Genomic DNA, 71,866 nt, shown 5'->3' with positions numbered 1-71,866 from the left:
TTTTTATGGGCCAGAAGGAACACAACGGGTTGTGGCTGCGCCTGGGGGTTCCCCGAGGGGGCACAACCCACCATGGCCCGCCAGGAAGCCCAGGCGTGCCCTGGTGGGTTGTGCCCACCCGGGGTGCCCCTAGGACCGCCTCTTTGCTCTATAAATACCCCAAAAATCCCAGAACCCTAGAGGCATCGACGAAATATTCATCCAGCCGCCACAGAGTCCAGAACCAACAAATCCAATCTAGACACCATCTCAGATGGGGTTCACCACCTACATTGGTGCCTCTCCGATGATGCGTGAGTAGTTCTTTGTAGACCTTTGGGTCCGTAGTTAGTAGCTAGATGGCTTCCTCTCTCTCTCTTGATTCTCAATACAATGGTCTCTAGGAGATCCATATGATGTAACTCTTTTGCGGTGTGTTTGTTGGGATCGATGAACTTTGAGTTTATGATCAGATCTATCTTTTTATATCCATGAAAGTTATTTGAGTTTATTTGATATCTTATATGCATGATTACTTATAGCCTCGTATTTCTTCCCCGATATTTGGGTTTTGTTTGGCCAACTTGATCTATTTATCTTGCAATAGGAAGAGGTGCTTTGCAGTGGGTTCGATCTTACGGTGCCTGATCCTAGTGATAGAAAGGGAAAAGACACGTATGTACCGTTGCTACTAAGGATAAAACAATGGGGTCTATATCTACATAGATAGATCTTGTCTACATCATATCATCGTTCTTATTGCAGTACTCCGTTTTTCCATGAACTTAATACACTAGATGCATGCTAGATAGCGGTTGCTGTGTATAGTAATAGTAGTAGATGCAGGTAGGAGTCGGTCTACTAATCTTGGACGTGATGCCTATATAATGATCATTGCCTGGATATCGTCATAATTATTTGAAGTTCTACCAATTTCCCAACAGTAATTTGTTAACCCATCGTTTGCTATTTTTCTCGAGAGAAGCCACTAGTGAAACCTACGCCCCCCGGGTCTTCTTTTTCATATTATCTGCCTTTGCGATCTATTTTTATTTGCTTTTATTTTCAGATCTATGAATCCAAAAAACCAAAAATACTTTGTTACACTTTATTTTATTTGCGATATATTTATTCAATCTATTACAACTTTCTCCCGTCACGCACCAATTTCTGGTACCGTTACCCAAAAGGGATTGACAACCCCTTTAACACGTCGGGTTGCGGGGATTTGTTATCTGTGTGCAGGGGCTGTTTACGTTGTGTTGTTTGGTTCTCCTACTGGTTCGATAACCTTGGTTTCATATCTGAGGGAAATACCTACCGCCGCTGTACTGCATCATCCCTTCCTCTTTGGGGAAATACCGATGTAGCTTCAAGCGACATTAAAAGGAATTTCTGGCATCGTTGCTGGGGAGGATCTTCAACATATACCAGGTTCCTAATCACAAATCTCATCTCCTTGTAATTTACATTATTTGCCATTTGCCTCTCGTTTTCCTCTCCCCCACTTCACAAAAAAATACCATTTTATTCGCCCCTCTTTTTCGTTCGCCATTTTTGAGTGCAATCTTGTTGTGTGGTCATCATGACTCAAGAGAACACCAAGTTATGTGATTTCTCAAATACCAACAACAATGATTTTATTGGCACTCCGCTCGCTCCTCCCGCCACTAGTGCAGAGACTTGTGTAATACTGCTTTGCTAAATCTTGTTATGAAAGACCAATTTTCCGGTACTCCTAAGGAGGATGCTGAGGGAGTCCTGGACTAAGGGGTCCTCGGGCGTCCGGCCTGTTATCTATGGGCCGGACTGATGTGCTGTGAAGATACGAAGACCGAAGACTACACCCGTGTCCGGATGGGACTCTCCTTGGCGTGTAAGGCAAGCTTGGCGACGAAATATGCAAATTCCCTTCTTTGTAACCGACCTTGTGTAACCCTAGATCCTCCCGGTGTCTATATAAATCGGAGGACTTAGTCCGGATAGGATATACTCAATACCTTAGTCATACAGGCTAGACTTCTAGGGTTTAGCCATTACGATCTTGTGGTAGATCAACTCTTGTAATAATCGTATTCATCAATATCAATCAAGCATGACATAGGGTATTACCTCCATCAAGAGGGCCCGAACCTGGGAAAAACTTTTTGTCCCCTGTCTCCTATTACCATCAAGCTTAGACGCACAGTTCGGGACCCCCTACACGAGATCTGCCGGTTTTGACACCGACATTGGTGCTTCCATTGAGAGTTCGTCTGTGCTCTCGCTGAAAGGTTTGATGGCCCATTCAATCGTCGATAATGACGCTGTCCGTGGAGAAACTTTCCTTCCCGGGAAGATCTTCGTATTCGGCGGCTTCACACTGCGGGCTAACTCGTTTGGCCATCTGGAGCAGATCCAAAGCTACGCCCCTGGCCATTAGGTCAGATTCGGGAGCTTGAACTATGTCGCAGACATCCGTGGAGACTTGATCTTCGCCGGATTCGATACCGCCACAGTCGCTCCCGGTCACCCCGATGATCATGACCTAAATTTGTCACCGGGCCACATCTAGGAGATCACTCATGTAACTGCTCTATCCCTAGAGCCAGAGCAGGCCGTGCCATCCAAAGACGGGAGGATGAACCCCACCTCGGAGGCCGTAGATTCCACGACGTTGGATCCGCACATCGACATGGTCTCACACGATGTCTATGCCACTGGAATGCTGGACTCGTCTCCGGCCATAGGTTCTGAACCGCGCGAGCCCATGGACACCGAGCTTGATCGTTTATCAATCTTCAAATTCAGCGCCACAGACATCTTCCAACATTCACCTTTGGGCGATGTGCTAAACTCACTAAAAAACCTGTCCTTAGAGGAGGACTCTCAGCCGAACTATATCCGGCTCGAACTAGGGGTTGACGGTGGAGAATTTTGCTTCCCACCCGCCACCCACTTTATAGCCACGATCGAGGATTTGACCGACAAACTTGATTACGACTCTGAGGACATCGATGGTATGGACGATGATGCCGGAGAAGAAGAGGCCCAGAACCCGCCGTTCACCGGACGCTGGACGGCCACTTCCTCGTATGATCTATACATGGTGGATGCACCAAAGGAGAACAGCGGCGACGATAAGGAAGACCTAGTTGAGGATAAAGCTTCCGAAATACAATTCAAGCGCCGGTGTCAGCGGCGCCGCTCTAACTCATGCCGCAGTAAAGACAGCAACACCGGCACAGGAGAAGATGACACCCCGGAAGGTGCCGAAGACAACAAAGACCCCGTCGATAAAGCAAACAAACACTACTAGAAAAAGGGCTATAGCTAATATAGACATTAATGGCGCACTATGTATGTGGTGCGCCACTGCTAAATGGCGCACCTTGTGTGTGGTGCGCCACCACTAAGTTTCTCCTGGGCACACCCCCCTCCCGAGACTTACCAGTGGTGCACCGTGGTTTGGTGCATCATTACTAGTTTTAACTAGTAATGGCACACCACACCCATGGTGCGCCACTACTAACAATTTTTTCAATTTTTTTTCAAAACTAGTAATGGCGCACCACACACCAGGTGCGCCATTAGTAACCCTGGTTACCAATGGCGCATTCTAAGGAGGTGCGCCATTGGTAACCTGAGAGCAGCTAGTTATTTTTGACAGCCACCTACCACACTCACTTTCCCCACTTCATTCTCTCCACCTCTACCAAGCTTGGTCTCGGCTGCCTCCTCCTCCTCACCTCATTTGCACCATAGATTCACCCAAATCAAGTGGTTAAATTTCATTTTTGATAGGTAAGTAAGGGGAAAGCTTTCTTTATGTTCTAGATCTACTTTTTTCTCCCTCCAACAACGTACACACTTTTTATGGCCTAGATCTACGTACGTTTGTGGTGTTGCATATGTTTGTGTTTGCAGGTACCGGTATTTGAAATGAGATAGTTGCCAATATTATGCCGGAATGTTGAATCATTTCTGTTTCGGCGAGAATTTCGCACTATGCATTCTTTTTGGTCCTATTTTAGGTAAAGTCATGCCAATTTTTTTGGGTCCTAAAATATCGTTTGGCTCTACCCCGCAGGCGACCATGGTAAGCACGATGACCGAAGGCATCGTGAATAGGCTCTACCCCGCAAGCGACCTTAGGAGCCCCCTGCTTGATCGAATCGCTGGCGTTATTGAGTCTAGAAATGTTTTGAGTCATTTAGGAATTATATATATCGGAGAGTTAGGAATTCTTTTTACTCCTCAGTCCCTTCGTCGCTCTGGTGAGGCATCCCGACGTAGAGTTTTGACTCTTCTCTTCTCAAATTTCACTAAAAAAATTTAGGATCACGCGGGTATCTTGGAATCGTTCCGATGGTTTTGTGACAAGAACATTGTTCTTGGTGCCTCCTGTCATTTAGGGGTTGTGGCAGTGTCCCGGGGAGTTGAGCTCCGAGGTGTTGTCGTCACAATTTTATCGTTGCAGTTCTGGAATACCTGAGTTTAGTTTCGCCGACATCGAAAATCTCTTTTATGCAGTTGTTGGTGAGATAACCTCGACGCCACCCAGTACTGGGGCGGGAGTTCAGGAGTATTGCCATAACTCGTATAACGGATGCTTTTCGAAGGTTGAGGTAGACTATTTCCGAAGGTTTCTTGGTTATGTGTTGAAGGATGGGTACAGCTGGATGTAGGATTTGTGTAGTTTTGGGTGAGATATTATGCTTCCCCTGTATCCCCAACACCTGATTGCATAACCGGAAAATTTCGGGAGCTTATAAGTGGGATTCAAGTAGCTCTTAGGATATCTTTTCGACAGATGTATGATATGAAATTGGGGTTCGACGTCTAGTGGTCTACCTATCCACGGTTGGTTTTACAGTGGTCTCGTTGTGTCTTAAAGAGTCCTTGGCTATGCCGACTCGGGGACGCTTCGTATATCATGTGCACTGCCTTGTACATGATGGTGCCGTACGATCGAGCCCGTGTAGGCCCCACCACGAAAACTTTGGACGAAATCTCTATCATATGTTTGTTCCGGCTTATTCTGCAAGCCAACCCTTTGTTTTTGTTTTGAGTTGTGGTATTCGAGTTGCTTCGAAGTCAAATGTTGATTCCATACCTTTTATAAGTGGTGTTCTCGTATTCCTACGGGAGTACTAATCCTTCATGATATTCGAGTTTGTCATGTCAATCCTTTTTAACTGGTGTGCTTCTCTTCAAGTGGATCCGATCATTTCAACATTCGCAAGATCAAGTATCAGTTCCTTCTGAACGGTGTTGGTTTCATCCGTCTCCAAGTTGCCTTTGTTTTCCCGCCCACCCACCCTATTTTCTTCAAGGACTCAGATTTCTTATTCAAGTATCATTTTATTCATGGGAAGCCTCTCCATTCCTTTTCCGTCAATGTTCTTATCCGGTGATTCTCATGAAGATACTAACGGAGCTTCTAGTTCACCATTATTCATTCTTTTTCCTATCCGGTGGAACCAAGTCAAGCTTTGTGGATCATATCCTTTTTCCATGTTTCAAATACCTTCTCATGCCGGTGCAATTCTTAATCATTCACCTCTCGCTATTCAATTGTTCCGGAGTGCTGAAGATATCTCAAAGATTCGTGTTTCCACTCTGCATTCGTTCAAGCTCTTTTGAGATTGGTATCTCATTCAAGCCATTTTAATTCTACCGGTGCATTCTCTCTTTTAAATTCTTCAACGGTGTTTCTTTTGAGTGGGCCCTAACCCACAGGTCTTTTCCCAGGATCTTACCTGACTCTTCTTATTTTCCCGGAGCTATCCTTAAAATTATTTTCAAAGTTTGACGTAATGAATTATCATCAGTCTTATGTTTTTTCCAAGATCTTTCAAATTATTTTCATCGTTGGCTCAATCTCTTCGCTTTTGGTTCTTCCGGAGTAGCTCAACAATTCTTGGTGGTGTTTCTCATCGTCATTCTCAACATTTGAAGACCAAAGAAGATTTTCCCCCTAAATCTTGCTCCTTTCTCTTCAAGATTCATGGCTCTAGCTTTGTGCCATCCTCTCATAATTGGTTTTGATTATGAGAATTCTTTTCACCTATCTGGAGAAATTCAAGAGTCTTCTCAGTTTGTTATCCGGAGTCCATCAGTTCAGGTTTATTCATTCTCAGTTTTCAATTGTCATTCTCCAATCTTACCGGTGCATCGTTCAAGTGATCTATAATCAGTTTGTGATCCCTTTGTTCTCATGTATCTGGATTGTCTCAAGCACCTTCGTTCTTTTTATAATTCTTCCCGGTGCTTCTTTATCTTTTGTTTAATCGTTTTCAATTCTTACGGTGGTTCGTTTAAGAGTTTTCTCTTCCTTATTTATCATATCAATTTATTCGTTGTTTCAACTCTTCTGGTGGTTCGTTCAATACCTTCCCAAGTTGGCGCGATATCTATATTAATTCTTTCAATGAGAATAAGTAGTTTGCCAAATCCGTGGCCTGTCATCAATCTAAATTGGTGAAGGAGGGGCACAACATAATTCTTATTCTTTGTTTCATCCAAGTGATTAATTCCCTATCCCGGAGCCTCATCAAAATTCTCGGTTTCTATTGTTTCATCTTTTCTTTTCTGGAGTTCCAAGATCTCTCAATTATATCATTCCAAAGATCCATCAAATCATTACAAGGTCACAGTCATCTTGTAGAAGATGCCAGACATGATGATGAGGAAGATCAAGACGAAGGGCATGATCATGAAGATGAAGATGCCAGAGCAGACGAAGATGGACCATCGATGGGCTGGGTGCATGACCCTCATATTCAAGAGTTGCTTCTCAAGCAGACGGGTAACGCAAGAGCTGCCGCCCGAGAGAAAGCCAAGCTGGATCAACTGGAGATAGACGCGTTTACTCCATTGTATGAAGGATGCAGCCCGAGGATACCCGCCTGAAAGTAACGCTCATGGCTCTGGAGATGAAGGTAAAACACAAAATAACCGACGCATGCTTTGACGAGAACATGTCATTCTGGCACGAACGTATTCCCAAGGGGAACAAGTGCCCGAACAGTTTTGAGGAGGCAAAGAAAATCGTGTGTCCTCTGGATTTACCGCACGTCAAATACCATGTGTGCATGAATGATTGTATCATTTATCAGGACGAGCATGCGGAGTCTACCATATGTCCGGTGTGCAGCGTCACTCGATACAAGAAGAGGAAGAAAGCTCCTCGAAAAGTGGTGTGGTACTTTCCAATCACTCGTCTGCAGCGGTATTTCGTGGACCCTAAGCTAGCAAAGCTCCTGCGTTGGCACGCGGATAGGAAGGAGAAGAAGCGAGAAGATGACGGAAATGATCCGGAGATAAACAAAAAAGACAAGATGCTGAGTCACCCTAAGGATGTGAGTCAGTGGCAAGTGTTGAACTTTGAACACCCAGAATTTGGGGACGATCCATGGAACATTGTGTTGGGCGCGAGCACCGATGGAGTCAATCCGTCTGGCAGCCAAAGAAGCACACATAGCACCTGGCCTGTGTTTGTGTGGATGTACAACCTCCCCCCTGGATGTGCAGACGAAGTACATTCACGTGAGTATGCTAATTGAAGGGCCGAAACAACCAGGGAACGACATCAATCTGTATCTGGGGCTGCTGAAAGAGGAGCTAGACACGCCGTGGAAAACACCAACCAATACGTGGGACGCCGCAGCAAAAGAATATTTCCCTATGAGAGCCACACTGCTCCCGGCGGTGCACGACTATCTCGGTTACGAATATGTTGCGGGGCAGGTGGTCCATGGATTTTGTGCATGCGTCAGGTGCATGGATGACACAATATATCGCCAGCTAGATAGAGATCCCTTGTCTTCAAAAACCGTGTTCATGGGACATCGAAGGTGGCTTCACGACGATGATGCATGGAGAAAACGCAATCATCTGTTCGATGGTGAAACCAAACCACGAAGACACCCGCGTACGAGGAGCGGCGAGGAAATAGACGAGCTGTTGAAAAATTGGAAAGAGTGCCCATCGCCAGGAAAGAAGCGAAAGGCGCCAGAGCCGCTGCTAAAGGTATGGAAAACGAGGTCTGTTTTCTGGGACTTGTCGTACAGGGAGATCCTCTGTGTGCCTCACAGCCTTGATGTCATGCATATCACGAAGAACGTCTGTGAGAGTCTGCTTGGTACCCTGCTCAACATGCCAGAGAGGACCAAATATGGGCCGAAAGTAAGGGAAGACTTGCAATCAATGGGCATCAGGGAGGAGATTCATGCAAAACGCCCTAATGATGATGATGATGATGAGGCGAAGGACACAGAAAGTCGTCGCAAAGGCAAAAAGGAGAAGAAGATCGAATATGACTACCCTCCCGCATGCTTCACTCTAAGTCAGAAGGAGATTGATCAGTTTTCACCTGCCTCATAGGAGTAAAACTTCCTTACGGTTATGCGGGGAAGATAAGCAGATACCTAGACTCGGTGAAGAAGAAGTTCAGCGGGATGAAGTCTCACGATTGTCACGTGCTGATGACGCAGATACTTCCAGTTGCAATCTGTGGGATCATGGACGTGCACGTCCGTGAAACGCTATTTGGCCTATGCAACTTTTTCGACGTCATCTCTCGGAAGTCGGTTGGCGTGAGGCAACTCAGAAGGCTACAGGAAGAGATCGTGGTGATACTATGCGAGCTTGAGATGTACTTCCCACCCGCATTCTTCGACGTTATGGTGCATCTGCTGGTCCATATCGTGGAGGATATCATCCAACTCGGGCCGACGTTCCCGCACAACATGATGTCGTTCGAAAGGATGAATGGTGTCATCAAAGGATACGTTCGCAACAGGGCACGTCCAGATGGAATCATAGCCAAGGGCTTTCTGAGTGAAGAGTGCATCTCCTACTGCATGAATTATCTAGGCATCGAGAACCCCATTGGTCTGCCCATCAACAGGCACCTCGGCAGGCTCGCTGGATGGGGTCACAGTGAGGGTCGCCGCGAAATGCATGTGGACTTCAAGGGTCGACTTGCCGACTTTGAAAGAGCAAACCTAGTCGCGCTACAGCACAAAGACGTGGTCGATCCTTGGGTGGTAGAGCATGAAACCTTTATTGAGAAGACGTACAATGACCGAGGCCAACAGAAGACAGACGGAGATATAATCAAAGAGCACAACTCATGTTTCATGCGCTGGTTCAAGGGCAAGCTTCTGTCATACCCTTTACATGAGGATTCTTCCGCGGAAGAAAAACTCATATTCGCCTTGTCTCAGGGCGCCGAGCACAACCTGATGACCTATGAGGCGTACGATATCAATGGCTAGACATTCTACACCGAGGAAAAGGACATGAAGAGAGATTATCAGAACTCCGGGGTAACGATGGTATCCTACACCGGTAACGACAAGGACAGATACTACGGAAGGATCGAGGAGATCTGGGAGCTGAGCTACGCTGGAGAGAAGGTCCCGATGTTCTGTGTCAGATGGTCCAAGAGCGTCCAAAAAGAAGATCGGTATTTCACCACCATGGTTATACCCGAAGCCAAATCCAAGACCATGGGCACAAACGTCACCGCGAAAAATGAGCCATGGGTATTGTCTTCCCAAGTGGACCAATGCTTCTTCATTACCGACCCGTCAAATCCCAGTCGTGTTGTCGTGAGGAGAGGGAAAAGGAACATCATCGAAATGGATGGAGTCGCCAATGAGCAAGACTTTGACAAGTACGGCGACCCGAAGATGGAAGATGATGACGATGATGAAGTACCATACACCACAAGAAGAAGCAGGACCACCCTACCTAAAGGACGTCCGTTCAAGAGAAGATCAATTCAAGGGGTTCCGGGACTAAATTATTCAACCGCGAGAAAGAAGGGTAAGAAGATTGTGAAAAGATAGGTAAGATCGAATCACGATGTGTCAGCCGCGTGTGTGTGTGTCAGTGGCAAGCTCAATTATTACATGCAACTAAATTATTACATGTATCACTTGATTTCAACCATGTCATCTAATTCTAAATCTTTGTACAACGGTTTTATCACTCCATTTGCGTGTTCCTTTTCTTTTATATCAAATCTTAAATTATTACATGCAACTAAAAATCCAAAAAATAAAAAAAGTTAGTAATGGCGCACCAGGAGAAGGTGCGCCATTGCTATCACGGTGTTTATGGCGCACCCCTAAAAGGTGTGCCATTGATATACTAATTTTTATGGTGCACCGCTAAAAGGTGTGCCATTGCTAACCCTCCCCCAACTAAAATATCCAAGACACCATTGCTAACCCTCCCCCACCCCACCTAACCTACCACGGTCGCAACCAACTAGACGAACAACCGCTTCTTTCTTCTCCCCTCGATTCCCCAATCCAATCCACCAGACGCCGCCGGCCTCCTCTCCCCAGCCCCACTGACGAGCGACCACGACGTTCTCCCCATCCCTGGCGGCCTCCGCCCTCTCCTTCTCTCCCTGGTGAGGGAGGATCCAGATCCACTCGAGCATGGCTGCATCGGCCACCCATCGGCAGAGGAATCCTCCTCCTCCGCCGCCACCGCCGCCGCACCCTCCTCCTTCCACCCCCTAGTCCACCGTCGCGTCCAGCCTCCACATACATCCCTCCTCGTGCGCGCCCGAAACCCTAGTCGACGGGCGGACTTGGTGGACGAGTTGCCGTACGCGCCTCAGGCAGGAGGCCTCTCTCCTCCAAGACCCACCCCCACAAGGGTATGAATCCCTCATCCCCTTCTCTATTTTTTCTTCATCTCCTCATCTAATGCGTGTTTTTTTCTGTAGTTTGCTCGATGTGTGCAGAGGACCAAAGGACAAGCTGCTTCAATCCGGCGAGGACAGAGGGCCAAAGGACCAAGTTTTTTCATCTGCTGCCAAGGTGACCCCTCTCCTCCGCTGTCGGGGGTTGGGTGTGACATATGCCAAAGGATGGCTTATCATGGTGGGGGCGAGTAGAACGTTGCCGGTGCCTGGAAACGGGATGAGGCGAAGGCATGCACGCCGGCGAATCTTACCCTGCTTCGGGGCTCTCCGGGGAGATAATACCCCTACTGCTGCTCTGCGGGGTCTCCGCATGATCACTATGGCAAAGTGTGTACACAGTTTCTCCTTGAGCTGTTTCCTGGAGGTAGGAGAAGGCTGGGCAAGCTCTCTCCTTCCTATATGATCTAGTCTAGTGCTAAATGGATTCGAACCCTTTGCATGGGTGTCCTGGGGGGCTTATATAGGCCTACCCCCCAGGGGTACAATGGTAATCCGGCTGGGCGTGGACCCAGCCGTCAGCTTCTCTGGCCTCCCTCTTCTCCGCCGACTGCTGGGGCCCGCCAATTGGCGGGCCCCGCCGACTAGTCTGGTACGGCGCCGATAGGCCGTGTCCGCCGCTGGCGAGTCTTGCCGGCTGCTGATTACTGTAGCCGTGCTTCTAATGACGCGGGCTTGGTCATGGAGTCGTGGCAACAGCCCCACCGCCTGGCGGGCGATCACTGTTGCCACTCTCCGTCACATCTGGTTAATGGCGCGTGGGCCCCGGGGGAGGGGCTGGCCGACTCTCGGGGGCTGACTCCCAACGGGTCCGACTGGTGGCGCACTTGCCGTCTTCTGGGGTCCCGCTGGCTGGTGGGACCCACCGCCCCAGGGTCGTACAGACAAGCCGTCGTGGGCGCAGGATTCGGTCCACTGGTGGTGATGTTAGGGCCTGCATGGCAACAGTGCATGTCAGGTGGTAGGTGCGACATATGCCAACGGGTGGCTTATCATTGTGGGAGCCAGTAAGACGTCGCCAGTGCCTGGAAACGGGATGAGGCGAAGACATGCACGCCGGCGAATCTTACCCAGCTTCGGGGCTCTCTGTGGAGATAACACCCCTACTGCTGCTCTGCGGGGTCTCCGCATGATCACTAGATGAACAAGTAACTACACGATGCTCCTTGAGCTGTTCGGTGAGAGGAGGAAGAAGGGCACGGCTTGCTCTCTTCTCCTCCCTATGCGGTGTCTAAAACTAGCAGGGATCAACCCTTTGCATGGGTGCCCCGGGGGGTTTATATAGGCCTACCCCCCGGGGGTACAATGGTAATCCGGCTGGGTGTGGGGCCCAGCCGTTTGTGTCTACACTCGCCGGCTTCTGCGCCGACTGCTGGGGCCCGCCGACTGCCGGCTCCATGGTCGACAGGCAGGCCCCACTGTCGAGGGCCTTGTCGGGGGCTGGTTACTGTTGCTCAATCTTGGTGACGAGGGCTTCGCCAAGGTGGGCGTGGCTATAGTGCCGCCGTCCGGCGGGTGATCACTGTAGCCTCACCACGTCTTGTCTTCTTAATGGGGCGTCTCCTTCGAGGTAGGTGGCAAGCCGGCTGTGGGGAGTCGGCTCTGTCTTGGGCCGACTGGGGGTGGCCTGGCCGCCTTCAGGTGTCTCTCTGCCTGAAGGGGCCCACCGCCCGTGGGCCGTACTGGCAGCCCATCGTGGATGACATCAGGGTCAACGTGGCAACAGTGCTGCGCCGGACGGGTCGTGGCCACCCGTACGGCGCACTGCGCCAGGCGTGCTCCGGGATCAGGGGGTGGCAGGCCTCACTGTAGCCATGCCCCGTCACATCGCCGTTATGTGGATGCAGACTTCGAGGGTACGATCTTGACCGCTTTGTGGGAGCCGGCTTCTTGGAGTCGGCCTTCTTGCGGCCGGCTTCTTGGAGCCGGCCCTCCCGCGGCTTTTCTTCATGAGGGCTGAAGTCGGGCCGCCTTCCGATAGCCGGCCTGGGAGACAGCCGGCAAAGGGGAAGGCGGCCCCGTGTCTTGGATTCTTGAGAGCCGGATCGGCTCGTAATTTTTTCAGAAGGGCCAGGGGGAGCCGGCTAGGCTACCCATGGTTATTAACTCCGACAGTAGTCCCCGAAGCTGATCGAGCTTCGAGGCTGACAAAGGGACGAGAAGCTAGGTTAGCTTCCTATCCCGAGGGGCCGGCTTTGCTTGTGCGCGCCGTCTTCGGAAAGCTCCGCTTCTTGTAGGCTGGAACGCGGGTCGCCCTGCGAGCTGACCGCGCGCCTTTCCGCGGGCCACGTGGCAAGGAAGTCCTGCCAACGCACGCACACGACGGGACGCCGCCGCAGGCCCGGGCCTGCCACTCGTTGGCCTCGGCCCGAGCACGGATCTTTTGCGGCCCACTTGGACCGCTCGCCTTCCCGCGGCGGTTTTATTATGCCATCAGGGCATAATAATCGTGGGACGTGGGGGAGTGGGCGTAGTTGATCCCCACGTTCCCCCACGCCGCGCCTCCTCGGCTCCGCCGCGCGGGTCTATAAGTAGGAGGAATAGGGGGAGCGGCAGAGGCTCGCACGCTCTCCCTCACTCCGCCCCTTCTTGCCCTCCTTCTTCTTCTCTTCGCCGCGGCAACTCTTTGCCGCGCTGTTCCATCGTAGCTTCATCTTGCTCTCCGCCACAGCAACCCTTTGCCGCACCGTTCCGCCGTCGCTTCATCTTGCTCTCCGCCGCAGCGCTCCCATGCCGCTGTCGAGCTTGTGGGATGGCTCCAACGTCCACGAGGACCACGTCGAGTTCCTCCGCCGGACGCGGCGCTTGCCGGGCGAGAACTTAGTGCGGGTTAGTCAAGCGCCGGCGAGGGAGATTTCGCCGGCACCGGAGGAGGGCGAGTGGGTGATCTTCCGCTCGCACTGCCTGTGCGGCTTCGGCCTCCCAGCGAGCGGATTCCTTCGAGCCTTCCTCTAATTCTACCACATCCAGCCGCATCACCTCACGCCCAACACGGTGATGCTGCTGTCGGCCTTCGTCACCCTGTGCGAGGGTTTTCTTGGAGTTCTCCCCACGCTCGAGCTCTGGGGGGAATTCTTCCAGAGCAAGCTCGGCACCATCGTCGCGGGCGTGCCCGCCCCCTGCGGAGCCTTCATTGCCATGAGGCGGGCGAGCGAGAACAATCCGTTCCCGTCCATCCCGCTGATCGAGTCGGTGAAGCTTTGGCAGAAATCCTATTTTTATGTGAAGAACGTCGCCCAGCAAGGAGACTATGTCAACCTGCTGGCTTACGTAGCCGGCCCGCCGGTTGGGAGGCAACCTTCATGGAGCTACCAGGCTAGGTCGCTGTCTTAGGCCGGGAACGCAGCCGTCTCCCGGCTTCGGGTGATGATCCAGTCGGAGGGCTTGACCGGAGCCAACTTGGTGGCCGCCTTCGTGGAGCGCCGGGTACTTCCGCTCCAAGGCCGGCCTCACATGATCTGCCAGATGAGCGGCCACTTCGACCCGTGCCGGCTGAGCACCAGGGAGATGCCTCATGCAGAGGTGTCTTACATGGTGAACTACATCTCGAACTGCAAGCTCGCCGAAGATTGGTGATACGGCAAGGAGCCGTATTCCTGCGCCAACCCTCCGCCTTCCATAAGTTCTTTCTTCTTTTCTTCCTTTTTTTAGCCAGCCTCATGATAGCCGACCCTTGATCAATTGGTTTGCTTCTAGAAGAATCCTCTTCTTCCGCCGACAGCCGGGGCCGCAGGGGTAGAGCGCCAACTCCTCCCCGACCGCACGGTGGACGACGCCGACGATCCGGACCTGGGAGCGGCCGCCATGGAAGACGCCATCGTGGGGGAAGGCGACGAGGCCGGGGGCGCGGGACTCGGGGCCAGCTTTGAAGACTGGCCGGACGATGACGAGGTCGAAACCTCCCCGCACCGCCAGTCGGCGCCTGATCATCAAGGCGCGGGCTCGTCTGCCGTGCCGGCTGCCCGCGGTGGCGCGCAGAAGCGCCGGGCCGCGTCGACCTTCTTCGGCAGCCGGCCGAAGAAATCCAAGGCTTCCACGGCGGCGACCAAGCGGGATGAGGCGGCCGCGAAGGCGGCCCGCTTCCGCAAGGCGGTGAAGCATCTGCAGGCGATCTCGGCGTAAGTCATCGAATGTCTTGCATATATTTTTGTTGTCTTTTTTGACCGAAGCTCTTCTAAACCTTTCTTTGCTTGCCGGACAGGGCGCCACTTTCTCTTGAGCGAGGTCCTGGCGGCTCCGTAGTCGGGCCGACTGGAGGGTCCTCAAGCTCTCGTCGCATGGATCCCCACGCCGACCTTAGGGAAGCCACGGAGCGGAACGCACGGGAGGCGCGGGAGGAGCGGGAGGCGGCGGAACGAAGGACCGCCCAGGCGACGAAGGAGCAGGCCGACGCGGCGGCCAAGGCCCGGGCGAAGGCGGCAGCCGCGGAGACGGAGGCGGAGGCCTCGCACAACCGGCCTCGCTGCTCGTCGTTCCCCTCCGTGCCGTGGCCCCCGACATTCCTGTGCTCCCGTCGGAGGAGGTCGACCAAGGCCCACCGGTGATGGAGAGGCGGGAGGACCACGTGATCTTCATGGAGGGGGCGCCGCAGACGGCACCGACTGGAGCGGGCCAAAGCGGCCAATCAGCTGCGGCGCCAGAGCAGCCGTCCAGGGGCGAGCCGGAGGTAGGGGCCGGCCTCGAGGTGCAGCCGGCATCGCGCCAGCGTGCTGGGGGTGGAACCTCCGCGCCGGAACCGCACTGAGCAGCGGGCGCCAGCCAGACGGCGGAGGCCCTGGAGGTGGCCAGCGCCAGCACGTCCGAGTGGACTCCTAGCGGGGGGACGGGCGAGCTGAACGTGGCGGCCCAGGAGGTCCAGAACCGGCTTCAAGCTCTGGCCGCCTCGCTGCAATGATACACTCAAGAGTTTCTCTCGACGCGGGCCGTCATCCGGGTGAGTCTTCTGGCCTTGGTTATTTTGCTCTTTTGATTTCTTCCGTGGGGGCGCGTCAGCGCACCCACTGGGTGTAGTCCCCGAGTTTCGAGCCGGCTGCTGCGCAGGCGGCTTGGAACTTACTAGGTTCTGACAACTTAACTTATCCTTGCCTCCTGTATAATCTTCCAGGAGTATCATAACCTCCGTGCAGCCGCCTTCAACTCCCAGGCTCAGGAGCTGGGCCGGAGAACCGAGGACCTAATCAGCAGCCGGAGTGCGTGTTTGTCTCGTTCATCTCCTGTGGGGGCGCGTCAGCACACCCACTGGGTGTAGTCCCCGAGATTCGGGCCGATTGCTGAGCAGCCGGGTCGGATCTTCCTTGACGACTTCACCTTATTAATTTCCTTTGTCTTCATGCTTGCAGGAGCCAATGCCGACTTGAGGGAGCAGCTCAGCGGGGCCCAAGCCGCCCTTCGCGCCAAGGAAGCCGAGTATAGCACCTTGGTCCTGGAGCGTGACCGCCTAGCCAAGAAGTTGGCCGACCAGGAGGAGAGCCACAAGGCGGCCCTGAAGAAGGCGCAGGACAACAAGGACGCCCTGAAGGCCGAGTTCGAGACCGAAGCGGCGGGCTGGGCTGAAGCGAAGCAGGTGCTGAGCGAGGGCTTCAGTCGTATCGAAGATCTGATCGACGGTAAGCCGCCTTCTTCACTCCCTGCTTGCCCCTTGATCCCTGATTTGTGTTCTGACTTGTGCTGCTTTTTGTTCTCTGTGCAGACTACTTTCCCAGCTACTCCGTCTTCGCCACCCAATCCATCGAGGCCCATCGCGAGGCACGCCGGCAGGCGGGGGCTAAAATCGCGCCGGACGCGAGCCGGACGCTTGAAGAGCAGCTCTTGGCGGTCCAAGCCCGGCTGCAGCCGGCTCACCGTATGCTCCGCCGCCTCCAGCGCGCCGGAGCGCAGGTGTTGGCCGCCCTCTGGCCAAGCGAGACGATTCCCCGCACCCCGAGTCGGACTGCCGACTGGCTGGAGGTGGCGGTTGGCCGCTTCGAGGCCTGGAAGGCGTCGGCAGCCCGGCTTGGAGCTAGGCGGGCGCTGGAGTTCGTCCGAGCCTGGTATCCGGGGCTGAACCTGGACCAGCTGCGCACCTGGCGGCTGGAGGCCGACGAAGAGTTGGAGGAGGTGCGGCCGGCTATTGCTCAGCGCGCTTTGACGATCGCCGAGTGTACTGACATCAGCGTCTTCGCTCCTGAGATTAATGACGACGGCGTTGCCCAGCCGGAGGAGTGGTTCGGGCTGGACCCGGCAGCGGGTGAAGACTCGGCAGAGGAGATCGCCTCCAGCGATGAAGGCGAAGACGACGAAGGAGAGGAAGGCGAAGACGTTGAGCCGACTGGTGAAGCGGGCAGCCAGCCTCAGCCTGATCGTGCCTCCAGCAACAAGGCGCGTGCTAGCGCGCCCTCTGCTGGAGGCGGTGATCATGCCGAGGTTCGCCAGCCGGCCACTCCTCCAGCCGGCACTGCCGTCTCCACCGACCTGCCCGACTCGCCAGTCGCTCCCTTGGCTTAGTCTGCCGTCCTTGTTTTTTCCTGCTTGTTGCCTTTTGAACAACTTTATTAAACTTGCGCAGTTCCACCCACTGGGGGTGTATTCGAACTATGTTGAATGCTGGCCTTTTGAAGGTATTTTATGTAAGTATTATTGTCTGCGTGTTTGGTTTCCATTCATGTATGCTTTTTATCCTTAAGCTGTTTCCTTTGCTGCCTTCCCCTTCTGGGAAGGCAAGTACTCGAGCTTTCTTAGATTGAAGCAAGGTGAATGGAAGCCGGCTGGCCGGCTACTCTGGTAGTCGGTCGGCGGTGGGAGAAAAACCGGCTTTTGTTATATTAGTCCGTTAGTCCCTAGCCGTTTTTCGTGTGGGCGCCCTTTCCTGCCTTTAACTCTTGCCAGCCGGACAGCCGGTTCTTTGATCTGCCACTTTTGGCAAGAGAAGGCTTGGGAGCCGGCACCCTACTTGTCTGACTGCGGGTAGGACTTCTAATATAACTCCAGGCGGCCAGTCCCCGGGCCGACTAGGCGAACCTGGTGCCGGACGGAAAAAGTGAATGTAATGACAAGGTCATAAGCATCATACTTTTCATTCATAGATAAAAGATGGCAGTCCCCAAGCTCTCCTCGGGGGGCCTATTGTCTCGTACTTAGTACAAAAGTTAGCGTGATATATACTACATTTTAACTGTAAAATCTTCGGAGGAGGTTGGCGTTCCATGGTCGTTCCGACTCCTTGCCGGAGTCGTCTCTTTTTCGTGCCTTCGGCTTCTGCGCGTCGATCAGGTAGTAGGAGTCGTTGCCTAAGGCTCTGCTGATGACGAAGGGGCCCTCCCAAGGGGCCGAGAGCTTGTGCTGGCCGGTTGTTCGCTGGATCAGCCGGAGCACAAGATCGCCCTCTTGGAAGGATCTTGGCTTGACCTTCCGGCTGTGGTAGCGGCGCAGGCCCTGCTGATAGATGGCGGACCGGCTGAGGGCTAACAGCCGGCCTTCTTCCAGCAGGTCGACGCCATCTTCTCGTGCTTCCTTGGCCTCCGCTTCCGTGTACATGGTTACCCGAGGCGAGTCGAACTCGATGTCAGTTGGGATGACCGCCTCGGCACCATACACGAGGAAGAAAGGAGTGAATCCGGTTGACTTGTTTGGTGTAGTGCGCAGACTCCAGAGGACGGCCGGCAGCTCATCGAGCCAATAGCCGGCCGAACGCTCCAGTGGTACGACCAGTCGGGGCTTGATGCCGGAAAGGATGAAGCCGTTGGCTCGCTCGACCTGGCCGTTTGACTGTGGGTGGGCAATGGATGCTAGGTCCAACCGGATGCCTTGCATCGCGCAAAAACGTGCCAAGGCTCCCTTGGCAAAATTTGTGCCATTGTCGGTGATGATGCTGTGTGGCACGCCGTACCGAGTTGTTATATCTGCGATAAATGTGACGGCAGTCGGCCCATTCAGCTTCTTGATCGGCTTTGCCTCAATCCATTTGGTGAATTTGTCCACGGCGACAAGCAGATGTGTCATGCCGCCGCGCGCCGTCTTGAATGGGCCCACCATGTCCAGTCCCCAAACGGCGAAGGGCCAAGTGAGGGGAATGGTCTTGAGTGCTGAAGCCGGCATGTGTTGCTTGGAGCTGAAGAGTTGGCACCCTTTGCAATGTTTAACTAACTCCTTGGCGTCATCCAAAGTAGTCGGCCAAAAGAAACCATGGCGGAGGCTTTGGCGACGAGTGATCTTGAGGCCGCATGGTGGCCGCATTCTCCTTGGTGGATGTCTCCGAGGATTGCAATGCCCTTCTCTTGCTCGACGCATCGCTGGAGGACTCGAGTGACACTGTGCTTGACGAGTTCTCTGTTGACGATTGTGTATGCTCCGGCTCGGCATTGGACTTGTCTTGCCTCTACTTCGTCAGCCGGCAGATCTTGGTTTATTAGGAAGTTGAGGATGGATTGAGCCCATGATGGAGCTGCGACCTCTTCTATTGCCAACACGGCTACGGCGACCGGGGCGGGCGGGCTGGGTGGTGAAATGTTGGAGTCGGCCGCCGCCTGTTGTGTTGGTGTAGTCTCCGGGCCGACTACCGCAGTCCCCGAGCCGGGTGTGGCAGTCCCCAGGTCGGGCGTAACTACGGAAGTCCCCGAGCCGCCTGCTGATGCCCCCTGGCTGACTATCGAAGTCCCCGGGTTACCTGCTTGGTTCTTCGAGCCGGACCCGGCTGCGTCGGTGTCAGGCGGCACAAAGATGGAATCGGACTCTGGAGACGGCTTGATAGACGGCTTGAGGAGGCGCTGTAGAGAGACACCGGTAGGTATTGCTTGCCGAGTGGAGCCTATTCGAGCCAAGGCATCAGCTGGCTCGTTGTTGGCTCGTGGTACATGGAGAAACTCGCATCCTTCGAAATACCCACTGATCTGCTGAACGAGGAAGCAGTAGCTTGCCATATTTGCGTCCTTGGCATCCCAGTCGCCGGATGATTGCTGGACCACCAAGTCCGAGTCGCCATAACATAGGATCCGGGGAATGCCGAGTTCTTTGGCAAGCCGGAGCCCGTGTATGAGCGCCTCATACTCGGCCACGTTGTTGGAGGCGGCAAAGTGAATTTGCAGCGTGTGTCTGAGCTTGTCACCTTTGGGAGAGGTGAGGATGACGCCGGCTCCCAAGCCGGTGCGCATCTTGGACCCATCGAAGTGCAAGCGCCAATGAGTGGAGTCGGGAGCTGGCGGTAGGTACTGGGTCTCGGCCCAGTCGACGAGGAAGTCGGCCAATGCTTGGGACATGATGGCGGTGCGAGGCTGGTAGAAGATCGTGTAGGGGGCCAGCTCGATGGCCCATTTCGCCACCCGGCCGGATGCATCCCGGCTGCCTATGATCTCGGCCAGCGGGGTGGTGCATACGACCATGATGGGATGCTCTTGGAAGTAGGGTTTCAGCTTCTTGGCGGCGAAGTACACGCCATAGCACATCTTCTGGTAGTGCGGGTAGTTCTGCTTCGAGGTAGACAGCACCTCGCTCAAATAGTACACCGGCCTCTGGACCGGCTAGGCTCGGCCTTCTTCTGGGCGTTGGACTACGATGACGGTGCTGACCACCCAGCTGGTTGCGGCGACGTAGAGGAGTATGGGCTCTTTCTCAGTTGGCGCCACCAGGACAGGCGGCGTGGCCAGCATCTTCTTCAGCTCGTGAAAAGCTTGGTCGGCTTGGTCATTCCACTCGAAGTGGTTGGTCTTCTTCATGAGGCGGTAGAGGGGAAGAGCTTTCTCTCCGAGCCGGCTGATGAAGCGGTTCAGGGAGGCCAAGCATCCGGTAAACTTCTGGACGTCTCGAAGTTTGGTGGGGATCGCCATTCTCTCAATGGCCTTGATCTTTACTGGGTTGCATTTGATGCCGCGTTCGGAGACCAGGAAGCCTAGGAGTTGGCCGGCTGGCACTCCGAACACGCATTTCTCGGGATTGAGCTTGATTTGGAACCGGCGTAGGTTCTGAAATGTTTCCTTGAGGTCTTCCAGCAAGGTGCCGCGCTTCTCCGTCTTCACCACAATGTCGTCTACGTAGACGTGGGCATTTCTGCCGAGCTGCTTGAGGAGGCACTTCTGCATGCAACGCTGAAAAGTGGCACCGGCATTTCTCAAGCCGAATGTCATAGTCAGGTAGCAGAAGGCTCCGAATGGCGTGATGAAGGCGGTCTTCAGGCGGTCTGCCGGATCTAACTTTATCTGGTGGTACCCTGAGTAAGCATCCAAGAAACTCAACAGCTCGCATCCGGTCATGGAGTCTATCACTTGATCAATCCTTGGCAGGGCAAAGGGATCTTTGGGGCAGGCCTTGTTGAGGCTCGTGTAGTCTATGCACATGCGCCACTTGTTGTTCTTCTTTAGCACGAGGACCGGGTTGGCGAGCCACTCTGGAAAGAAAACTTCCATAATGAAGCCGGCTGCCAGAAGCCGGGCTATCTCCTCTCCCACAATCCTTCTCTTCTCCTCCGACAGTCGGCGGAGGGGTTGTTTGACTGGCTTTGCGTCTTCTCGGACGTGTAATTTGTGCTCGGCGAATTCCTTCGGAACACCCGGCATGTCCTTGGGGGACCATGCAAAGATGTCCCAATTCTCACAGAGGAAATCGGCGAGCTCGCCTTTCTATTTGCTGTTCAGGCTTGCCCCAATGACGGCGAACCTCTCTGGGTGCTCGGGGTCAAGAGGTATCTTCTTCGTCTCCTTGGCCGGCTGGAAAGATCCTTGAGCATCATGCTCCTTGGGATCGGGGGACAAGGCCGACTGTTTGCCAGCCATGGCCACGACTCGGTCCAACATCTTCTTTTCTTCGGCAATCACAAGGGACTCAGCCAGCCGACTGCTGGCTGCTGCGCACTCGGAGGACTTCCTGTAATCGCCGGCTATGGTGATGATGCCCTTGGTTCTTGGCATCTTCATCTTCAGGTATGCGTAGTGGGGAACTGCCATGAACCTGGCCAAGGCAGGTCGGCCAAGCAGTGCATGGTAGGGGCTCTCCAGGTCCACCACTTCAAACCAGATCGCCTCCCGGCGGAAATGCTCCTTGTCCCCAAAAAGTACATCAATCTTGATCTTGCCATTGGAGGCGCAGGACAGGCCGGGTACAATGCCATGGAACACAGTCCGAGTAGGCATGAGTTGCTTCGTCTTGACATTCAGCTTCTCCAGGGTGTCACGGTACAGGATGTTAATGCTGCTCCCGCCGTCTATCAGCACGCGGGAGAAACGGGCGGCGCGTCTATCCGTTGCAAGGGTGGCATCCAAAACCAACGCATAAGAGCCGGGAGACGGCATCACCTCTGGGTGGTCGGCCCGGCTCCAGCTGATGGGTTTTTCTGACCAGTGCATGTGCTCGGCGGGGTTGGCAGCGGCAACGCTGACTTCTTGGTGCTCTCGGCGTCTGCTTTTCCGGTCTTTGGGCTCGCTTGTAAAGATGACATAGGAGGCATGCTCGTCGGGGAACTCATCGTGCATGGCTCCGACTGTGAGCCGAGCGGCCGGCGGCTGCGGAGCCGGAGGCGGCGGACCGGCAGGTGGAGGCGGCGCAAGCCCTTCGCCTTTGGAAATTCGGGTGAGCCAGTGGCACTTCCGGGTCGTGTGGTTGGACGGCTTCGCGCCGCTGTGGAACTTGCACGGGGCGTCGAGAGTCTGCTCGTAGGAGAAGGTCGGCTGCCAAGCTGGCTTGCCGCCCCTCTGCTTCTTGGGAGCGGGTCGCGCTTCGGGCTGCTCGTCTTCAACTGTGGCCACCTGCCGACTGGTGGAGGGCGGCACGGGGCCCTTGCGCTTGTGGTCGTTCTGGTGTGGGCGTCGGCTGGAGTCCCCAGCCGGCGTCTTGGGCGCCGGGTTGAGTACCTTCCCGGACGTGTCTACCCGGAGTTCAGTCTTCATTGAGGAGTCGGCGGTGGCGTACTTGTCCGCTATGACCAGAAGCTCGTCGAGGGTAGTCGGCTCGTCGCAGAGGAGCTTGTGCTTGAGGAGGGTGCCTTCTCGGCACCCGGCGGTGAAGTATTCTATGGCTTGCACCTCGTGCACCCCTTCACAAGAGTTGCGGAGCTCGGCCCAACGCGTGAGGTAGTCGCGAGTGGACTCGGCGGGGCCTTGTACGCACAAGGAGAGCTGTCTGGGCTTGGGAGCCCGCTTGTAGGTGCTGGTGAAGTTGCGGACGAAAGCTTCTGTGAAGTCTAGCCAGCTGTCGATGCTGTATGGCTTGAGGCTATTGAGCCAGGTCCGTGCCGTGCCCTGCAGCATGAGGGGCACGTACTTCACGGCAACGCGCCTGTTGCCGTTGGCTATGCTAACCGCCGTGGAGTAGTCGATCAACCAATCCTCCGTCTTCACGGAGCCGTTGTACTTGGGCGTGTCTCTTGGGAGCGAGAACCCTTTGGGGAAAGGCTCGTCGCGGATGCGGGGGCCGAAGCAAGGCGGGCCGACATCGTCTTCTTCTTCCAGCGCCAGGGATCGCGCTAGGCGATCGATCCGATGGCGGGCGTCGTTCTCGCCGACTCCCTCGCGGCGACCTAGCCGGCCGCTGAGAGTCGGATGCGCAATAGGCGGTGGGGTGGGATATCTCTCTCCATGGGGCCGAGGCGGAGGCGGGTTGCCCCGCCACTCCACGGCCCAGGGGTGGCCTTCTGCGTCTCGCTCGATGGAGATTCGGGTTCGGCTTCGGCTGGCAGCCGGCTCTTTCTCGCGCCGCACGCGGGTTTTACCCGTGGTCGGCGTCCGGGACGTCGCGCCGTGATCTCGGTGCAGGGGAGGGCTTTCCGCGTGGGCGTCGGCTTCGTGCCGCTGCGCGGCTGCATCGATTAGCTGCTGGATGCGTCGGGTCATGTGGGGAAGTTCTTCGGCCCCCAGTCCATCTAGCTCGTCTATGGCCGCCTGGGCAGCGCGCAGGTTCTCGAGTGGAGAAGCGTAGACTGGGCGGTCGACTCCTAGCGTATCAGCGACGACAGCGCCGCGCTGTCTGACAACGCCGGCCCGGCTGGGCCCGCCTGGGGGCGGCGTGCCAAAGGCGGCGCGGTCGGCCTCACGTCGGTGGGCCTCAGCGAGGCGTCTCATGGAAACCAACTTCCGGCCCTCCGCGAGGAGGGCGAGGCGGCGAGCCTCCAGTGCTTCAGCGTCGGCATCGGCCGGGAGGGGGATGGACAAGTCGTGGACCGCCGCGTGCGGGGCGTCATGGGCGCTCTCGCCAGAAGCGCCGCCGTGGCCGATGACCATCACCTCGGTGGTGACAGCGTCGCAGCCATCGGCGCGAGGAAGCGGGTCGTTGTAGATTGCGACGTTGGTAGGGAAAGTGTCGAGTGAGGCCGTGTCGGAGTCGACAGGCATCGGACCGGTGGAGCCAACTGACTCCAAGTCCACACAAGGCTCGCCGGAGACGTGGAGCTGGCCGAGGAGGTTGACGAGGTGGTCGGTGCCCGCGTCGGAGGCGAGCTCGTCGGAGATGAGGGTCTTGTCAAGGAGATCGGCGAGGCCACTCGCCGCACAGACATTGGTGACGCCTTGCAGCGTGTCGTGGCAAGCGCCATCGGGCATGCCGGGCTGGCTACGCTCGCGGGGGAGGAAGAGGGTTCCCGTACAGAATAGATCTCTGGACGAGGTGCACCTGGCCCCACGGTGGGTGCCAAATGTCGGGTGGTAGGTGCGACATATGCCAATGGGTGGCTTATCATTGTGGGAGCCAGTAAGACGTCGCCGGTGCCTGGAAACGGGATGAGGCGAAGACATGCACGCCGACGAATCTTACCCATCTTCGGGGCTCTCCGTGGAGATAACACGCCTACTGCTGCTCTGCGGGGTATCCGCATGATCACTAGATGAACAAGTAACTACACAATGCTCCTTGAGCTGTTCGGTGAGAGGAGGAAGAAGGGCACGGCTTGCTCTCTTCTCCTCCCTATGCGGTGTCTAAAACTAGCAGGGATCAACCCTTTGCATGGGTGCCCCGGGGGGTTTATATAGGCCTACCCCCTGGGGGTACAATGGTAATCCGGCTGGGCGTGGGGCCCAGCCGTCTGTGTCTACACTCGCCGGCTTCTGCGCCGACTGCTGGGGCCCGCCGGCTGGTGGGTCCCGCCGGCTGCCGGCTCCTTGGTCGACAGGCAGGCCCCACTGTCCAGGGCCTTGTCGGGGGCTGGTTACTGTTGCTCAATCTTGGTGACGAGGGCTTCGCCGAGGTGGGCGTGGCTACAGTGCCGCCGTCCGGCGGGTGATCACTGTAGCCTCACCGCGTCTTGTCTTCTTAATGGGGTGTCTCCTTCGAGGTAGGTGGCAAGCCGGCTGTGGGGAGCCGGCTCTGTCTTGGGCCGACTGGGGGTGGCCTAGCCGCCTTCAGGTGTCTCTCTGCCTGAAGGGGCCCACCGCCCGTGGGCCATACTGGCAGCCCGTCGTGGATGACATCAGGGTCAACGTGGCAACAGTGCCGCGCCGGACGGGTCGTGGCCACCCGTACGGCGCACTGCGCCAGGCGTGCTCCGGGATTCGGGGGTGGCAGGACTCACTGTAGCCACGCCCCGTCACATCGCCGTTATGTGGATGCAGACTTCGAGGGTACGATCTTGACCGCTTTGTGGGAGCCGGCTTCTTGGAGTCGGCCTTCTTGCGGCAGGCTTCTTGGAGCCGGCCCTCCCACGGCTTTTCTTCATGAGGGCTGAAGTCGGGCCGCCTTCCGATAGCCGGCCTGGGAGACAGCCGGCAAGGGGAAGGCGGCCCCGTGTCTTGGATTCTTGAGAGCCGGATCGGCTCGTAATTTTTTTAGAAGGGCCAGGGGGAGCCGGCTAGGCTACCCATGGTTATTAACTCCGACAGTGCCGCGCCGCACAGAGATCTCCGTGGGTACGGCGTACTGTGGCCATGCCTGCCTCTGGAAAGGGGTGGGAGCAGGCTTCACTGTAGCCACTCCCCTGTCCTGTCCCTCTTGATGAGGACATGGGGTTTGTTGGAGTCGCGGGCCGACTCCCCAAGGCCGGCTTCTCGGGAAGTCGTCAGTCAGGAGTCGGCTTATCCTGAAGTCGTTCCTGGGACTCGGCCGTGAGTGGCCAGTCGGTTGCCTTGCCACCGACTTCTCAGATGGCGGCTCTTTGTCCTGGGGTCTTGAGGGGCGCAGCCTGCCCCGATGTCTTGAAAGGTTCTGGGACTCGGGTTAGCCTACCCGTGGCCCAGTACTTCGACAGTAGTCCCCGAAGCTGATGAGGCGCCGCGGACGATCGGCCGAGGAGCCTCAGCAGTTTCTCTTTCCGGGTGCCCGAGACATGGTTCTTGCTTGATTTCTGCCGGGCCGACTAGAAGGAGTCGGACTCGCCCAACTCTGACTTGCATAATATTTCGAACACCGCGGCGGGATCCAAGTAGCGTGCTGGCTAAGCTTCCAGGCCGCAGCACATTCCGGGCCTGGCACGTGGCAACACGCGGCCGGGCCAGTCTGCCAGCCTACGCGCATGACGGGACAGGCCCGTAGGCGGGGCCCGCCATTACCGCGCCTCGGCGCATGAGCGGATCCGCTGTGGCCCGAGCGGACGGTTGGGATTCCCGTGAAGTTACTGCGCGCAGTAACTTTTGTTGTGAAAATGTGGGGGTCGTTGGGTCGTGGGCGCAGTAAATCCCACGACCGCCCCCTTGGCTTCGCAGCCCATGAGGCTATAAGTAGGGGGAGGAGGGGGGCGCGGCACAGCACGCGTGCCCCTCCTCCACGCTACTTCTTGCTCTTCTTCTTCTTCTTCTTCTTCTTCTTCCTCGCACCGCCGCGCGCCCAAGCTTTGCCGAACGCCGCGGCGATCCGCTCACGATGAGTTCTTCTGCCGCCGCGCCTCCCTCGGTGCATTCCGGCACCTGGGTTGGCTCAGAAGTCCATGACGACCACATCGAGTTCCTCCGCAAGACTCGTCGGCTCCCCGGCGAAGATTACGTGCGGGTACGCCTTGCGCCGAGGGGGGAGATCTCTCCAGCGCCGGAGGAGGGCGAGCGGGTTATGTTCCGCTCGCACTGCCTGCGCGGATTGGGGCTGCCGTCGAGCAGCTTCTTCCGCTCCTTTCTGGAGTTCCACGGCCTCCAGCCGCACCACCTCACGCCCAACACGGTGGTGCTGTTGTCCGCCTTCGTGGCCCTGTGTGAAGGCTACCTTGGAGTCCTCCCCACCCTCGATCTCTGGGGGGAGTTCTTCTACTCCAAGCTCGGCACCCAGGCTGCAGGCGTGTCGGCTCAGTGCGGCGCGTTCATCGCCGTCCGGAGGTCGGGGGCCGACAACCCCTTCCCCACCATCAAGCTGATAAAGTCGGTGAAGATGTGGCAGCGATCGTACTTCTACGTGAAGAGCGTCTTTGCGAAGGGCGATTGGGTCAACCTGCCGGCTTTCGAAGCCGGCCCGCCAGCTGGGAGACCGCCCAACTGGTCGTACAGGGCCAAGTCGCTGACGCTCGCAGGAGCCGGCGCCGTCACGCGACTCCGAGTGCTGACGCAGTCGGAGGGCTTGACTGGTCCGGACTTGCTGGCCGCCTTCGTGGTGCGCCGAGTTCTCCCGCTCCAAGGTCGCCCCCACATGATATTCCAAATGAGCGGGCACCGTGACCCGAGTCGGATGTGCACCAAGGACATGCCTCACGAGGAGGTGGCCTACATGGTGAACTACCTCTCGGACAGCAAGCTCCTGGAGGACTGGCGGTTCGGCAAGGAGTCGTACTCCCGCGCCAACCCCCCACCCACAGTGAGTTGCCTTTTCTTTCTTTCTTTGAATTGTCTTCTTTCTTGCCAAGTTTGTTTTGTCCGACCTGACCAGTCGGCTTTGGTCAGAATCCCCTCCTCCATCCACCAGCCGGCACCACGGGGCCGGCCCGCGAGTTCCTTGCTGACCGGGTGGAGAGCGACGTCGACGACCCCGATCTGGGGGTGGCGGCTTTGGAAGACGACGCCGAGGGAGGAGGCGGCCCGCGGCTCGGGGCCAGTCTAGACGAATGGCCTAATGAGGAGGAGGAGGTCGCCCCATGCCACTGGCCAGGAGCCAACCATCCCGGCGCGGGCTCTTCCACCGCGCCGGGTGCTCCAGGCGGCGGGAAGAAGCGCAGGGCCGTGCCGACCTTGTTCGGCAGTCGGCCGAAGAAGCCCAAGAGTTCGGCTGCGGTGACCAAGCGGGACGAAGTGGCCGCGAAGGCCATCTGCTTTCGTAAGGAAGTAAAGAAGCGGCCACTGGTCTCCGTGTGAGTATTCCGTCTTAACGCTTTATTCTTTCTTTGTGGCTTTTGTCTGAGTCTTTTACTTGCTTTCCTCGCTTCAGGGCTCCCCTCACTCTTGAGAGGGTTGTCCCCGCCTCCGTCATGGGGTCAGCGGAGACGTCCGCCACCACTCGGTGGGTTGACCCCGCCGCCGACCTCCGGGAGGTGACGGAGCGGAACGCGCAGGAGAAGTGCAACAAGGAAAAGGCCTCCCGCCTGGAGAAGGTGGAGGCCGATAAGGCGGAGGCCTCCGCCAAGAAGGAACTGGCGGAGGCCGAAGCCGTCGTAGCGACGAAGCGGCAGGCTGAGGAGGTCGCGCACTGCCAATCGGCAGTGTTCGTCACCCCGCTCAACTCTGCACCGCCGCCTCCGGAGTTCACGGGGCAGACTGGGGAAGCCGGCGGTGAGAACCCCATCATGGAGAGGGAAGGCAGCGACTCCTCCATGCCGGACGTGATCGTTCCGCCGCCACCTCCGCCGCCGTCTGGGAGCGCGCAAGGCAAACAGCTGGCGGACCTGCTGGTGCCGCCGACTGAAGTCGAGGCCGTGGCGAGGCTACTCCTTCAAGTCGGCTCGCCGCAGAGCGCGATCAGCTGGCCGCACAATTGGCAGAACAGCAGGATCTGCTCAAGAAGACGCGGAAGGAGGCGGAAGAAACGGAGACCACCCTCCTGGCCGAGTTTGCAAGCGAGCGCTCCTCCTGGTCTGACAAGGAGGCATTGCTAGCCTCCGGCTTCCACGAGATTGAAGACATCGTTGATAGTGAGTTTCTTTACTTTCTTTCTTTGAGCTGCCGACTATAAGTCGAGCCGACTCCTGATTTTGACTTGCTTCTTCATTCTTTCTGTCTTGGCAGACTTCTTCCCTGGGCACTCGCAGGCCGCCATCCAAGCCATCGAGGCTGACCGTGAAGGTCGAAGGGTGGAAGGCGCAGAGAACGCCGCCGACGCCCCCCGAACCCTTGATGAGCATATCCTGAGCATCGAGGCTCGCCTTCGGCCGGCTCACCGGATGCTGCGCCGGCTTCAACGTGTCGGCGCCCAGGCGATTGCTGCCCTGTGGCCAGCCATGCAGGCTCCGCGCACCCCCAGTCGGACTGCCGACTGGCTGGAGGTCGCGGCTGGTCGTCTTGAGGCCTAGAAAGGTTCCTCGACCCGAGCTGGAGCGCGCCGGGCCTTGGAGTTCATCAAGGCGTGGTATCCGGGGCTGGACCTAGACCGGCTAGCCACACTCCGGTCAGAGGCCCAGCCGGAGCTGGCAGCCGCGGAAGACGCCCTCGTCAAGCATGCCGCGGTGATCGCCAAGTACACCGACACCAGCATCTTCGTCCCCGAGCGGGTTGAAGACGGCGATGAGGTACCGCCTGAGTGGTTTGGGATGAACCCAGACTACGGTGAGGACTCGACGGAGGTGATCGGCTCCAGCGTTGAGGACGAAGGCGAGGCGGAGGATGGAGGCGAGACGGAAGCTCCAGAAGACGGAGTGGACGGCCAGCCTCAGCTCGACCGCGCCTCCAGCAACGAGCCACGTGCGACCGAGCCGACTACCGCCAGAGGCGATCAAGCCGAGACTGCCCAGCCGGCTGCCCCAACGCCTGACGCTGCCGTCTCCTCTGACCCTCCAAACCCGTCTGCCGCTTCCTAAGCTGCCGCCTTATCTTTATTTTATCTCCTTTAGTAGTCTTTGAAGAACTTGTTAATTCGCACAATTCCACCCGCGGGGTGTATTTTGAACTTCTGCTCAAAGATTCGGCCAAGGGCCTATGTTATGTAAATATTTATCCAAATTCTATCTTTTCTTGCTCATTGCTCTTTTGGCTTTTTCCTTTGCCGCCTTCCCTTAGTTGCCGTCTTGCCCGTCGGACAGCCGCTCTGCGGGCTGCCATTGGATCAAATGCTTGGCTACTTTGGGAAGGCAAGTACTTAGCCATTTTAGAGTTTTTTAGCAAGTTGAATAGAAGGCAGCGAGCCGACTGCTCAATAGTCGGTTTGCGAAAAGAAAAGGAAAGGCTGAAAACCGGCTTAAGCTATGTTTTATGCTTTGAGTCCTTAGCCATTTTTCATGCGAACGCCCATTCTACCTTACTCCTGCCCACCGGACAGTCGCTCTGCGAGCTGCGGCTTCTGACAGGAGATGGCTTAGGCGCCACACACTACTTGTCCGGCTGCAGGAAGCATTTCATAGTGCAAGGCGGCAAGTCCCCGGGCCGACTAGTCGAGCCCAGTGCCAAGTGGCATAACAAAGAGTAACATACTCGTAGGCATAATTCTTATCATACAGACAAAAGAGGGCAGTCCCCGAGCTCGTCTCGGGGGCCCCGAAGTCTTGGTACATTAATACAAAAGGTAGCGTGGTACATACTGCATCAACTATAAAATCTTCGGAGGAGATTTGCATTCCATGGCCGCTCTGTCTCTTTGCCGGAGTCGTCCCTCTTGCGTGCTCGGGGCTTATGAGCGTCAATCAGGTAGTAGGAGTCATTGCCCAGCACTTTGCTGATGATGAAAGGGCCTTCCCAAGGCGCCGACAGCTTGTGCTAGCCGGCTGTTCACTGGATCAGCCGGAGCACAAGGTCGCCCTCTTGGAAAGATCTCGGCCTGACCTTCCTGTTGTAGTATCGGCGCAGGCTCTGATGGTAGATGCTGGACCGGCTGAGTACCAACAGCTAACCCTCTTCCAGTAGATCGACGCCGTCTTGACGTGCTTCTTCTGCTTCCTCCTCGGTGTACATGGTGACTCGCGGGGAGTCGAACTCTATGTCCGTTGGGATGATGGCTTCAGCACCGTAGACGAGGAAGAAAGGCGTGAAGCCGGTTGACTTGTTTGGAGTCGTGCGCAGACTCTAGAGGACGGCTGGCAACTCATCGAGCCAGCAGCCAGCCGAGCGCTCCAGAGGCTTGACCAACCGGGGCTTGATGCCGGACAGGATGAGGCCGTTTGCCCGCTCCACCTGGCCGTTTGATTGCGGATGGGAAACGAACGCTAAGTCCAGTCGGATGCCCTGTGTCGCGCAGAAACGGGCCAAGGCGCCTTTGGCAAAATTTGTGCCGTTGTCGGTGATGATGCTGTGTGGTACGCCGTACCGAATTGTGATGTCGGAGATGAAAGTCACGGCAGTCGGACCATTCAGTTTTTTTATTGGCTTCGCTTCTATCCACTTGGTGAACTTGTCCACCGCGACAAGTGAGTTAAGCCACCTCGTGCCGTCTTGAATGGTCCCACCATGTCTAGGCCCCAAACGGTGAAGGGCCAGGAAATGGGGATGGTCTTGAGTGCAGAAGCCGGCTAATGTGGCTTGGAGCGGAACTTCTGGCACCCTTTGAATTTTTGGACCAATTCCTTGGCCTCTTCTAAGGCAGTCGGCCAGAAGAAACCGTGTCGAAAAGCTTTGGTGACGAGTGCTCTTGAAGTCGCATGCTGGCCGCACTCGCCTTGATGGATGTCTTTGAGAATTGCTTGGCCTTGCTCTGGCTCTACGCAGCGCTGGTAGACACCAGTGACGCTGCACCTGACCAGCTCTCTGTTGACTATGGTGTAGGCTGCCGCTCGGCTTTGTACTTGCCGAGACGAGGTCTCATCAGTCGGCAGCTCTTTGCTCACCAGGAATTTGAGGATGGACTGGGCCCATGAGGGTGCTGCTATTTCTTTGACTGCCAGAACTGCGACTTGGACGAGGGCGGCTGGGCCGGGAGGCGGCGGGCTAGAGTCAGCGACCTCTTGCTGGATTAATGAAGTCCCTGGGCCGACTGGTGCAGCCCTCGGGCCGAGTTCTGGAGTCTTTGGGCCGGCTTCGACTGTGGCGGCTTTGGAGCCATCTGCCAAAATCCTCGTACCGTCCGCTGGGGCTCTAGAGTTGGATCCGACTTCTTCAGGGGGAGCTGGCACAAAGATGGAGTCTGATTCTAGTGAAGGCTTGACAGACGGCTTAAGGAGGCACTGAAGGGCGACGCCGGATGGTATTGCCTGGCGGGTGGAGCCGATTCGTGCCAGGGCGTCTGCTTGGTCATTATCGTTCCTTGGCACATGGAGGAACTCGCACCCCTCGAAATATCCACTGAGTTGCTGCATGAGGAAACGGTAACTCGCCATGTTTGCATCTTTGGCGTCCCAATCGCCGGACGACTGCTGGACCACTAAATCAGAGTCGCCATAACACAGGATCCGGCGAATGCCAAGCTCTTTGGCAAGCCGGAGTCCGTGAATGAGCGCCTCGTATTCGGCGATGTTGTTGGAGGCGGCAAAGTGGATTTGCAGTGCGTATTTGAGCTTGTCGCCTTTAGGAGAAGTGAGGACAACGCCGGCTCCTAAGCCGGTGAGCATTTTGGAGCCGTCGAAATGCATCCGCCAATGGGTGGAGTCGGGCGCTGGTGGTAGATACTGGGTCTCGGCCCAGTCGACGAGGAAGTCGGCCAATGCCTGTGACTTGATGGCGGTGCGGGGCTGGTAGTAGATGGTGTAAGGATCCAACTCTATGGCCCATTTGGCCACTCGGCCAGAGGCATCTCAGCTTCTGATGATTTTGGCCAGTGGGGCCGTGCAGACCACAGTGATTGGATGCTCTTGAAAGTAAGGCTTCAACTTCTTGGCGGCAAAGTGCACGCCATAGCACATCTTCTGGTAGTAGGGGTAGTTCCGCTTGGAGGTCGACAGCACTTCGCTCAGGTAATATACCGGTCTCTAGATAGGTAGTGCCTTGCCTTCCTCCTTGCGTTCTACTACAATGACCGTGCTGACTACCCGGCCGGTGGCGGCGATGTATAGGAGCATGGGCTCCTTAGGAGTCGGAGCCGCCAGAACAGGTGGAGTAGTCAACGTCTTCTTCAGCTGAAGAAAGGCTTCATCCGCCTTGTGGTTCCACTCGAAAAAAGTGGTCTTCTTCATGAGCTGGTATAAGGGGGAGCTTTCTCGCCCAGCCGACTGATGAATGGCTGATGGACGCCAAGCAGCCAGTGAACTTTTGCATGTCTAGCAGTCGGCTAGGTACCTCCATCCTCTCAATGGCCTTGATCTTTGCAGGGTTGCACTCTATGCCGCGCTCAGAGACCAGGAAACCAAGGAGCTGGCCAGCTGGTACTCCAAAGACGCACTTCTCAGGGTTGAGCTTGATCTGGAATCGGCGCAGGTTCTCAAAGGTCTCCTTGAGGTCTTCCAGCAGTGTTCCACGCTTCTCCGTCTTCACCACCACATCGTCCACATAGACGTGGGCGTTCCTGCCGATTTGCTTGAGGAGGCATTTCTGCATGCAACGCTGAAAGGTGGCGCTGGCATTTCTTAAGCCGAAAGGCATGGTTAGATAGCAGAAGGCTCCGAATGGTGTGATGAAGGCGGTCTTTTGTCTGTCATCCGGGTTTAACTTGATCTGGTGATATCCTGAATATGCATCCAAGAAGCTCAGCGGCTCGCATGCGGCTGTGGAGTCTATCACCTGATCGATTCTCAACAAAGCAAACGGGTCCTTGGGGCAAGCCTTCTTGAGGCTTGTGTAGTCGATACACATTCGCCACTGCTTGTTCTTCTTCAGTACCAGGACTGGGTTGGCTAGCCACTCGGGAAAGAACACTTCCATAATGAAGCCAGCTGCCAGGAGTCGGGCTATCTCTTCTCCGACAACTCTTCTCTTTTCTTCTGATAAGCGGCGCAAGGGCTGCCTGACTGGCTTTGCATCAGATCGGACATGTAACTTCTGCTCGGCGAATTTCGTCGGTACACCCGGCATGTCTTTGGGGGACCATGCAAAGATATCCCAATTCTCACGGAGGAAATCGACAAGCTCGCCTTCCTATTTGCTGTCGAGGTTTGCGCCTACGACAGCGTACCTCTCCGGGTGCTCCGGATCCAAGGGTATCTTCTTTATCTCTTTGGCTGGCTTGAACAAACCCTCAGCCTCCGACTCCTTAGGGTTGGGCGACACCTCTAGCTGCTTGCCGGCCATCGCCACAACCCGGTCAAGGAGCCGCTTCTCGGATGCGATCACTAGGGACTCGGCCAACCGACTACTCTCAGCTGCACAGGCAGACGACTTCCGGTAGTCGCCGGCTACGGTCAGAATCCCCTTGGAGCTAGGCATCTTCATCTTGAGGTAGGCATAGTGGGGGACCGCCATGAACTTGGCCAGGGAAGGTCGGCCAAATAATGCATGATATGGGCTCTCGAGATCCACCACCTTAAACCAAACTGACTCTCGGCGGAAGTGATCTTTGTCTCCAAAGAGGACGTCCATCAAGATCTTGCCGATTGGTGAGCAAGAAAGGCCAGGAACAATGCCGTGGAACACAGTCCGGCTGTTCTAAAGCTGTCTTTGCTTGATTCCTAACTTCTCCATGGTGTCCTTGTACATGATGTTGATGTTGCTGCCTCCATCTATCAGAACTCGCGAGAAGCGAGCAGCTCGCCTATCTGTGGCAAAGGTGGCTTCCAAGACCAAGGCATAAGAGCCCGGACTCAGCATCACCTCTGGGTGATCGGCCCTGCTCCAAATGATAGGCCTCTCAGACCAGTGCATGAATTCTGGTGTCTCTGATGCTACCGCATTCACCTCTCGCTGCTGCAGCCGCCTGCTGCGTCGATCATCAGCCACGCTGGTAAATATCACGTAGGCTCCGTGCTCTTCGGGGTACTCGTCTTGTACTGCGCCGACTGGCCTGATAGCCGGCTGCTGGGGCAGAGGCGGAGGCTGCTGCCCAGCAGGCGGGGGAGGCAGGAGGCCGTCTCCTTTGGCAATCCTGGTGAGCCAGTGACACTTCCGGGTGGTGTGATTCGACGGCTTCGCGCTGCTATGGAACTTGCAAGGGACATCCAGAGTCTGCTCGTATGAGAAAGCTGGCAACCAGTTGGGCTTGCCGCCTTTCTGTTGCTTGGGTGGAGGCTGCCTATCCGGCTGCTGGTCTTCGACTGTCGCCACCTACCGACTGCTGGAAGCCGGCTGTGGGGCCTTGCGCTTGTGGTCGCTCTGCTGTTGCCGCTGACTGGCATCTACAGCCGGAGTTCTAGGAGCCCGAGGGGCCACTTTGCCAGTCGCGCTAACTTGATTCTCCGCCTTCATGGAGGAGTCGGCTGTGGCGTACTTGTCTGCTATGATCAGCAGCTCGTCGAGGGTTTCTGGCTCATCGCAGAGGAGCTTGTGCTTGAGGAGGGTGCCTTCTCTGCACCCGGCGGTGAAGTACTCGATAGCCTGCACCTTGTGCACGCCCTCGCAAGAGTTCCGGAGCTCGGCCCATCGCGTGAGGTAGTCGCGAGTCGACTCGCTGGGGCCTTGCACGCACAAGGAAAGCTGACGAGGCTTGGGAGGACGCTTGTACGTGCTTGTGAAGTTGCGGACGAATGCATCGGTGAAGTCGACCCAGCTGTTGATGCTGCGGGGATTCAAGCTGTTCAGCCATGTCCGGGCCGTGCCCTGGAGCATGAGCGGAACGTATTTTATGGCAACACGCTTTTTGTCGTTAGTTCTGCCGACGGCCGTGGAGTAGTCAACCAACCAGTCCTCCGGCTTCACGAAGCCGGTGTACTTGGGCGTGTCTCTTTGGAGCGTGAACCCTTTGGGAAAGGGCTCGTCTCGAATGCGGGGCCCAAAACAAGGCGGACCCAACTCATCTTCTTCTTCCAGCACCAGGGATCGGTGAAGTCGGTCGATCCGGTGGCGAGCGTCGTTTTCTCTGACTCCCTCTCGGCGGCCAAGGCGGTCGCTGAGAGTCGGATGGTCAACAGGCGGCGGGGAGACTCACCTTTCCTTGCGAGGAGGAGGAGGGAGGCAGTCGCCCTGTCGTTCCACTGCTCTCGGGCGGCCATCTTGGTCGCGCTCTATGGTAATGCGAGTCCGACTGTGGCTGACAGCCGACTCCTTGTCCTTCCTACCTCGGGCGCCGCCAGTCGGCGCCCGAGACGTCGCACCTTGATCTCGGCGTGGAGGCGGGTCATCGTTTTGTCGTCGCGATGCCTCTATGCGGCAGCCGGCCTCGTTCTCCGTGGCAGCCACGTCGAGGAGCCGCTGGACTCGTTCTGTCATCAGGCGGCGCTCTTCACCCTCGAAGTTGTCCAGCTCGTCCGCCGCCGCCTGGGCGGCTCGAATGTTCTCCACAGGCATGGCGTACACAGGGCGATTCTCCCCGAACAGGTTGGCGATGGCTACGCCACGCTGCTGGACCACACCTAGGCGGTTGGGCCCAACTGGGGCTGGCGAGCCACCCAGTGCGCGATCCATCTCACGCTGGTAGGCTTCTGACAAGTGTCTCATGCTAGCCAACTTCTTCGCGCCTTCGACGAGCTGAAGGCGGCGCGCCTCCAACGTCTCCGCGTCAGCGTCTTTCGGAATAGGCGCAGTCAGGTCTTGCAATGCCGCGCCAAGTGGGTCATGCGCTCCTCCACTGGGATGCTCGTCATGACTGATGATGAGCACCTTTGTGACAGTGCTTCCGTCGCTCTCCGCGCGAGGGAGCAGCTCGTCGTAGACCACCACGTTGGTGGGGAACGCGTCGAGCGACGCGGTGTCGGAGTCGACCAGCATCGGGTCGGTGGAGCCTACAGACTCCAAATCCACGGCAGGCTCGCCGGTGACGTGGAGTTGGTCAAGGAGGCCCGCGAGTAGGGTCTCGGGGCTGCCCGTGCCTGCGTCGGATGCAGGCTCGTCGGAGAGGCGATCCTCGCCGACAAGATCGGTGAGGCAGCTGGCTGCGCAGGCGATCTCAGTGCCGTGCAATGCGTCGGCGCAAACTCCGTTTGGCGTGCCGGGCTGGCTGCGCTCGCTAGGGAGGAAAAGGGTTCCCATCCAGAATAGATCTCTGGACGACGGCGCACCTGGCCCCATGGTGGGCGCCAAATGGCGGGGGTTGGGTGCGACATATGCCAAAGGATGGCTTATCATGGTGGGGGCGAGTAGAACATCGCTGGTGCCTGGAAACGGGATGAGGCGAAGGCATGCACGTCGGCGAATCTTACCCAGCTTTGGGGCTCTCCGGGGAGATAATACCCCTACTGCTGCTCTGCGGGGTCTCCGCATGATCACTATGGCAAAGTGTGTACACGGTTGCTCCTTGAGGTCTTTCCTGGAGGTAGGAGAAGGCTGGGCTAGCTCTCTCCTTCCTATATGATCTAGTCTAGTGCTAAATGGATTCGAACCCTTTGCATGGGTGTCCTGGGGGGCTTATATAGGCCTACCCCCCAGGGGTACAATGGTAATCCGGCTTGGCGCGGACCCAGCCATCAGCTTCTCCGGCCTCCGTCTGCTCCGCCGACTGCTGGGGCCCGCCAACTGGCAGGCCCCGCCGACTGGTCTGGTACGACGCCGACAGGCCGTGTCCGCCGCTGGCGGGTCTTGCCGGCTGCTGATTACTGTAGCCGTGCTTCTAATGACGCGGGCTTGGTCATGGAGTCGTGGCAACAACCCCGCCGCCTGGCGGGCGATCACTGTTGCCACTCTCCGTCACATCTGGTTAATGGCGCATGGGCCCCGGGGGAGGGGCTAGCCGACTCTCGGGGCCGACTCCCAACGGGTCCGACTGGTGGCCCACTTGCCGTCTTCTGGGGTCCCGCTGGCTGGTGGGACCCGCCGCCCCAGGGTTGTACAGACAAGCCGTCGTGGGCGTAGGATTTGGTCCACTGCTGCTGATGTCAGGGCCGGCATGGCAACAGTGCCGCGCCGCACGGAGATCTCCGCGGGTACGGCGTACTGTGGCCATGCCTGCCTCTGGAAAGGGGTGGGAGCAGGCTTCACTGTAGCCACTCCCCTGTCCTGTCCCTCTTGATGAGGACATGGGGTTTGTTGGAGTCGCGGGCCGACTCCCCAAGGCCGGCTTCTCGGGAAGTCGTCAGTCAGGAGTCGGCTTATCCGGAAGTCATTCCTGGGACTCGGCCGCGAGTGGCCAGTCGGTTGCCTTGCCGTCGACTTCTCAGAAGGCGGCTCTTTGTCCTGGGGTCTTGAGGGGCGCAGCCTGCCCTGATGTCTTGAAAGGTTCTGGGACTCGGGTTAGCCTACCCATGGCCCATTACTCCGAAATCCGCTTCTCTATTTTTTCTTCATTTTCTCATCTCATCTGATGTGTGCTCTCTTGCTTGGTGTGTGCTGTTTGGTACCATCTATGTGTGTATGTGTGTGTGTGTGTGGCGATTTTAGGCTTGTATATGTCCTGTTATGCCACACCTGTGCTTGTCGATTCCTATAGTTTTAGTGCCTAGCCTCTTTTTTTGGGGGACTGGAATCCCTCTCCTAAAGGGACATAGACAGTCAATGTGTGCTGTTTTTGATAGATACATCCAAGTGGTGTTTGAATCTACACAAGAAGATGCCTCTTCTTCTGCACACACACATATATGTCCATGACGAGATTCACATGAATGATTCGGCCACCAGTACAGTAATGTGTGCGACACATAGCTTTTTACTATGTACTCCTTCCGTATTTTAGTTGGTTGGTTGGGCGGCCGGTTGGCATGACGAGATAAACTGAATGTACAATCCTGATTGTTTGTGTGTGAATACAAAATGTTGTTTAGCACATACTGCATAATGCATATAGACAGCAGCCAAAGTTTCCTGCCATTTTCTCTAGAATTTAAGAGGCATAATGTCAGTGGATCAACATTTTAGTCGCATATATTGCAATGATTCTATTAAGCTTGCTTGGCTGCTGGTGTTCTTGCTAGGATTCCTAAATGGGAGGGACCTTGTAGGATGTTAACTGTCGAAGCTGAAAATGCAGCAGTTGTGACTGAATTTCCAATCTACTCTAACACATACAAATGTACACCGTTGAAAATGTACAGAGGGTGTACTAGTATAACACATACTGCATGCAAATGTACACCGCTGAAACAGAGGGTGTACTAGTAAAACACATACTGCATGCAAATGTACCTGCCATTTCCTCTGAAATTTGCCTGCCATTTGATCAACATTTCAGTGTAATAAATTGCAATATTTCCATCTATACTTGCTCGGCTTCCGGTGTTCTTATTGCTAGGATTACTAAATGCGATTTTCTGGGATGTTAGCCGATGTCTAAAGATGTACCTTGCTACAAATTTGTTCTGTAGCTGTTCGAGGTATAGCAGGATCATGACAAAATGTGCTGCTATCTTATTCCAAGATGCACATTTTCTCCTGAAATGTTGTGCATGGACAAATAGTTACCCTTTCTCCTGAAATGTTGATTAATTTCCGTTTCGGTTGAGAATGGGGCATTCCTAGGTCAAGAAAATTAGCAAAGGTCATGCCCAATTTTCTTGACCTAGAAGGTGCCCGATTCTCAACCGAAACAAAAATTAATCAACATTTATAGAAAATGTTATTTCTACAAAGCAAATATTTCTAAGTGGCTTTTATAGTTTTCCCTTAAGTTGAAATGCAAACTATTTTTTCTTCCTGCAGCAAGAGCAATAGTGCACTTAGTAGGATAGAAAATATATAACCTGCAATAGTGCACTTAGTAGGATAGCAATAGTGCACTCAGAACAATCTTTTGGGTAAAGGGGTGTTTATAACCTGTAATGTGAAAATATATAGGATAGAAGAATAGATACTAACCTGATCTCATCCAATAACTCTAGTAGCCTTTTTTCCTATTTAGAGCGAACATGGCTGACAATGATGAGGCCGGCGGTTCGGGAAAGCAATTCTGGGAGCTGTCCCAGGAGATGGAGGAAGAACCTCACCGTTATGAGGACGCCGCGGAAGACACCGATCCCGACTACACAACCCCTAGTGGCGTCGGGGATGACACCACCGATGGTGCCACCGGGGATGCCACCACTGATGATTGCAGCGAACGCACAGATGGCAGCCAACCGAAGGGGCAACGGAAGGACTGGCGCCCAAACGTGCTCGGCACCGTCAAGGAGGAATTTACTGAAGTGTCCTGCAGTGGGCATCCAACGGCGCCGGGATTGGAGCTTAATGCACCCGGGTGTGGGAAGAATACGCCGGCCGGCACCTCGGCAGCAAGCGGCCCCTCCGTCACTTGCACGCCCGCCGTTGGCGGTGCCTCGACATTAGCCGAGCTCGACGCCATCACGGTAACTAAGCCTCAGCCGATGACTTCATCTCATTGCCTTTGACTGGGCATCCCTGACGCCCTACATGTTTTTGCAAGGCGCCGCCAACGTTCCATGCACTCTCCTGCACTTCGTGGATGGCGAGTTGATCGATGTCGCCAAGGCCAAAATCGTTGAACCGAGCAACCGCGTGTTCCACGGTAATCCGATGCCACCCACTGTGTATAGAGTTCAACTGGTTCGGGTGCTGCAGGGCTGCGACAACTTGTTACCTCCGTATCGACCCCCTGGGGCCGACGAAGATGATGTGATGACCCTCAGCGCCTGCTTAGGCTGGTCCATGCTTTGGCCGAAGAGCCAGATTCGTTCAGGGGCGAGGGACACTACCCCACAGACAACACCGCCAGTTGTGCCAGTGCCAAGACATGGCAAGACCGCGGCAACGCTACCGCCGTTAGTTGATCCGGACATGCATATGGCACAGGATCCGGACGACGATGATGGTACATTTTCCAATGTCGATAAGTACATGAACGAACATGGGTATGGTGACGAATTCTTGGGGCCTCCTTCTCACGAACCCAACCCTGCAAAAGACAATTGCGATCTAGCTGGTACCACGGAGAAACCCAATTGCAACAGGCGTCTTCTGGCGTTCAATTCTCAGGAGACGCCTCTAGCTGCCGCCTTCACCGAGACTCAAATAGCCGAGGTGCAAAATATTATTAGCCCCAACACACTCAAGAAGGTGGTCTCTGAGCAGAACTCGATCCCATTATAGCAGAAGAAGCAGAAGGGACGGAAAAGAAAAAATAACAAGGGTGCGAGCCAGCCGGCACCGAGTACGATCTGTGCTGAGGACGGGCCACCAATACCTAAGGATATCTCGAGGAGGGTGCATGTGGCGGGTAGGCCGATGCTACCGACTAATTTGCTCAATCCTGCAACCAGTGCTATGCGGAGTCTGCATGACAATGTTCTTTCTATGGAGAAGCGGCGTCTCTCCGAGAATGATGTGGCATACCCGGTTTTCGTGGCCAAGGTGCCAGAGGGCAAGGGCTTTGTCGATAGCACCATTGGGTGTATGATCGTCCTACGGTTTGATGACATCTTCGCCATGTTTAACCTTCATCCGCTGCACTACACCTTCATTCGGATATTTTTGCTCAGTATGGAGATGCGGATCATTAGAGACAAGACCCCAGACATCGTGATAGTCGACCCCTTCTACATGCGTGCCAAGATCTTGGGCAGCGCTGGGGACCGGCAAGTCGCGGGTTCATACCTCGAAGGCCTCATTCTGGTGATCCCAGATAAGGATAACTTCCTCGTGCCTTACTTTTCCGAGTAAGTCATCCCCTCACCGCCCTGTAACATATGATTTCTTAGATTTCGATCGTTCTTTTTTTCTAACATTCCGTGTTTTGTGTAGTGACACACATTGCACACTCATCCTCTTAAGCCTGAAATATTCCATGGCCACGTATTTCGACTCAGACCGTTAGTCAAAGAAAGACTACACAAATATGAAGAAAGTTCTTGATGATGCTCTCCTCGGCTACGCCAAATCTGGAGGCACCTTCAGGAGGGCAATTTGTAGGTATGGCAAGCACGTGTTCACCCATGTAACGACGTTCCTCTGCGTCAAGCAGCCGCCTGGCAGTCAGAAGGATGCCTACTACGCCCTCCATCACACGCGGGCGACCGTACGGGACCATAATCACCTTATGCTACCAAATAATCTCAAAGAATGGGCCTCACGCTTCTCGACAATCCAGAACGAGGACATCAGACAAGAATTCTTTCACATCCAGTTGGAGTTTGCGGAAATCATCTATCAAGATGTCCTTCGTACCTCGGGGCAGTTCTACCTCAAACATCAACTGTCCAATAGTGAAATAGAAACAACGCTACAAATGTAGGCTGACAACGACCGCACATTCATGACCATCACGAAAGACGGTGGCTTCATCCACGCTCCGGTCCCTGAGTCGAGTCGAAAGTATTGATGCTATGTAGTTCTGAAATATCGATTAGCTCATGTTGTAATTCAATTTTAATGAACTTGTATGTCTCTTTAGTTTGGACATTCGTTCAACTTATATGTAATCGATGCTATTTATTAGTAGGACCATGAATCGTGCTATTAATGTGTTGTTTTTCTCTTCCGATCCTTTTGTTTCATACTTATATATTGCTTATATATTATCTGTGAATTGCTACTAACGTTTTGTTTGTCTAGTGCATAGAGATGCCGTCGTATGTCGTGTACAAGGGTAAGGTTCCCAGAGTCTACGACGACTGGGAGGAGTGTCGGAGACAGGTTCACCATTTCAGCGGTAACAATTACAAAGAGTACACCACTAGGGCGGAGGCGGAAGCTAGATACGTGCCCTATCTAGCGGGAGAGAGGAGGGAGCGGAGGAGGAACCGGATGAAGGCCAGTTTCATCGCGATGATGCTCATCGTGACCGCAGCTCTCTTCTATGTGATGGTAGTTTAGATGATCGATGTTGAGTTTGTAATGTGACGATAAACTCGGCTAATATGATGAACTTTGCTAATGTCTCGAGACCTAAACTTGGCTAATGTTTGAACTTTGTTCGCTATTTTGAATATGGAGACTAATATGATGAATTATATTGTGTGATGTTTATATTCTGTGCTGTAACGTATTTTGTAACCTGTGCAAATACCAGAAAAGCAAAAAATAACAATTCATAATATTCATAGTAGTGGCGCACCATATTGAGAATTAGTGGCGCACCAAGATAAATACCAGTGGCGCATTATCGGGCATAGTAATGGCGCACTTGGGGTATAGGTGAAGGAAAATATGCCCCCAATAGTGGTGCACCATATTGAGCATTAGTGGCGCACCAAGGCTAAATACCAGTGGCGCATTATGGGGCATAGTAATGGCGCACTTGGGGGAATACGTGAAGGTAAATATGCCCCCTAGGAGGCATAGTAATGGCCCACTGTTGGACATAGTAATGGCGCACTATGTGGTGCGCCACTATTATCTGGGATACTAATGGCGCACCAGAGGTGCGCCATTACAATTTGTTACTAGTGGTGTGTTAATAGTGGCGCACCTATAGTGCACCATTAATAGCAAAAATGGTGTGCCAGTAACAACCTTTTTTCTAGTAGTGAAACAAGATGAACATGAAGCTGAGCAGGTTAGCCCTGTTAAACAGGCCACGCACGAAGATTCAGAGGATGATAATTACCTCCCGCTCTCCGAAGATGAGGTGAGCCTCAGCACCGAAGACTTCATCGTGCCCGAGGAACCTCTTGAGCAGGAGCGCTTTAAATGCCAGCTAATAGCCATGGCAAGAAGCCTAAAAAAGAAGCAGCAGTAGCTTCAAGCTGACCAAGATCTGCTCAATGATAAATGGACTGATGTCCTAGCAGCTGAGGAGTACGGCCTCAAGCGCCCAACCAAAAGCTACCCAAAGCAAAAATTGCTACCTTTGTTTGACGAGGAGGCACCGAAGTACATACCGCCATCGCACAATACGGCCGACCGACCACCACGTGGTCAGGACAAAATGACAACTCATGCCGAACAACAGCCCGCCCCGCCTCATCACTCAGGCAGAGGTAAATTAGCCCACGACCATACATATGACCTCCGACAGAACCTGAACAATAAAGCAGGACATACAAGATCAATCTACGGATCGCGAGGACGCACCTCGACACATGACCACGACCACCTATTCGGACATGACAAACCCAGTCACTCGGGGGCCGAACACCGCGGACGGACTCTATCAGAGCTGCGTCACGATATGGCCCGATATAGAGGCCCCACACAACCTCCTTGCTTCACCGATGAGGTCCTGGATCATGAATTCCCCGAAGGATTCAAGCCCGTGAACGTCGAACCATACGATGGAACCACGGACCCCGTGGTGTGGATCGAGGACTTCATTCTCCACATCCATATGGCCCGCGAAGATGACCTCCACGCCATAAAATACCTCCCTCTAAAACTCAAAGGGCCAGCTCGGCATTGGCTAAACAGTGTGCCTGAAAATTCCATTGGCAGCTGGGACGACTTGGAAGAGGCCTTCCTCGATAACTTCCAAGGTACATATGTTCGGCCTCCGGATGTTGACGACTTAAGCCATATAGTTCAACAGCCCAGAGAGTCCCCCAGGAAATTCTAGACAAGGTTCTTAACTAAAACGAACCAAATTGTCGATTGTCCGGACGCAGAAGCTCTAGCAGCTTTTAAGCATAGCATCCGCGACGAATGGCTCGCTCGCCACCTAGGCTAAGAAAAGCCAAAATCCATGGCAGCCCTCACGGCACTCATGACCCGCTTTTGTCGGGCGAGGACAGTTGGTTGGCCCGTAGCAAAAACAATGCAAGCGACGCCGGCACCCCTGAAGTTAAAAGCAACAAAGACAAGTCTCGACACAATAGATACAAGCACCGAAACAACAGTGACAACACCGATGATACGGCGGTCAACGCCGGATTCAGCGGCTCTAAGTCTGGTCATCGGAAGAAGCCATTCCAAAAGAACAATTTGGGCCCATCCATCTTGGACCGCATACTTGATCGTCCGTGACAGATTCACGGCACCCCTGACAAGCCTCCTAATCATACAAATAGAGAATGCTGGGTTTTCAAACATGCCGGCAAATTAAACGCCAAGAACAGGGAAAGGGGATCGCAAAGCGAGACGATGACGAAGAGCCACGACAACCGAACATAGGGGGACAGAAGAAGTTTCCCCCACAGGTCAAAACGGTGAACATGATATATGCTACCCACATCCCCAAGAGGGAGCGCAAGCGTGCGCTCAGGGACATCTACGCGATAGAGCCAGTCGCCCCAAAATTTAACCCATGGTCGTCATGCCCGATCACTTTTGATCGCCCGGATCACCAGACCAGTATCCATCACGGAGGCTCAACCGCACTGGTCTCGTGTCCTTATGGACGGTGGTAGGAGCCTCAATCTGCTCTATCAAGATACAGTGCGAAAATGGGGCATTAACCCATCAAGGATCAACCCTACAAAGACCACCTTTAAAGGAGTCATTCCACGCGTAGAGGCCCGTTGTACGTGCTCAATCACACTAGAGGCTGTCTTCGGATGCCCGGACAACTTCTGAAGCGAGGAGTTAGTCTTCGATATCGTCCCGTTCCGCAGCGGCTATCACGGACTGCTCGGACGAACTGCGTTTGCTCGATTCAACGCAGTGCCACACTATGATTATCTCAAGCTCAAGATGCCCGACCCACACGGCGTCATAACATTCAATGGCAATACGGAACGCTCTCTCCGTACAGAAGAGCACACAGCTGCCCTAGCAGCAGAAGTACAAAGCGGCCTTCTCAAGCAGAACCTTCATTCGGCTGCCGAGCCCTCGAACACCCTTAAGAGGGTCTGGACTACTCTGCAGCAGGAGAGCTCGGCTCGTCAGGAGCTCGACTAGCAATCCGGCCTCCGTCTCAGTCCCGATCAAGCGGTGGCCTGCGTGCCGCGCATACATAACTACGCACTCAAAATTCCATGGGCATCGACGGAGGCATGGCTAGCTTGTGATCCACGGCACAGCTCAACCGCCATCGGATACACACATACTTTCACTTTTGCTTGTTTTATTTCAGGTTCTAATCCTACAGACCCCATCGATGGTCTGGTTATCGGTCCTCTTGAAGGATGAACACACCAAGATGGCGAGGAGCGCAGACATACGGGGACTTTTTAGGTGATTCCGTTAACGATAACTCTACCTGTCTTCTAGGACCCATAGGCAGCTCTTCCCTGGTTTTGGCATGTTAAATAGCTTGTTGCTTATTGCATTACTTGTATCAATGCGCCTTGACGTACTAATTACATTACAGTGAAAACGGTTTGTAGCTGGAGCTGTAGGACCCCAGCTTTTTACCCTTACATCTTTTCTGTTTTCTTTCTCTCTTTTCTTTATTTTTTTAGTTTCCATGTGGATAACCCCATCAGGTAGCACCCGTACACTTTGGTACGTTTTGATATTTGCCAGGGGCTTCATAGCACCCCGCATTACGACAACAAAAGTCCGAACACTTCTTGTAAGTACAGTTCGGCACCCCGAATTTAGCATTATATGCATTAGCTCTGAATCATGTCTTTGGTCAATAGTTGGGTTGCCTGGCTCCTGTGCTTGCTATCCTATGTTCCGCTACATTGGCTAGGGTAGTAAAGGGAGAACTACTGCGATTGTGCCCTGGTCTAAACGGGATGAGCACCTCAGTAGAGAAAGCCGAAAACTGATTATCATGATGCGGCGAGAGCCGGTCAGCTATTCGGAGGTCTCAAATCGTTGGAGGTTTTTCCGCATTTCGCGAAGGATCGGTACTTCCCGATCACACGCTGACAGCACCCTGATTCGTATACCAGGGGCTGTGCCTATGTTTTATTATAAAACTCCTATGGCTAAGTGAGGGTGTTCAAGACGTATAGTCTGGTTGCCTGGTTCGTTGCACTAAACAACTCCTTCAAGGACCATATAATTGGATCAATATTGTTTAGATACCATCCCGAACACCTCCGTACTACCTACGTGAGGGTAGAAGCCGACGACTGGCCAACCCTCAGATTTCATACAACACGGCCACCCAGGAGGATACCATTAAAACATAATAAAAATTATATTACAAAGCAGATTTGTTTTCATCATACAAGGCAAAAATATGAATGTATTTATTCAAGAATAATATCCTTCCCGCACTGCATTGCTACAAGTCGAGATCCCTCCAGGACATCCGCAAAATATCGCTCGGGTGTGCGGTGCTCCTTGCCCTTCGGCGGCCCCCGAGCCACCTCGCCGGCATCCATATTTGCCTACCACATCTTGCAACGAGCGAAGGCCATGCAGGCACTCTCAATGCAAACTGGTCGCTTGATGATGTCTAGCCGTGGACAAGCCTCCACCACCCGCTTCACGAGGCCAAAATAATTGCTAGGTATAGCTTCGGCTGGCCATAGTCGGATTATTAAATCCTTCATGGCCAGTTCGGCCATCCTATGCAGCTCGACCAACTGTTTCAGTTGATCGGCAAAGGCCACCGGATGTTCTGGCACATCATACTGCGACCAGAACAGCTTCTCCGGAGAATCCCCTTCCCTGGCTCGGAAGAACTCCGCAGCATCGGATACATTGCGTGATAGATCCACAAAAGCCCCAGGGCAATTCCGAATCCGGGTTAGTAAAAGGTATTTCCTCTCCGCATACTTGCTTTGCATGTTAAACGCCTTACCCTCTGCGATCTTCTTCGCCTCCTGGATCTCCTAGAGAGCATCCCGGGACTCATTCCATGCGGCCTCCGCGCTCTGACGAGCTTTGGTAAGTTCGGCCTCTCGAGCCGACGCCTCGCGCTCCAAGGCTTCACTCTTCTTCACCATGTCTTGGAGCTCCTGCTGGACCTCGCCGACCCGGGCCTTGAGCTTCTTACAGGCGGCTTGCTGTTGGACAGCCTTCCCCTCGGCTTCGGCCAGGGCCTTTCTCAGGGCCTCGACCTCGGTCGTCGCTTCTATACAAACCATGTCATTTTGGTCATCGCATGTCATTTTCTTCTTTTCGAATATATAACAGATTATTGCTGACCTTGCTTCTTCTCGAGCTGCCGCTTCACTTTGCTCGGCTCTCCCTCAGCCTCTGCCAGTTTCTGCTTCAGTCCGGAGACTTCGGCAGTATGCGAGGCCGCGACCACCAATGTCGCCTATAGTTAAGAAAAATTTAGTTAGTTTCCTGATGTCGGAGATTGATCCTCTGTCCGATTTTTTCTATCCGAACACCGGACAGTGTCTCAGGGGCTACTGTGTATATTGGGATTCTCTCCTATTGGCGTCACTTACCTCAAAACCTGTTAGCAGGTTGCCGCAGGCCTCGGTTAGTCCGCTCTTGGCGGACTGAACTTTTTCAATCACCGTGCCCATGAGGACACGGTGCTTATCCATAATGGAAGCGCCTCATAGTGCTCCCAGCAGATTTCCCGGTGCCCCTGGTTGGACAGGGGCCACCGGCGGAATAGGCATCCCCCTTCTTTCGAAGTAGGGTGTGTGCTGGATTCCGGAGCCGCCTCGGTCTCCGGAATTGAGTCCGGTTGAGGGCCGAATTGTATATGGCCCTCCCTGCCAGTCTCCGGGGGATTGGTTCCCCTTGGTGTCCAGCGATGGGGGTTACGCCTTTGGGAGCCTCCTAAGCCTCTCCCCCACCGGGAACAGTCCTTCAGGATAGCACCTCTGCATCATTCTTGTTCTTGGGGGAGTGTGCGGCTGGCGGGGAGTCGCTGGCCATCGCCTTGGAATCCAGCGAGCCTCCTGACGAGGATCGCGGAGGGCTGTTGTGGGCCGGACTACAATAACATAATCAATCGTCTCAACACAATAAAAAGGGGAAACTTCATGGGCAGATAAGGTGTTAGTACTTACGATGCAGCCCAAGACTTAGCGTGGGGGCGTCTCTCCAGACTGTCCTCGACGTCCCATGTGGAGTTATCCGCGAGGGACCCCTTCCCCCTTTTGGACGCCTCCGCCTCCAGAGTTGCGGAGGCCGCCCTCTTCTTCCTTCCCCCATTAGGGGGAGAGTCGGTCTCCTCCTCCTCATCCGCGTTTTCTTCGGCGGTAGGGGAATGGGCCTTGTCTTCAGACGTCGCGTCCGAGGTACCCTTACAGCGGAGGCCGCTCCGGGCCCCCTTGGCCTTCCCTGTGGCCTTCTTCTCTGGTGCCTTATAAGGTGCCGGCTCCAGCATCTTTGCTAAGCGCGGGATGACTGGCTCCTCAGGCAAGGGAGCCGGACACCGGATCTGCTTCACCTTCTTCAACCAGTACTGAAAAAGCAATGGTAATGGAAGCTTAGATATCATGCTTGAAACAAGCAAGTAAGGGATGTGTTGAAAACAACATACCTCGTTGGGAGGGTGATTTATGTCGTGACCCCGGTCCGAGCCAGTGGCTGGTGGTATCTCATTGCCCTTGAAAAGCAACTTCCAAGCATCTTCATGAGTCGTTTCGAAAAGCATCACCAGGGTATGGTGTTTCTTCGGGTTGAAATCCCATAGAGGACGGCTTAGGCTCTGGCAGGGAAGGATTCGGCGCACCAACATCACTTGGATTATGTCGACAAGTTTTATGTCCTTATCGATCATACTATGGATACGTGTTTGCAGTGGAATCAGCTCGTCCGACGAACACCGGTTTGGGCTCTTCTCGACCCAGGAGGTGGGCCGCACGGGGGCGCCGGAATTGAATTCGGCAACCGCAGCCCAGGTGGCATCGCGGGGGCTGGTGATGTAGAACCATGGCTTATGCCATTCCTTGACAGATTCCACGAATGTGCCTTTTGGCCAGGAGACATTGGTGAGCTTGCTCACTGAGGGAGTCCTGGATTAGGGGGTGTCCGGATAGCCGGACTATACCTTCGGCCGGACTCCTGGACTATGAAGATACAAGATTGAAGTCTTCGTCCCGTGTCCGGAAGGGACTTCCCTTGGCGTGGAAGGCAAGCTTGGCGATACGGATATGTAGATCTCCTACCATTGTAACCGACTCTGTGTAACCCTAGCCCTCTCCGGTGTCTATATAAATGAGAGGGTTTTAGTCTGTAGGACGAACAACAATCATACCATAGGCTAGCTTCTAGGGTTTAGCCTCCTTGATCTCGTGGTAGATCTACTCTTGTACTACCCATATCATCAATATTAATCAAGCAGGACGTAGGGTTTTACCTCCATCAAGAGGGCCCGAACCTGGGTAAAACATTGTGTCCCCTGCCTCCTGTTACCATCCGCCTAGACGCACAGTTCGGGACCCCCTACCCGAGATCCGCCGGTTTTGACACCGACATTGGTGCTTGTTGGAAATATGCCCTAGAGGCAATAATAAAAGGATTATTATTATATTTCCTTGTTCATGATAATTGTCTTTTATTCATGCTATAATTGTGTTATCCGGAAATCGTAATACATGTGTGAATACATAGACACCAACATGTCCCTAGTAAGCCTCTAGTTGACTAGCTCGTCGATCAACAGATAGTCATGGTTTCCTGACTATGGACATTAGATGTCATTGATAACGAGATCACATCATTAGGAGAATGATGTGATGGACAAGACCCAATCCTAAACATAGCACAAGATCGTACAGTTCGTTTGCTAGAGTTTTTCCAATGTCAAGTATCTTTTCCTTAGACCATGAGATCGTGTAACTCCCGGATACCGTAGGAGTGCTCTGGGTGTACCAAACGTCACAACGTAACTGGGTGACTATAAAGGTATACTACGGGTATCTCCGAAAGTGTCTGTTGGGTTGACACGGATCAAGACTGGGATTTGTCACTCCGTATGACGGAGAGGGAATTGTATACGGGGTTGCTTGAATCCTTGATATCGTGGTTCATCCGATGAGATCATCGAGGAGCATGTGGGAGCCAACATGGGTATCCAGATCCCGCTGTTGGTTATTGACCGGAGAGCCATCTCGGTCATGTCTACATGTCTCCCGAACCCGTAGGGTCTACACACTTAAGGTTCGGTGACGCTAGGGTTGTAGAGATATGTATATGCAGTAACCCGAAAGTTGTTCGGAGTCCTGGATGAGATCCCGGACATCACGAGGAGTTCCGGAATGGTCCGGAGGTAAAAAATTATATATAGGAAGTGCTATTTCGGCCATCGGGACAAGTTTCGGGGTCACCGGTATTGTACCGGGACCACCGGAAGGGTCCCGGGGGTCCACCGGTTGGGGCCACCTATCTCGGAGGGCCCCATGGGCTGAAGTGGGAGGGGAACCAGCCCCTAGTGGGCTGGTGCGCCCCCCTTGGGCCTTCCCCCTGCGCCTAGGGTTGGGAACCCTAGGGTGGGGGGCGCCCCACTTGCCTTGGGGGGCACTCCACCCCCCTTGGCCACCGCCCCCTTGGGAGATTGGATCTCCAGGGCCGCCCCCCCTAGGGACCCTATATATAGATGGGGAGGGAGGGCAGCCGCACCCATGCCCCTGGCGCCTCCCTCTCCCCTCCAAGACCTCCTCCTCCGTAGAGAACGGCGAAGCCCTGCTGCGGTGACTGCTGCATCCACCACCATGCCGTCGTACTGCTGGATCTTCATCAACCTCTCCTCCCCCCTTGCTGGATCAAGAAGGAGGAGACGTCACGCTGACCATACGTGTGTTGAACACGGAGGTGCCGTCCGTTCGGTGCTAGGATCTCCGGTGATTTGGATCACGTCGAGTATGACTTCCTCATCCCCGTTCTTTGAACGCTTCCGCGCGTGATCTACAAAGGTATGTAGATGCAATCCGATCACTCGTTGCTAGATGAACTCATAGATGGATCTTGGTGAAACCGTAGGAAATTTTTTGTTTTCTGCAAACATTCCCCAACAGTGGCATCATGAGCTAGGTCTATGCGTAGTTCTCTTTGCACAAGTAGAACACAATTTGTTGTGGGCGTAGATGTTGTCAACTTTCTTGCCGCTACTAGTCTTATTTTGCTTCAGCGGTATTGTGGGATGAAGCAGCCCGGACCGACCTTACATGTACGCTTACGTGAGACTAGTTCCACCGACTGACATGCACTAGTTGCATAAGGTGGCTAGCGGGTGTCTGTCTCTCCCACTTTAGTTGGAGCGGATTCGATGAAAAGGGTCCTTATGAAGGGTAAATAGAAGTTGACAAATCACGTTGTGGCTTTTACGTAGGTAAGAAAACGTTCTTGCTAGAACCCTTTTGCAGCCACGTAAAACTTGCAACAACAATTAGAGGACGTCTAACTTGTTTTTGCAGCAAGTGCTTTGTGATGTGATATGGCCAAAGTTGTGATGAATGATGAATGATATATATGTGATGTATGAGATCATGTTCTTGTAATAGGAATCACGACTTGCATGTCGATGAGTATGACAACCGGCAGGAGCCATAGGAGTTGTCTTTATTTTTTGTATGACCTGCGTGTCATTGAGAAACGCCATGTAAATTACTTTACTTTATTGCTAAATGTGTTAGCCATAGTAGTAGAAGTAATAGTTGGCAAGCAACTTCATGGAGACACGATGATGGAGATCATGGTGTCATGCCGGTGACAAGATGATCATGGAGCCCCAAGATGGAGATCAAAGGAGCTATGTGATATTGGCCATATCATGTCACTATTATTATTTGATTGCATGTGATGTTTATCATGTTTTTGCATCTTGTTTACTTAGAACGACGGTAGTAAATAAGATGATCCCTCATAATAATTTCAAGAAAGTGTTTCCCCTAACTGTGCACCGTTGCGACAGTTCGTTGTTTCGAAGCACCACGTGATGATCGGGTGTGATAGATTCCAACGTTCACATACAACGGGTGTAAGACAGATTTACACATGCAAACACTTAGGTTGACTTGACGAGCCTAGCATGTACAGACATGGCCTCGGAACACACAAGACCGAAAGGTCGAGCATGAGTCGTATAGAAGATACGATCAACATGAAGATGTTCACCGATGTTAACTAGTCCGTCTCACGTGATGATTGGACACGGCCTAGTCAACTCGGATCATGTTATACTTAGATGACTGGAGGGATTTCTATCTAAGTGGGAGTTCATTATATAATTTGATTAGATGAACTTAATTATCATGAACTTAGTCTAAAATCTTTACAATATGTCTTGTAGATCAAATGTCCAACGTTGTCCTCAACTTCAATGTGTTCCTAGAGAAAACCAAGCTGAAAGACGATGGCAGCAATTGTACGGACTGGGTCCGGAACCTGAGGATCATCCTCATAGCTGCCAAGAAAGATTATGTCCTAGAAGCACCGCTAGGTGACGCACCCGTCCCACAGAAGCAAGACGTTATGAACGCTTGGCAGACATGTGCTGATGACTACTCCCTCGTTCAGTGCGGCATGCTTTATAGCTTAGAACCGGGGCTCCAAAAGCATTTTGAGAGACACGAAGCATATGAGATGTTCGAAGAGCTGAAAATGGTTTTTCAAGCTCATGCCCGGGTCGAGAGATATGAAGTCTCCGACAAGTTCTTCAGCTGTAAGATGGAGGAAAATAGTTCTGTCAGTGAGCACATACTCACTATGTCTGGATTACATAATCGCTTAACTCAGCTGGGAGTTAATCTCCCGGATGACGCGGTCATTGACAGAATCCTTCAGTCGCTTCCACCGAGCTACAAGAGCTTTGTGATGAACTTCAATATGCAGGGGATGGAAAAGACCATTCTTGAGGTATTTTCAATGCTAAAATCAGCAGAGGTAGAAGTCAAAAAGGAACATCAAGTGTTGATGGTCAATAAAACCACCAAGTTCAAGAAAGGCAAGGGTAAAAAGAACTTCAAGAAGGACGGCAAGGGAGTTGCCGCGCCCGGTAAGCAAGCTGCCGGGAAGAAGCCAAAGAATGGATCCAAGCCCGAGACTGAGTGCTTTTATTGCAAGGGAAGTGGTCACTGGAAGCGGAACTGCCCCAAATACTTAGCGGACAAGAAGGCTGGCAACACAAAAGGTATCTGTGATATACATGTAATTGATGTGTACCTTACCAGTATTCATAGTAGCTCCTGGGTATTTGATACCGGTGCGGTTGCTCACATTTGTAACTCAAAGCAGGAGCTGCAGAATAAACGGAGACTGGTGAAGAACGAGGTGACGATGCGCATCGGGAATGGTTCCAAGGTCGATGTGATCGCCGCCAGCACGCTACCTCTACATTTACCCACGGGATTAGTTTTAAACCTCAATAATTGTTATTTAGTGCCAGCTTTGAGCATGAACATTGTATCAGGATCTCGTTTAATTCGAGATGGCTACTCATTTAAATCCGAGAATAATGGTTGTTCTATTTATATGAGAGATATGTTTTATGGTCATGCTCCTATGGTGAATGGTTTATTCTTAATGAATCTTGAGCGTAATGCTACACATATTCATAGTGTGAATACCAAAAGATGTAAGGTTGATAATGATAGTCCCACATACTTGTGGCACTGCCGCCTTGGTCACATAGGTGTCAAACGCATGAAGAAGCTCCATGCAGATGGACTTTTAGAGTCTCTTGATTACGAATCATTTGACACGTGTGAACCATGCCTCATGGGTAAAATGACCAAGACTCCGTTCTCAGGAACAATGGAGCGAGCAACCAACTTATTGGAAATCATACATACTGATGTGTGCGGTCCAATGAGTGTTGAGGCTCGCGGTGGCTATCGTAATGTTCTCACCCTCACTGATGACTTGAGTAGATATGGGTATGTCTACTTAATGAAACACACGTCTGAAACCTTTGAAAGGTTCAAGAAATTTCAGAGTGAGATTGAGAATCAACGTGACAGGAAAACCAAGTTCTTGCGATCAGATCGTGGAGGAGAATACTTGAGTCACGAATTTGGCACACACTTAAGAAAATGTGGAATAGTTTCACAACTCACGCCGCCTGGAACACCTCAACGTAATGGTGTGTCCAAACGTCGTAATCGCACTCTATTAGATATGGTGCGATCTATGATATCTCTTACCGATTTACCGCTATCATTTTGGGGCTATGCTTTAGAGACTGTCGCATTCACTTTAAATAGGGCTCCGTCGAAATCCGTTGAGACGACACCGTATGAATTATGGTTTGGGAAGAAGCCTAAGCCGTCGTTTCTAAAAGTTTGGGGATGCGATGCTTATGTCAAGAAACTTCAATCTGAAAAGCTCGAACCCAAGTCGTAAAAATGCGTCTTCATAGGATACCCTAAAGAAACTATTGGGTTTACCTTCTACCTCAGATCCGAAGGCAAGATCTTTGTTGCCAAGAATGGATCCTTTCTAGAGAAAGAGTTTCTCTCGAAAGAAATAAGTGGGAGGAAAGTGGAACTTGATGAAGTATTACCTCTTGAACCGGTAAGTAGCGCAGCTCAAGAAAATGTTCCTGAGGTGCCTGCACCGACTAGAGAGAAAGTTAATGATGATGATCATGAAACTTCAGATCAAGTTGCTACTGAACTTCGTAGGTCCACAAGGACACGTTCCGCACCAGAGTGGTACGGCAACCCTGTCTTAGAAATCATGTTGTTGGACAACGGCGAACCTTCGAACTATGAAGAAGCGATGGCGGGCCCCGATTCCAACAAATGGCTTGAAGCCATGCAATCCGAGATAGGATCCATGTATGAAAACAAAGTGTGGACTTTGATAGAATTGCCCGATGATCGGCGAGCGATAGAAAACAAATGGATCTTTAAGAAGAAGATGGACGCGGATGGTAATGTTACCATCTATAAAGCTCGACTTGTCGCTAAGGGTTATCGACAAGTTCAAGGGGTTGACTACGATGAGACTTTCTCTCCCGTAGCAAAGCTGAAGTCTGTCCGAATCATGTTAGCAATTGCCGCATACTATGATTATGAGATATGGAAAATGGATGTCAAAACGGCATTCCTTAACGGTTATCTTAAGGAAGAACTGTATATGATGCAGCAGGAAGGTTTTGTCGACCCTAAGAATGCTAACAAGGTATGCAAGCTCCAGCAATCCATTTATGGGCTGGTGCAGGCATCTCGGAGTTGGAACATTCGCTTTGATGAGATGATCAAAGCGTTTGGGTTTATGCAGACTTATGGAGAAGCCTGCGTTTACAAGAAAGTGAGTGGGAGCTATGTAGCATTTCTCATATTATATGTAGATGACATACTTTTGATGGGAAATGATATAGAACTTTTGGACAGCATTAAGGCCTACTTGAATAAGAGGTTTTCAATGAAGGACCTTGGAGAAGCTGCTTATATATTAGGCATCAAGATCTATAGAGATAGATCAAGACGCCTCATAGGTCTTTTGCAAAGCACATACCTTGATAAGATATTGAAGAAGTTCGATATGGATCAGTCTAAGAAGGGGTTCTTGCCTGTGTTGCAAGGTATGAAATTGAGCTCAGCTCAATGTCCGACCACGGCAGAAGATATAGAAGAGATGAGTGTCATCCCCTATGCCTCAGCCATAGGTTCTATTATGTATGCCATGCTGTGTACCAGACCTGATGTAAACCTTGCCGTAAGTTTGGTAGGTAGGTACCAAAGTAATCCCGGCAAGGAACACTGGACAGCGGTCAAGAATATCCTGAAGTACCTGAAAAGGACTAAGGAAATGTTTCTCGTTTATGGAGGTGACGAAGAGCTCGTCATAAAGGGTTACATCGACGCTAGCTTCGACACAGATCTAGATGACTCTAAGTCACAAACTGGATACGTGTATATTTTGAATGGTGGGGCAGTAAGCTGGTGCAGTTGCAAGCAAAGCGTTGTGGCGGGATCTACATGTGAAGCGGAGTACGTGGCAGCCTCGGAGGCAGCACACGAAGCAGTCTGGGTGAAGGAGTTCATTACCGACCTAGAAGTCATACCCAATGCGTCGGGCCCGATGACTCTCTTCTGTGACAACACTGGAGCTATTGCCCTTGCAAAGGAGCCCAGGTTTCACAGCAAGACCAGGCATATCAAGCGTCGCATCAACTCCATTCGTGAAAGTGTTCAAAATGGAGACATAGAGATTTGTAAAGTACATACGGACCTGAATGTAGCAGATCCGTTGACTAAACCTCTCCCTAGAGCAAAACATGATCAACACCAGAATTCCATGGGTGTTCGATTCATCACAATGTAACTAGATTATTGACTCTAGTGCAAGTGGGAGACTGTTGGAAATATGCCCTAGAGGCAATAATAAAAGGATTATTATTATATTTCCTTGTTCATGATAATTGTCTTTTATCATGCTATAATTGTGTTATCCGGAAATCGTAATACATGTGTGAATACATAGACACCAACATGTCCCTAGTAAGCCTCTAGTTGACTAGCTCATTGATCAACAGATAGTCATGGTTTCCTGACTATGGACATTAGATGTCATTGATAACGAGATCACATCATTAGGAGAATGATGTGATGGACAAGACCCAATCCTAAACATAGCACAAGATCGTACAGTTCGTTTGCTAGAGTTTTTCCAATGTCAAGTATCTTTTCCTTAGACCATGAGATCGTGTAACTCCTGGATACCGTAGGAGTGCTCTGGATGTACCAAACGTCACAACGTAACTGGGTGACTATAAAGGTATACTACGGGTATCTCCGAAAGTGTCTGTTGGGTTGACACGGATCAAGACTGGGATTTGTCACTCCGTATGACGGAGAGGTATCTCTGGGCCCACTCGGTAATGCATCATCATAATGAGCTCAAAGTGACCAAGTGTCTGGTCATGGGATCATGCATTACGGTACGAGTAAGGTGACTTGCCGGTAACAAGATTGAATGAGGTATTTGGATACCGACGATCGAATCTCGGGCAAGTAACGTACCGATTGACAAAGGGAATTGTATACTGGGTTGCTTGAATCCTCGACATCGTGGTTCATCCGATGAGATCATCGAGGAGCATGTGGGAGCCAACATGGGTATCCAGATCCCGCTATTGGTTATTGACCGGAGAGCCATCTCGGTCATGTCTACATGTCTCTCGAACCCGTAGGGTCTACACACTTAAGGTTCGGTGACGCTAGGGTTGTAGAGATATGTATATGCAGTAACCCGAAAGTTGTTCGGAGTCCCGGATGAGATCCCGGACGTCACGAGGAGTTCCGGAATGGTCCGGAGGTAAAGAATTATATATAGGAAGTGCTATTTCGGCCACCGGGACAAGTTTCGGGGTCACCGGTATTGTACCGGGACCACCGGAAGGATCCCAGGGGTCCACCGGGTGGGGCCACCTATCCCGGAGGGCCCCATGGGCTGAAGTGGGAGGGGAACCAGCCCCTAGTGGGCTGGTGCGCCCCCCTTGGGCCTTCCCACTACGCCTAGGGTTGGGAACCCTAGGGTGGGGGCACCCCACTTGCCTTGGGGGGCACTCCAGCCCCCTTGGCCGCCGCCCCCTTGGGAGATTGGATCTCCAGGGCCGGCGCCCCCCCTGGGGACCCTATATATAGAGGGGGGAGGGAGGGCAGCCGCACCCATGCCCCTGGCGCCTCCCTCTCCCCTCCAAGACCTCCTCCTCCTCCGTAGAGAACGGCGAAGCCCTGCTGCGGTGACTGCTGCATCCACCACCACGCCGTCGTGCTGCTGGATCTTCATCAACCTCTCCTTCCCCCTTGCTGGATAAAGAAGGAGGAGACGTCACGCTGACTGTACGTGTGTTGAACACGGAGGTGCCGTCCGTTCGGCGCTAGGATCTTCGGTGATTTGGATCACGTCGAGTACGACTTCCTCATCCCCGTTCTTTGAACGCTTTCGCGCGTGATCTACAAAGGTATGTAGACGCAATCCGATCACTCGTTGCTAGATGAACTCATAGATGGATCTTGGTGAAACTGTAGGAAAATTTTTGTTTTCTGCAAACGTTCCCCAACAGTGCTTTCATTGATAGTTCCTCTGTGTCGTCACTTTTAGGCCCGATGGCTCCTCTGATCATCAACGACGATGCGATCCCGGGTGAGACTATTCTCCCCGGACAGATCTTCGTATTTGGCGGCTTTGCACTGCGGGCCAATTCGCTTGGCCATCTAGAGCAGATCGAAAGCTACGCCCCTGGCCATCAGGTCAGATTTGGAAGTTTAAACTACACAGCGGACTTCCGCGGAGACTTGATCTTCGACGGATTCGAGCCGCAGCCGAGCGCGCCGCACTGTCACGATGGGCATGATCTAGCTCTACCGGCGAACAGTGCCCTAGAGGCCGCACTCGCATCAGCTTCGACCCTTAATTCGGAGCCAACTGCGCCAATCGAGGATGGGTGGTTGGACACCGCCTCGGGGGCTGCAATCTCTACGGCAATCGAGCCGAACACCAGCCCTATTCTCTGCGAAGCCTGTGACTCCAAGGAGCCGGACTCCTCTCAGGACTCCGAGCCCTCCGCGCCCCTACCGATTGAACCCGATTGGGCGCCGATCATGGAGTTCACCGCCGCGGACATCTTTCAGCACTCGCCCTTCGGCGATATTCTGAATTCACTAAAGTCTCTCTCTTTATCAAGAGATCCCTGGTCGGACTATGGTCAACAAGGTTGGGATGCGGATGATGAAGAAATTCAAAGCCCACCCACCACCCACTTCGTAGCCACTGTCGATAATTTAAACGATGTGCTCGACTTCGACTCCAAGGACATCGACGGTATGGACGATGATGTAGGAGATGAACATGAACCAACGCCTATAAGGCACTGGACAGCCACCTCATCTCATGATGTATACATGGTGGACACACCCAAAGGAAGCAACGACGAGGAACACAGGGATGCAACGAGGGATCGTTCACTCGAAAAGCAATCAAAGCGGCGACGTAAGCACCGCTCCAAGCCCCGCCTCGACAGAGACAGCAGCCATACAGACCCAGCCATAGAGCAGGACGAGCCGGCAGATGACGAACATGCCTTCGAGCAACCGTCCGAACAGGGCAACTTGGATAAACAAACCGAACACCCCGTCCCTGGGGAAAACAACAGTCCGGACGACCTTACGCCGGATAAGCTCATGGAGCAGAAGAACCTCCACAAAGGGCTCGTCGCTACTGCGCGTAGCCTGAAAAAGCAGAAGCGGAAGCTCAAAACTGCGGAAGATGCACTCAGAATCAGATGGAGCAAAGTACGCAACACCGCAGACAAATATGGCGGCAGTCGCCGCACAAAAATCTATCCAAAGCGAAAGCTACTGCCTGAATTTGACGAGGAGGCCTTAGAGCCCCCGCAGTCAAAAAATAGGAAAGCCACCCGGTCGGATAGACGACCGCATGGCCAGCATGGAGTGGCAAGCGGCGACGCGCACAACCCGGCACGCGATCCACCAAAGGATCCGCATCAAAAAGACGACCCAGCCAGATCTATCTACGGGCCAAGAAAGCAAGCTCTAGTAAGCAATGCAACACAACAAATATCCGAACATCACGGCACACCCAAATACAGGGGTGCCGCACACCCCCTATGTTTCACCGATGAGGTGCTGGACCATGAATTTCCAGCGGGATTCAAGCCTGTAAACATAGAGGCGTATGACGGAACAACAGACCCTGGGGTCTGGATCGAGGATTATATCCTCCACATACACATGGCCAGAGGAGATGACCTCCACGCCATAAAATACTTACCCCTTAATCTTAAAGGGCCAGCCCGGCATTGGCTCAAAAGCCTTCCCGAAAACATCATTGGAAGCTGGGAAGAGCTTGAGGATGCTTTTCGGGCAAATTTTCAAGGGACCTATGTCCGTCCTCCGGATGCAGATGATCTCAGTCACATAACTCAACAGCCCGGAGAGTCAGCCCGGAAATTCTGGAACATATTTCTTACTAAAAAGAATCAGATAGTCGACTGTCCGGATGCCGAAGCCCTAGCAGCTTTTAAGCATAACGTTCGAGACGAATGGCTCGCCAGACACCTCGGCCAAGAAAAGCCAAGAACAATGGCCGCATTAACAAGCCTCATGACCCGCTTTTGCGCAGGAGAGGACAGCTGGTTGGCAAGATGTAGCACCAGCGACCTAAGTACATCCGAAGTTAGGGATGGAAACGGAAAACCCTGACGCAACAAGGACCAGCGCCAGAATAAGAGAACCAGCCCAAAGAGCACGGCGGTCAACGCCAGATTCAAAAGCTCACGACAGAATCAGAGAAAGCCGCCCCTTGTCGTTGTCAAAACCGGTGGATCTCGGGTAGGGGGTCCCGAACTGTGCGTCTAGGCTAGATGGTAACAGGAGGCAGGGGACACGAAGTTTTACCCAGGTTCGGGCCCTCTCGATGGAGGTAAAACCCTACGTCCTGCTTGATTAATATTGATGATATGGGCAGTACAAGAGTAGATCTACCACGAGATCAGAGAGGCTAAACCCTAGAAGCTAGCCTATGGTATGATTATTGTTCTGTAAGTTGTCCTACGGACTAAAATCCTCCGGTTTATATAGACACCAGAGAGGGTTAGGGTTACACAAAGTCGGTTACAATGGTAGGAGATCTGTATATCCGTATCGCCAAGCTTGCCTTCCACGCCAAGGAAAGTCCCTTCCGGACACGGGATGAAGTCTTCAATCTTGTATCTTCATATTCCAGGAGTCCGGTTGAAGGTATAGTCTGGCCATCCGGACACCCGCTAATCCAGGACTCCCTCAGTAGCCCCTGAACCAGGCTTCAATGACGACGATTCCGGCGCGCAGATTGTCTTCGGCATTGCAAGGCGGGTTCCTCCTCCATGTACTTCATAGAAGAATTTGAACACAAAGATAGTGTCCGGCTCTGCAAAATAAGTTTCCACATATTTCCATAGAGAGAATAATATTTACACAAATCTAATCTGTTGACGTATTCCGTAGTGTGACACACCACGGCCAAGCCTTTATCCGAGTTGTTTTATTATCCCACCTCAGCGCGTCATGCGAGGCGGTTTCCTTGACACGTCTTGTTAAAGCAGAGATCGTGTCCCCTTATTCCAGGATTCTCATCAATATGAGCGTGGGTAACCCAACCGCTTCTAGGACTCCTAGATTATAGGCAAGTCCAAACGGACACGGAGAGGACGCTTGATATTCACCCTCTTTATAAAGGGGACAAGGCTTTTATTTTTCCCTCCCGTGCTCAATCGAATCCTTCCCCCACCTCAAGCTCAAACGCCCGAAGTTCAGGTCAGGTGCTCCGAACCTTCAGTCATGTCTGGATCTAGCCTTCAAGGCCGATGGATGCCTTCCTCCGTCATGGAAGAAGACATCAAAAAGTTGAGGGAGGCCAGATATCTGACCGCCGAGATTTTGCATCGACTGCCTCCCCGAGGGCAGGCCGTCCCCACCCCTGAACCCAACGAGAATTTCGTGTTCATCTCCCACTTCCTCCGAGGTCTAGGCCTTGCTCTGGATCCTTTCGTCAGGGGTTTGATGTTTTATTACGGGCTAGACTTCCATGATCTAGCTCCGGACTCCTTTCTTCATATCACGACATTTATTGTCGTGTGCGAGGCCTTCCTCCGGGTTACCCCTCACTTTGGCCTATGGCTCAAGACCTTTGAAGTAAAGCCGAAGATGATCGAGGGGAAACATGCAGCGTGTGGAGGTGCCTCAATAAGCAAGATGACGGGAGCTCCGTGGCCCAAAGGTTCCATCCCAGAGGTGTCTGAATTGTGGCAACAGGAGTGGTTCTACATCACGGCTCCTAGAAGTGCCAAGTGGACGGCCGCCCCTGTTTTCCGCTCGGGCCCTCCACCACAACTGATGTCATGGATCAGTAGAGGTCTGAGCTGGGGTCCAACCAAGGACGTGCCTATACTGCAAAGCCGCATTCGAGATCTCTTCAATGGAGATTTCAGTTTGGTTGTGGGAGTTCAATCCCGAGGGACCACGTGTCATTCAAAAATTTCTCGGCCTGACGCACGAGGAGATGTACAAGTCATTCTTCGGACCTCAGGTGGAGTGTCCGGAAATCACCGAGGACGTGGGCCTGAGTAGTAACCGCGCCGCCGAACAGGTAAGGCATCTTCCGGCCGAACATACTATCTCTCCTTTGTGACGAAGTTATTTCTAAGAGTTCGCCTTTTGACCAGGACTAGCTAACAAAGGCGAAGTTGATTCGGTGTTCGGCCCCCCTCCCTGAGGGTTTGGAAAATCCAGTATTGGAAAATATGCTCCAGACCGCACCTTGCCCGGAGCCCATGAAGGAAGATACTGTGGAGGATAATACGGGAGGACGCGGGCCCCCAACGCTGCCCATTCTAACCGAGGGAGCGAGCGTCTCCATGAAGGAAGATGACCAGAAAAGGAAAAGGACTGCACCCGGGGATTTGGAAGCCGAAGCTTCCAAACGGGAGAAGAAGTCTCCCACAGAGGGTCCTACCTTGGGGGGCGCTGTTGCCGCACAAAGTCCGCGGGGGGAACAATTCTCCCGCGAGTCTTAAGTGGCCCGAAATACTTTAATAGTACAGATATGCCATATTTTTCTTCTGAGAGAATAACCACCGCATATATTTTTGCAGTTCGGGCCTTAGCCCCTCTCAAATGAGCTCGTCTTCGGGGGATCTTCTTCCAGAGATGATGGAGAGCGAAACGCCTCCTCAAGACTCCTCCGCTCCGGAAGCGGGCGACCCTGAAGTGTCGTTGTGGAGGGCCTCTCCGAGTCCGGTGAGGCCAGAAGATAATCCCATTGACCCCCGAAGCTCCCAGTGTCCGGCTCCCAAAGAGAGCAGACAAAAGAGTCCGGCACCGTCTAGTGTGCGATCGGATGTTCTGAGGGAGTTGGTGGGGTGAGCGGCCATCTCAGATGAACACCATGTGCTGATGAATACGGTGATGGAGAGAATCTCGTCCACTGAAAGCAGATTGCATAAAGCTTTTATGAGTCTACTGACAGGCTTTGAGGTACGTAAAAGAATGTATGATAGTCCTGCACATGCTAGGTGTGCCCTGTGTAGATAGTAGCCCCTGAGACTCTGGTTGTCGTCGGAAACGACGACGAACAGAGGATCATATTCCTAGGCAATAACCATACTGCCTCTATGTGCAGGTGATGGAAGCTCCGGTGGCTAGCCGGACTAGCGAGTTTGCCCATTTAGAACGGCAGTTGGATGCGGTAGACGCCGACATCGAGCTTGTTAACAAAAGGCTTGACGAGGCACAGGGTAAGTGTTATTATATGGTAACACCACATAGGAAGAGCAGCATGATGCCAGTATCTTTAATATGTTGTGACTGCAGATGGAGCTGCCACTGTTGAGGCCTTGCGGGCAGAACTTGCCCGAGCTAAGGAACAAGCGAGGTTGGGTAATGCGGCTGCTTTGAAGGCGGCCGAAGAGTTGCAAGCCGAGAAGGCCGCGCATGGCGAGAGCCGAGACAAGATGGCCAAGATTGCCATAGAATTAAAAGCCGCCGCCGACCGTTGCCGGGTTCTTGAAAAGGAAAACCAAGCGAAGGCATCGGACCTTGAGAAGGCTGCTGCGACGAGAAAAGACCTCTGCTCTGCTATGAGGGCAAAGAAGGAGGAGCTGCGGGAAGCCGGGGATATTGTGGCTGGGAAATCCTTTATGTTGCGGAGGAAGTTCGAAGATCCACGGTATGCCCCTCTGGATCGGATGTGGAGTTCGGAGGATGTGTATATGGATTTGGCGGCGAGCGCTGCCGATGCGGCCAAGTACTTCCAGGGTCAGACGAACCGTGAAGTAGACCAGCTGTTTTGGAGAGAATTCCATTCTCCCGAGCGTCCGCTTTCATTGACTGACCAATTAGCCGAATGGGCCGAACTAAATAGGTTGTCTGGACTCTCCATGAGGTCTGTTGTGGATCAGCTATGGCCGGAAAGGTCAAAACCGAACAACTATTTCAGCTTGGTGCAGCAGTTCCTTGACATGGTGCCGCGCATTAATGCGATGAAGAGGTCGGCGTGCGTAGAGGGCGCACGGATGGCCTTTGCCCGTGTTAAAGCATACTAGGCGGAGATGGATGCTAACACTGTTGCAGCGCGGGATTCGGCCATAGGTCGAAGGGCTGCTGAGCACTACTTTGAAGAAGTTCTTGAGGGTGCTCGTTTGATAGAGACCCAGTGCTCAAAAAATATTATGTTTGAGTGATATGTAATTTCATTGTAAGCAAAATGCTTTTATAAATTTTCATAAGGCTATTTTTATACTTTTGCCTGAAAGTAATATGATGCCTCCTGGGCGGCCGTTTATGTATACATGTGTATAACCTGACAGATTGCAGTCATCGGCTTCAACCCCCATGCATATAATGCGGAGGTGCTCGCAAAAACACGCGTTCACACTTAACCCAACGTCTTGGTCCTATTAAGGAGGTGATAGCTGAGCGAGCGAGGCAACCGGACTATAATGCTTTAGCACTTTCACTTAGCCATAGGAGTTTGACAGTGGGGCTACTAGATAGCCCCTGGTGGCTCCGCACTCTCCCGATCTCGGGGTGCGTACATGCCTGGCCGGAAAACGGCCCTTCGTTAAGGCGGAGGAATTCTAACATTCCCACAGGTCATCGAGTGGTTGACCAGTCTCACGCTATATCATGACAGTCAGTTTTCGGCTTTCTCTACTGAGGTGCTCGTCCGGATCAACCAGGGCACAATTGCAGTAGTTCTCCTGGTGCTACCTTAGCCAGTAAAGCGGAACGTAAGGCACCAAAACACAGGAGCTGGGCAAACCCAACATTTGACCAAAGACAATGATTCGGAGCTGATGCATATAGGGCCAAACTCGCGACGCCGAACACTCCCTAAGGTATTCGGTCTTTGTGGTATAAACCGGGCCTAAATAATTGGCTTTGTAAGAAGCCCCTTGTGTCCAGGTACGTGCATTGTTCTGGCGTGGCCACATGCCAAGACATCAGCATCCTTCTCAACGGTGGATATGTATCAACAAGAGACAGTAAAAAAGGTTTACGCAGGGTCTTAATCTAAAAAGAATCCTTGGAGCGGGTCCCTGTTGCACGTCTGCGCCTGTGTCTTCGTTGTGCCGTATCCTGGATGGGTGTAGCACGATGATCGTCTGTAAAAGAGAGGAATTTAGGTGAAAAAGTTGTCGTGCAAAAAGATAGTTTGTTAAAGAAACCATGTATAATTCAAGATGAGAAGAAATTGCCAGTTGTCTGCGCGTGTTGAGCCCCTTGTATTGACAAATAGGGGTGTGACCATTTATTGGGTATAAGTAGCGGCGTCGGACTCGATTAGTTGTGTCTGAGGTCTTGACAACCTATTGGATGCTTTCGCTGGTCCGGGCGCCTTTAGTGCACGGCTGCCAAGGCAGCCTCACTCTCTTCGGTGCGCAGAGATCGCTTGATATTTCCGTGCACTGTAATGATGCCACGTGGACCAGGCATCTTGAGTGTGAGGGAGGCGTAGTGTGGTATTGCATTAAAGCGAGCGAAAGCTTCGCGTCCGAGCAGTGCTTGATAGCCACTTTGAAACAGAGCGATGTGGAAAGTTAAATGCTCGCGACGGAAGTTATCGGGGGAGCCGAATATAACTTGTAGTAGGAGGGAGCCCGTACAACGAGCCCCTGGGCCTGGCGTTACTCCTTTAAAGGTAGTATTGCTATGGCGAATTTGTGTTGGGTCTAACCCCATCCTGTGGATTGTATCCTGATATATTAGGTTTAGGCTACTGCCGCCATCCATCAAGACTCGTGTGAAGTGATATCCGCCAATTACTGGGTCTAATACCAGGGCAGCCCATCCTGCGTGTCGGATACTTGCTGAGTAATCGCGATGGTCGAAAGTGATCGGTTGAGACGACCAGTGGCAGGACTTCGCGGTGACAGGCACTTGGGTATATTTTCCTGGGAGTGCCGCGTTGTTTTTTCCCTTGATCACATGTAACACGTTTATTGTTTTGACTTCTGGTGGAAATTTCTTTTGTTCCCTCGTGTCTTGCTTGGGGGGCTCGTCCTCGTCTTCACTTGGTGTATCCTCCCCCTTGTGTACGGCGTTGAGCTTGCCGGACTGCTTGAAGACCCAACATTCTCTATGGGTAAGATTAGCAGGTTTACCAGGGGTACTATGGATCTGACATACTTGGTCCAGAATTTTGTTGAGGCTGGACTGTTCATCCCTGGTGCCTTTAGGGGGCGGCTTTTGGCCTTGCCGAGAGCTTTTGAATCCGGCATTTACTGTCATGCCCTTCGTGTTGTATTCTTTATTCCAGCGTTTGTTATTGCTGTTGCGCCGTGATTTCCTGTTTCCATCTCTAACTTCAGATGTACTGGGGTCGCTGGTGCTGCATCTGGCTAGCCAGCTGTCCTCACCCGTGCAAAAGCGGGTCATGAGGTTTGTTAATGCGGCCATCGTTCTCGGCTTATTTTGGCCGAGGTGTCTGGCGAGCCATTCATCACGGACGCTATGCTTGAAAGCTGCCAAGGCTTCGGCATCCGGACAGTCGACAATCTGGTTCTTTTTAGTAAGAAACCTGTTCCAAAGCTTTCAGGCTGACTCTCCGGGCTGTTGAGTTATATGACTCAAATCATCCGCATCCGGAGGTCGGACATAAGTCCCTTGAAAATTTTCCCGAAAGGCGTCTTCGAGCTCTTCCCAACTTCCAATGGAGCTTTCGGGGAGGCCTTTGAGCCAGTGACGAGCTGGCCCTTTGAGCTTGAGGTGTAAGTACTTGATGGCGTGGAGATCATCTCCTCGAGACATATGGATATGAAGGATGTAGTCCTCAACCAGACCCCAGGGTCTGTTGTTCCGTCGTATGCCTCTATGTTTACGGCCTTGAATCCCTCTGGAAATTCATGGTCCAGCACCTCATCGGTGAAACATAGGGGGTGTGCGGCACCCCTGTAGCTGGGTGTACCGCATAGTTCGGATGTTTGTTGCGTTGCATTGTATGCTAGGGCGCGCTTGCGTGGCCCATAGATGGATCTTGTTGCGCCGTCCTTTGGGTGCGAGCCCTCGCATGGGTCGTGTATTGTATTGTGAGTGGCGTTGTATGCCGCTCTGTGTTGGTAGAGGGGTCATCTATCCGACCAGGTGGCTGCTTTGATATTTGGTTGTGGGAGGTCTGAGGCCTCCTCATCGAATTCGGGTAGCAGCTTCCGCTTTGGGTAGCTCTTGGAGGGGCGATTGTCGCCGTACCTTGCTGCAGTGTTGAGTATTTTACTCCATCTGATTTGGAGTGTGTCTTGCGTGGCCTTGAGCCTTTGCTTCTGCTTTTTAAGACTCCTCGCGGTGGCAACAAGCCTTTTACGGGCATTCTGCTGCTCCGGGTGCCTGTCCGGCGTTATGTCGTCCGGACCATTATCCTTGATAGAATTTGTTTGTTCGGTTTGATTATCCGGATTGCAGTTGTCCGGCAGCGGTTCGCCCTGCTCCAGCGCTGGGTCTGTGTGATCACTATTTCTGTCGAGGCGGGATTTGGGGCGGCGCCTGCGTCGCCGCTTTGACTGCCTTTCGAGGGAACAAGCCTTCGGTGCGTCCTTCCGCTCCTCGTCGTCATCTTTTGGTGTGTCCACCATGTATACATCATATGACGAGGTGGCGTTCCAGGGCCCGATAGGCGCTGGTTCTTTATCGTCTCCTTCATCAGCGTCCATACCGTCAATGTCTTCGGAGTCGAAGTCGAGCATGTCGGTTAAATCGTCGACAGTGGCTACAAAGTGGGTGGTGGGTGGGTTTTGAATTTCTTCATCGTCCGTATCCCAACCTTGCTGACCGTAGTTCGGACAGGGCTCTCTTGATAAAGAGAGAGACTTTAGTGTCTTCAGAATATTGCCGAAAGGCGAGTGCTGAAGGATGTCCGCGGCAGTAAACTCCATGATCGGCGCCCAATCGGATTCGATCGGCAGGGGCGCGGAGGGTTCGGAGTCCGGCTCCTTGGAGTCACGAGTCTGGCGGAGTGCGGGGTGGGTGTTCGGCTCGATCGCCGTTGGGATCGCAGCCCCCGAGGCGGCGTCCCACCACCCATCCTCGATCGGCGTGGTCGGCTCCGAATTAAGGGTCGAAGCCGATGCGGGTGCGGCCTCCAGGGCACTGTTCGGCGGCAGAGCTAGATCATGCTCGTCGTGACAGTGCGGCGCGCTCGGCAGTGGCTCGAATCTGTCGAAGATCAAGTCCCCGCGGATGTCAGCCGTGTAGTTTAAGCTTCCAAATCTGACCTGACGGCCAGGGGCATAGCTTTCGATCTGCTCCATATGGCCAAGTGAATTGGCCCGCAGTGCGAAGCCGCCGAAGACGAAGATTTGTCCGGGGAGGAAGGTCTCACCCTGGACTGCATCGCTATTGATGATCGTAGGAGCCATCAAGCCTGACGGTGATGACACAGAGGAACTCTCAATGAAAGCACCAACGTCGGTGTCAAAACCGGCGGATCTCGGGTAGGGGGTCCTGAACTGTGCGTCTAGGCCGGATGGTAACAGGAGGCAGGGGACACGAAGTTTTACCCAGGTTCGGGCCCTCTCGATGGAGGTAAAACCCTGCGTCCTGCTTGATTAATATTGATGATATGGGTAGTACAAGAGTAGATCTACCACGAGATCAGAGAGGCTAAACCCTGGAAGCTAGCCTATGGTATGATTGTTGTTCTGTATGTTGTCCTAAGGACTAAAATCCTCCGGTTTATATAGACACCGGAGAGGGTTAGGGTTACACAAAGTCGGTTACAATGGTAGGAGATCTGTATATCCGTATCGCCAAGCTTGCCTTCCACGCCAAGGAAAGTCCCTTCCGAACACGGGACGAAGTCTTCAATCTTGTATCTTCATAGTCCAGGAGTCCAGCTGAAGGTATAGTCCGGCCATCCGGACACCCCCTAATCCAGGACTCCCTCACCCCTCAAGGATAACGGGGACGAGCTATCCAACTTAAACAAAATCTTGGACAAGATATGTCAAATACAGGAAGCCTGCGAACCATACCCACAGAGATTGTTGGGTTTTCAAGCAATCCGGCAAACTCAACGCCGAACACAAGGGGCTCGACACACCAAGTGAGGACGACGACGAACCCCACAAGCAGAGCACCAGGAAACAAAAGGATTTCCCACAAGAAGTCAAAACAGTAAACTTACTTCACGTGATGAACAGAATGGCGCCAACAGAGATACGCGCCATACGGCCTATCCCAAAGGAGTCTCGCCAATGGTTGTTAAAACTGATCACCTTCGACCATCAGGATTACTCTAGAAGTATCCGGAATGCAGGCTGGACTGCCTTGGTATTAGATCCACTAATCGGCGGACTCCACTTTACAAATGTCCTGATGGACGGCGACAGTGGTCTAAACCTGTTATACCAGGACACAATCCGCAACATGGGGATAGACCCAACAAAAATTCGCCATAGCAAAACCTCCTTTCAAGGGGTAACGCCAGGCCCGGATGCCCGTTGCATTGGTTCTCTCCAGCTAGAAGTTCTGTTCGGCTCCCCCGATAACTTCCGTCGCAAACAGCTAACTTTCCACATCGCCCCATTCTCAAGTAGCTATCAAGCACTGCTGGGACACGAAGCTTTCGCCCGCTTTAATGCAATACCGCATTATGCATCTCTCATGCTTAAGATGCCCGGTCCACGAGGCATCATCTCATTAAAGGGAAAACATTGAGTGTTCTCCCCGCGCGGAAGACAGTGTGGCTGCCTTGACAGCCCCACAATAAAGCGGCTTCACCAGCCAAAGCACCTAAACAGGTCGTCAAGACCACGGACACGGCTAGACGAGTCCGGCATAAACATACAATTGATAAAGGCTTAATAGCCATATGCCCCTGTACTAGGGGCTCCGTGCATACAAAACAAGAGACAATGAAGCTCAATTTTACCCATTTCGATTTATACTTCGTTTATTTAGTATAACTCATATTCGGCACGATCTTTCTTTAACTAAGTTCCTCTCTTTTACAGATGAACACCGTGCTATGCCCGTCCAGGATACGGCACAACGGAGATACAGGCGCAGACGTGCAGCAGGGACCCGTTCCAAGGATTCTTTTCAGATTAAGACCCTGCGTAAACCTTTTTTACTGTCTCTTGTTGATACACATTCCCTGGTTTCTTGGTACAACCAAGGAGGAGGCTGGCGTTTTGGTATGTGGCCACGTCAGAGTTTTTGCGCATACCTGGACACTAGGGGCTTATTACTAAGGGTGTTATCCCGCCCGCCCTCATAAAGACCGAATACCTTAGGGAGTGTTCGGCGTCGCGAGTTTGGCCTTATATGCATCAGATCCAAATCATGTCTTTGGTCAAATGTTGGGTTTGCCCGGCTCCTGTGTTTTGCTGCCTTACGTTCCGCTCTATCGGCTAAGGCGGCACCAGGAGAACTACTGCAATTGTGCCCCGGTTTGGCCAGGCGAGCACCTCGGTAGAGAAAGCCAAAAACTGACTATCATGATATAGCGTGAGACTGGTCAACCACTCAATGACTTACCAGAATCTTTAGGATTCCTCCGCATTAACGAAGGGCCGCTTCCCGGCTAGGCACATACGCGCCCCGAGTTCGGGTGAGCGCAGGCGCCACCAGGGGCTATATAAGTAGCCTCACTGTCAAACTCCTATGGCTAAGTGAAAGTGATAAAGCATCATAGTCTGATTGCCTAGTTCACTGCGCTATCACCTCCTTTGTAGGACCAAGACGTTGGATCAAGTGTGAAAATGCGCCTTCTGCGAACACCCCCGCATTATGTGCGTGGGGGCTGAAGCCGACGACTGCCATCTTTCAGATTATATATACATATATGTTAAACGGCCGCACAGGAGGTATTATAATACTTGCAGGCACAAGTATGAAAAGCTTCTACAATTCATCAAAATATTGTTTTACAATAATGCTATTTGAATATAGTGTCCTTCGAGCACTGCGTCTCTATTAAACGAGCGCCTTGCAGAACTTCCTGAAAATAGTGCTCGGCAGGTACTCGGCTTCCATCCGAGTCTGGGGATGCAATAGCGGTGGCCTCCATTTCCGCCTAGTATGTCTTGACATGGGCAAGAGCCATCCGCGCACCCTCTATGCACGCTGACCTCTTCACCGCATTGATATGCGGCGCCGCACCAAGGAACTGCTGCACCAAGTTGAAAATAACTTTTCGGCTCTGGCCTCTCTGGCCACAGATGACTCATGACATACTTCATGGCGAGTCCGGACAACCTATTTAGCTCGGCCCATTCGGCCAAACGATCGGCTAATGACAGCGGACGCTCCGGATTGTGGAACTGCGACCAAAAGAGCTTTTCCACTTCGCGATCTTCTTGATCTCGGAAGTGTTCGGCCGCATCCGCGGCACTCGCTGCCAAATCTAGATAGGTGTCCGCCGTACTCCACATCCGGTCTAACGGAGCATGTTTAGGATCACAGAACTTCCTCCGCAGCATAAAGGGCTTTCCAGCCGCGATCTCTTCGGCCTGACGCAGCTCCTCCTTCATAGCCCTCATCGCAGAGCGAGCATCCTTGGCATCGGCAACGGCCTTCTCCAGGTCCGTCTGTTCCGCCCGATCTTCTTTTTCAAGAAGCTTGCAACGGTCAGCGGCGTTCTTCAGCTTCACGGCCATCTCGGCCATTTCCTTCTTGCTTCGGCAGTGAGCAGCCTGTTCGGCTTTCAGCTCTTC

The 71,866-nt window shown here is 53.3% G+C and overlaps 1 pseudogene; it reads left to right on the top strand.

Moving 5' to 3' along the window:
• Window positions 1-39,918: 39,918 nt before the first annotated feature.
• On the top strand, window positions 39,919-41,184 carry LOC147974784 (uncharacterized; annotated as a pseudogene).
• The last annotated feature ends 30,682 nt before the right edge of the window (window positions 41,185-71,866 follow it).

This window comes from Triticum urartu, chromosome 4A (assembly GCF_056163025.1).
Source record: "Triticum urartu cultivar PI428250 chromosome 4A, HENAU_Tu73, whole genome shotgun sequence".
Lineage (NCBI taxonomy): Eukaryota > Viridiplantae > Streptophyta > Magnoliopsida > Poales > Poaceae > Triticum > Triticum urartu.
Note: the sequence above shows the minus strand (reverse complement) of the source record. Positions and strands in the feature narration are given on the sequence as shown.